Below are 68815 nucleotides of genomic sequence, written 5' to 3' on the forward strand. Positions count from 1 at the left end.
GGGACAGGGACACGGTTCTGTCTGCGCACATCCACGGAGGGGTCCTGAGAGGCCACCGCAGCCCCCCGCGCCCGGCCGCGCTCCCGCTGGTCTCCAAGGGCCTGGACCTCCGCGCACACCTCGAGGGGACCCGCCGCTCCCCCCCGCGCGTCCTGGTCCCCCGAGTGTCCCTGGCATCTTGCACCGCGAGGCCCTGCGAGAGCGCTCCCCAAGGCGTCGGCATGTTTTCCTCTTGTGGTTTACTTTGAAGTTTGTTGAATCGTATTGTTTTGACGGGACTGTCACATCACAAAACGTGCTGCTGACTAGAAACATATGCAGGACCTTTTTTTTCCATTTTTCTTTCTTCCTGGATTTTTTTTTTTTTTAAACCGCCACCTCCCTCTGCAATGAAACGCACGGCCGCAAGAGGGCAGCAGAAGGCCGCGCTTGGGCTCCACCGGTGGCCAGCAGAGGAGACGGGACCCGGAGGGGCGGTGCAAACCTCGGGGACGCTGGGTTCATGCATGTCCTTTCATTGAGACCCAGACCGGCATCCCTCAGTGACAGTTCGTCCCTAGGGGCGCAGGGCAAGGAAACGGAATTAGTAATCACAAGCCGCAGAATTTCCAGTTGGTAGGAACTTTCCAAAAGTAACCCTACATATTCCAGTAGAATTTGAGGCAAACTCGGGTGGAAGCAAATAGAGCAACAGCGGTGAGCATGGATGTGAAGCAATCTGAAGCTCCTGTCAATTACGAAATGCAGAAGAGATCTTCTCTATGTCAGAAGCTCCAAAAAAAGCAAATAGCTTGATTGAAAATCACGATCCTCTGGTAATAGAGGGTCCCTAAGTACTGCAGACACTTCATAGATGGCAACAGTTTCGAAGAGGACTTTTGGCCTTTGTGATGTGGTTTCATCCGTTTGGAGAGGGGAATAGGAAAAGGTTTTAAATGAGAAAGTTAATGTCATAAGTCGCCCTTGCTTATTAGGGTCGATGCTGAAGGAGAAACCGAGACTCTCAAAACAGAGAATTCTGTCCGACATCTACCCGTGTGTCCTAATAATCCACCTCCCTGGGCTTAGCTCTTCTTCTGCAGGGGATGAAGAAGAGCAGATCAGATGTGTCACCTGGTGCACAGATGCTGACGCAGGTACAGGAGTGACCTTTACGTCGGGCTGTGCAACTTGTGAAGCGCCACTCTGGGGTGTCAGTTTTAACAGGAATGTCTCTCCGTGGCTGTGGATTCGAAATTGGGCCCCCTGCGACATGCTTCCAGCTTTCCCAGGAAAACTTCTGATGATGTTTGACTGGGTTCATGAATATGATGACAACTGGTCCTGGCAGGCCATTCAGACACCACGGTCCCCAGCCAGGCTCCGGTGGATCCAGGAACCAACCTGTAGATGGTGTCCATGACATCAGCTCCACATCGACGGCTGAAATAAAGCGCCTGCAGAGTGCTTGGCCAAGCACTTGCTGGGGGTCGGGGAGGAGGCTGGAAGAGGGACTTTTCCTTCTGTAAAAAGGAATCTTCACAAACACGGGAGTTCAAAACCCAGGGACAACTCGCAGATGGATGCCTTCGCTGGAAGGTCTCATCAGCCCCTCCCAGTTTCAAGTTCCCGCTGACCACTGGGCACGGGGTTGACTCCCAACGCCTGGGTCTTGGTGACCAGTGCATTTCTGCCCTCTCTGGGGTCAGGTCTGATTTTTCCACACAGGCCGAATTCCTGGGGGCAGAAGGTAGCTGGTCACTTTAAAGCCTGGGCTGGCTAGAGGTGCATGCAGAAGAGGCCAGCGGAGGGGACTCAGAACTTTCCTCTGCGGGGACACCCCAGCCTGGGCAGCTGCATTGCTTGATTCCCTGAAGGGGCTGGGCTGGGGTGCACAGGCTGGCACCCCCGCAGCTTCCCAGGGAAGGGAGGGGATGGGAAGCTGGTGGCTGGGCACCCGGTGGGGGGGTCCTTGCAGACTCACCCTCTAGCCCACCATTGCCTAAAAGAAAGGGGGTTTCATCGATCGAGGCAGGGGGCAGGAGGGCTCAGCATCACCAACTGCTCCATTTAGTTCTACGAAAAAAAATCTGCCTCTCGTCCTTGATTTCTGCCGGGTTTTCAGTGAAAACTTGAGCACGGGTTGGCGCCCCCGGGATGGCGCTGTGCTGAGGGGTCACTGCCCCCTGTGCCCAGCAGGAGAGACCCCTTCACGCTCCCCAGCCAGGGACTCTGGGTGAAGAGCATGGGAAAATAACGTTTTTCAGATAAATGACCCTGGAATAAATTTCCGTGGCCTTAGGTCTTATTACGGAGGAGGGTGGAATGTACATCTTTAGGCCAGACCTCTAGCAGCCTAGTTTTCACCAGATCACCATTACGGCAGAGACCACCTTGGGGTCTGAAAACCCACCTCCTCAATGAGGAGGGGGAGCTACCATGGGGGAGAGGGGCCAGCTGCCAATCACCCAGAAGCCTGGCAGGAGAGCAGCTTCCGGGGCCACTCTGAACAGGAGGCCAGGACCCTCACCTGGCTTCCGGCACCTGCACTCCCCAGCTCTCTTTCTGCTGGGTCACAACTGAACATGAAAACATGAAAAACTGGACACGGTAGCTCCAAGGTCACCTTGCCATTTCTCTTTGGCGAACAGGTTACATGGCAGGTAGTTTGAAGCACTCCTTCCTTTCCCAGAGCAGATTCTGCACCTCTCATGAGAAAAATGTGCACATGAAAGAAGACTGCAAAGCTCACCTGGAAGAGAACACGGACTCTCAGTCTCTGGTCAACGGTGCCGGGCGCAGTGGTGCACGCCTGTCATCCCAGCAGCTCGGGAGGCTGAGGCAGGAGGATCGTGAGTTCAAAGCCAGCCTCAGCAACTTAGCGAGGCCCTATGCAACTCAGTGAGACCCTGTCTCTAAATAAAAACTTTTAAAAAGGGGCTGTGGATGTGGCTCAGTGGTTAAGCGCCCCTGGGTTCAATCCCTAGTACCAAAAAAAAAAAAAAAAAAAATTGTCAGTGATACTTCAGTTTATTTCTCCACTGCAGAAATTCCAGGTATTTCAATTATCGGTAGGCCCTTCAAGACTTCCGGCTCATTTCCCCTCATGTTCACCTGGGTTCTGAATTGTCAGAGGCAGGACCAGGCTAGTCACAAGTGACTCAAAATTTGGAGGGCGGACATGCAGGTGAAAACAGCCGGTACTTCCGCGGGGTGAGGCCGGCTTCCAAGAAAACCGTAATATGGATCCCGACATCTGGATCTCAGATAATTTTTCACATCCCAAAGTGTTGCTGCTTTTCTTTCGATTCTTTTCCAGCCATCAAAACATACAAGCCATTGTTGTCTCATGAGCCTAATGGAAACAATCAGTTGGCCCGTGGGCTGCCATTGGCTGATGATCTCTGAGCCAGAAAACAGAATAGGTAAAGGGCTCAGAGACAAACTTAACAGGACACATGCAAAACTTGGAGGGGAGATTTAAATGTTTTTATTTTTTAATTTTTTTGGGGGGGTGGGAGGTACCAGGGATTGAACTCAGGGACACTCAACCTCTGAGCCACCTCCCCAGCCTTATTTTATATTTTATTTAGAGACAGGGTCTCACTGAGTTGCTTAACGCCTCACTTTTGCTGAGGCTGGCTTTAGGCTCGCCATCCTCCTGCCTCAGCCTCCGGAGCCACTGGGATGACAGGCGTGCACCACCGCACCTGGCTAAAACTTCAGTGTTTTCGAAGTCACAAAAGTACCTGACAGAGAGCCACCAAGTTCTCGGTGAGGAAGCTCCAACATGATCAAGATGTGGACTCTTCCACTGTGAATCAAAAAATGTCTTACAACCCAGGGGCTGGGGTGTGGCTCATGGGAGGGTCACGCTGAGCCTGCTCCAGGTCCTGGTGTGACCCCCAACAGCAAAAAATAAAAGCTAAGGTGCCAAGGATGGAGCTCAGTGGTAAAGCACTCGCCCAGGACGCGGGAGGCCCTGGGTTCAGCCCCCACTACCACAGAAAGAAAAAGGATAAAATGTTAAATAAGAGATAGATATGAGGATCTGAACTAAAGCTTCAAAAATCATTTTTTTTCTGGAATAGCACCAGTTCCCTTGAAAACAAAGAAGAAGAAAGATTAGATCTGAAAAACCCAGAGCCATAAAAAGTCGTCTGCTGCCCTCGACGGTCAGCTCCATAAACGTCAGCGAGTAAGCAGGAGGGGGATCGGCACCTGAGAGATGGAGCAGGGGAGACGGAGGGTCACGGGAATGGAGGAAGGAATGAGTCTGCGTCAAGGTGATGAGGGGTCCAACCCGTGCTGGCCCGTCCACCCACACAGCCATCAGGATGATAGAACACGCCAAGCCCAAGCGGGCCAAGTGGTTAAACGTAAGAAGCGATCCATTTCACTTAAAATGGGGGCAGCCTTTAAAAACTAACTTAAAATCCAGAACTTTTTGTAACATCACAAAGTCAAATAAATGCAGACCGTTTTTTTCTTGTGAGTTTTTCTGTCATGCGATAAATAGCAAAGGAAAAAGACCCAATTGGGGGGTCGGGGGAGACTGACTTATCTCACTGTTTATGAAAAACAATGACTTTGCCAGGCGCGATGGTGCACGCCTGTATTCCCAGCGGCTCCGGAGGCTGAGGCAGGAGGATCGCAAGTTCAAAGCCAGCCTCAGCAAAAAGAGAGGTCCCAAGCAACTCAGTGAGACCCTGACTCTAAATAAAATATAAAATAGGGCTGGGGATGGGGCTCAGGGGTCGAGAGCCCCTGAGTTCAATCTCTGGTACCCAAAACAAAACAAACAAACAAACAAAAAAAACAATGACTTCCCTTGTTCATTCAGTGAACTCCTGTCTAGCCATGCTCCAGACACATAAATATCTGGGGGCATGTGAGGTTGGTGGTGGGTAGAGAATGTGTTGGGTTTTCTGACCCAACACAGCCATCTTGAATTCCCGCCGCCATGACTGAAGGGAAAGCGAGAAATGAAAGGCGGAGACCAGGCAGAGATACACACGAGAGTTCGTTTGTCAGAGCTGACCAACAAAGGCCACCTCTCTACAGGAGAGAGAGGCAAAACGGGCTTGGGTTCCAGGACGTTTATGGGGCAGGCACAGGGGTTAGAGCCCAGCAGGTCCTAATGGGGTGGTTCGGGGCGGGGCTGGTATGAGGGCGTGGTGGGGCTTTCTCAGAAATGCCCTTGGGTGGGAAAGCAAATGGGGGCTGTCACCTAAGATGGACGTCCAGGGGACTGGGGATATGGCTCAAGTAGGGGCGCGCTCACCCGGCATGCGGGAGGCACTGGGTTCGATCCTCAGCACCACATAAAAATGAAGATAATGTGTCCACCTAAAGCTAAAAAATAAAAAATATCTATTATAAAAAAAAAAAAAAAAAAAAAAAGATGGCCATCCAGATGCTAAGCAAGGCCCTTACAGTGACTGTCCCCATGAGCTCTGGTCTGATACCCAAGTGGTTTCCCCACAGTCTACAGACACCACAACCAGGCTTCTGTCCCTTTGATTTTCCACTGAAACCCTTCAACCGCGATCTGACTTAGAGGAAGTCACTTTTGTCCTGACCACTATAGAAGCCTCGTCCTTCTTACCCAAACCGGGGGATCCCCTTGTCTTACTGTCACCCCATGACTGCGCGTCTGTCACTAAGCAAGCGATAAATGGCACCCTGCCGTCCTGGGTCTGCCTGCCTCCTCCTGGCAGCAGCTGGTTCTCATACACTAGGATTTGGTTTTTCTAAGAAGGAATGGGCCTGCGTTCCCAAAGATCCACGCACCCCACATATTTTTAATATTAAAGAACTTATCTCTGGACATCTGCTTTGGTGCAAGGGAATGTCATTAAATCGCGCAGGATCACGAACGTCAGACCTGGTCGTTCATCGAGAGTTCACGAGGACGACGGAGACGGAGGACCCAGGGCTTTCTCAGAGCCGGGCAGTGGCTGGAGGGGACAGTGGCCACCACACTCCATATGCCATTTGGGACACAACGCACTGAAAAGCGAACTTGGCGCCCCTCGGTCTTCCCCGGGGCCTTGTTCAGATTCACAGCAGGTACCCACCCCCCAATTCTATTTCCACGCATCTTGTCGTCTCCTTTACTGTGGCATCCCGGGACCAGCCTCATGGGTAGCGCCTTAGTAAATCTCTAAGGACGAACAGAGAGGCAGACCACAGCCTGCACGGATGGGCGGTGCTCTCCCGGGTGTCCGGCTCTGACTCTAAGGCACTGCTTTTATCACCTGTGAAACCCAGAAGCCGCTCGGGATCCCGCGGGGGACGGGGGAGAAGGTGTGTGAGGCTGCTCCGGGGAGGTAGGCGCTGCTGGATACTGGAGTTCACGGCCAGAGAAACCGTCCCAGCGAAACCACGCTAGGGTCCCATCAGTACAAAACAGCAAAATCGTGGAAACGATTTTGCAAAGGAGGTTGCCTTTGTAAAGCAGGTGTTTGTCACCGTGGCAACGACGGCAGCGTTTTTGTGTTTTCTTGCCAAGCCACCACCAAGAGTTTTGCAGAGCCCTAAGGGCGGGCCACGGGTAGGGTCACGGATCACCAGCCAAAGCAGTGCAACAGGCCCTCTCAAGACAAGAGACCCTCTCAGGGTACGTGGTGTGCGTTCACCGTGGGAGGAGAGTCCAGGAGGGGAAGCGGTGGTGACCGCCCTGTTTGAAAGGTGAATCATGATCTCGGGGACAACGCAGGACATGGCCGATGAAGGATGTGGTCTTGAGCTTATGTGCATGCCGGGCTCAACCCCTGCCCGACTCTCTCGGTGGAAAATCCTCACTGCAGCCTGCTGGGGTGTCGATAGGAGGCGCGCCCCCCAGAATCTCCTCTGCTAATGCAGAGACAGAGTAAATGACTAGATTGTGAGAGCTGCATCGTAAGCAGTGGGGATCTAGTGGACGAATTAATAACTCGAAAGGACTGGTGTACGGAGTGGTGACTGTAGGCAGGTGGCACGTGACCACAAGGGGGCATCTTCTGTGCTACTCCTTCCCTTCCCCCGTTTCCTGAACCCCGAACCAAGCAGGTTTCCTCCTGCATCATCTGCCTCATCTCAGGCAGAAATAAATAAACTCCTCCTCCAAGTTGCTCTTGTTGGGTATTTTGGCCACAGTGATGCAAAGCTGACCGGCACTGGCCGGCAAGGGGCAGGCACGACATTCTCCTTATCTTACAGAGGCACAAGATCACAGCCAAGTGGCAGAGCTGGGGTTCGAGCCCACGGAGCCCGACTACACAACCCTGGCTCTGGAGTCCTGTGTCCTACGGTCAGAGCACCTGCCTCTGGGGTGGGGAAGAGGGGTCCAACTCAGGACTTTAGAAGCAAGGGTATGGGCCACGGTCTGATCGACAGCATCTTGTTCTCCTTGAATTTTTATTGGACACGAATTATCTAATTTTAAAAATAAATTTAACAATAGCCGGGGGGCACAGTAGCACACGCCTATAATCCCAGCAGCTCGGGAGGCTGAGGCAGGAGGATTCCAAGTTCAAAGCCAGCCTCAGCAACAGCGAGGCGCTAAGCAACTCAGTGAGAAACTGTCTCTAAATAAAATACGAAATAGGACTGGGGATGGGGCTCAGTGGTCAAGTTCTCCTGAGTTCAATCCCTGGTACCCTCCCCTGCAATAAATAAATAAAGCAATAGATCATGTGTTAAGATGTGTAGCTGGAAAAACATGAATGATCCAGTTAGAATGGTCAGGTGCAGCAGAAAAGCTTGCAGAGTGACCAACCTGAAGAAGCTTGGGGTTTTTGTGCACAAGGAGGACTCACCTACCAGCTCCGAGAAAATTGGAGGTCTGGAGTGGCCTTCTCTCTCTGTCTACCTCCTGGGTGCCACTCTCACCCAGACCTGGCAAGTCTTCCAAGACCAGACAGTGCCTACACCTAATGGGCAAAACCCACGGGCTAGCAACACAGAGCCCCTGACCCTGGTTTTGATCTACTTCTGAAAGGTCCCAAGGAAAGTGTCTTTCTCTACCTCAAACATCTTACCCACAGAATATTAATGTCATGGGAAGGCAAATATCACATAATGGGTGACATTTACTGAGGCAATGCGGAGAAAACAGTAAGTGCATAACTAGTGCTATTATTATCTTGGTCTTGACCAAGACTGAAATCTGCACTTGGATTCCAATAAAACTACTGTCCTCTTCAGGGACCATGTCCCTTTTCCTCTCTTCCTCCCATGTCTCCCTCAAAAAAATAATCAGATCCAAGACCTTAGTTATAATCAGAGCTTCTAGTAACCCTACCAGGTTGATGTTCCTAGCTCATTTAATGAATAAGGAAACTCACCGAGATTCCCCAACTGGGGGCGGTGAGGTCTCCCCACCTTACTGTGAAGCTAAGGGAGAGACCTAAGGGAGCTCTCCTTGCACCTTATAGACCACCTTGAGTTAAACACCTGCACTGCCGGGCTGGGGTGTGGCTCAGTGGCAGAGCGCCTGCCTAGCACATGCGAGGCCCTGGGTTCGTCCCATGCACTACAAAACTGCAAAATCCAAACAACTCACATTTTTGCCGGCTCTTCAACAGGTAATGAATGAAATTCCCCAAAGGTCAAAACTGGGCTGAGTGTAAATGACACAATACCTTTATTTTATTCATTCATTTATTCTGTTAGTCCTGAAACACACAGTAACTATGCAAGTTGCCACCTAAGGACACCAATGCTTTTTTGTATTCTTCCTCTGCTGCAAAAAGTGGAATAACGGTGATACACGGAATCCAAGCTGAAAAGACACCTGGACTTCTTTCTGTGCCTTACCATTTTTTTAGAACACTTAAGAAAAACATTGGGAACTGTTCTCTAGCTCTTGTACCTGGAATATACTTCAAATGTTCAATCTTGAAATATCAAGTATTATGACCAAAAGACAACAAATATTGAGATATAGTTGGTACAGTGTATCAAATCCCTGGTTCTAGCAAAACATGCTTGGTGAGTTGCTGAGCCACCGCTGGACCCTGACGGCTCCACCTGGAATCCTTGCTCCCGCTGCCGGGGAGAAGTGGTTTTTGCACAACTCTGGAGCACAACCTCACTTATTTTTCCAACAGAATGTTTTTATTGCTACTTAATTGCTATAACACACTCACCTTAAGGACTAAACAGCTTCGGGTATAATGGCCTTAGTTAGCCGCAGTGTTAATTATTTTTGAACAACTGTATCCTGAACTCCAACCAAGTAAATTAACTTTAGATACCAACTCAGGCTGAAAGTGGGACCTCACACACTCCCTACTGCACAGAGGAACTATCAGTCACCATTAAGGAGACTCACCCTTCTAAGCTGCAGAACTTCGTGCAATGCAAAGAAGAGTAGGACTCAAAATGAATACTAGTCACATTCACCCCTAAAATTCTTAGCAAATATAAACAGCTTTAGAAACCTCACATCACCATCTGTGACATTTTTTTCTTTTTTTGGTACTAGGGATTGAAGCCAGGGTGCTTAACCACTGAGCCACATTCCCCCCTCCCCGCTCCCCCCCCCCCCGCCTTTTTGAGACTGAGTCTTGCCAAGTTGCTGAAACTGACTTTGAATGTGTGATTCTCCTGCCTCAGCCTACCAAGTGTCAAGGATTACAGGGATTCACCACTATGCCTGGCCCACAATTTTGTTTTTTAAAAATTTTTAGTTGTAGATGGACACAATACTTTTATTTTATTCATTTATTTCTTATGTGTTGCTGAGGATTGAACCCAGTGCCTCACACATGCTAGGCAAGTGCTCTACCACTGAGTCACAATTTCTTAATACAAATATTATTGATCCAAGACCAAGTCCCATAACAACCTCTAAGGCAGGACTTGGGTGGCCTAACAACACTGGTGACCTCCCACTTGCAGAAGCACCTACCCTCCAGCAGAGCGAGCCATGCTGTGCTTTTCATAGGTCAGGGTTAGCTGGTCTGATATTCACAGACATCTTTGATGGGGTGCTCATACTTGGTAACACAGTCCAACTGCATAATGATCTCTAAGCAAGTCTAGTAGTGTGTACTGCTCTCAACTCCACAAACCTAGCATCTCAGAAAGGTTTAGGGATGAACTCAGTACCTTCAACATAGAAAAAGTAGACACAGGACTAGTAAAACTAAGGAATCAGTCAGGGTCCTCCTAGCCCAGTTGCTTTTGACTCACCCATTGGCCAAGCACCAAACTGAGCTGTAATGTTGCAAAATGAGCTAACCCGTGGAGTGTGCAGATGGCATTTTTGCGCATTTTTAAGTTTCAAAATTGCAGTCTTTAGGAAGGTTACAAATAGACTCAAAGGTCATACATTTAAACTCAAATCTGTTGCTCTATAACTGCTAGAAGGAACAGAAATACGCTCATTAGAAAGTAGTCAGAAATCTAATTATTGGTCAGTGGAAAAAAAAAAATCAGTCTTCCCACAAACTTATCTTTAGCAAATAAATTTCAGTGGGGGATGTTACAGAGATCAAATATGAAGAAGCTGAAAGAAGCTCCCCACCTGCCACCCAGTGATAGGTACAAAGAATGGAACTGCAAGTCAAACTCAACCCACCTCTCCAAGTACCACACTTCTCCCACACAGGGACTCAAATTGGGACTCAGGAGAGCTGAGCATGCACTTGTGACCAATCAGCCAGCAGAAATTTTACATGGATAAATCTGGATTTGGTCAGATAATCAGGCTTAAAATGTCAGGAAAAAGCCCACAACTTTCCAATCGACTCTGCTCCATCTCCCTACTGAACACGCCAAGATCACTTAAGAAGCAGGACTGTAACAGTTACACATTAAGAGATCAGAAAATGCTCTTGATCCTCGACTATCTAAGGTGGGCCAGGGGTGGGCGGGGTGAACTAGTAAAAAAAGTCATTCCACACAGGAAGGTAGTCTTCTAATTTATATTTTATTGCATTACGAAAATAATACATTTATTTGGCAAAGTAATCTAGGCTCCAAGTTGAAATAAAATTCTGAAGTGTACTGATTATTTCTTAAATGTGAAAGATGTATTCTAATCAATACATACTAGCATCCTTACGAGGCCGATAACCCAGTAAACCTAATTTTAATAATTCCATATGAAATTACAAGGTGTTTTCCCATTCATCCATTTTATGAGTAGCACAAATCTCCGGAGAACTGACCTTTGTTTTATCAAAATCAATGCATTTAAAAAACTCCTGCTCAGAAGACAATCTGAAGCACTACCCAAATGTTTATTTCCTTTGGTTCTGCAAGTTACATTTTCATCCTTACCATGTTACATTTTTTTTCACAAATCAAACATTGCAGCAGCTTTAGATTCTGCCCAAGTACCTTTATAAGTGAACTAGTATATTACATTTACATTATTTGAAAAGTTGCTGATTTTACAAATGCATAAATACATGCCTATCTACACCGGCAAAATAAAATACTCTGAACCTCAATGCTTAACAGGCCACACTGTCCAGCCCCGTACTTTGGGAGGCCTTTGCATACCAAATGCTTCTTACTCCCTGATGGCCAACTCCATCACTCAGGCTACACTCCTGAAAGGTGTAGATGTGGATAAGTACTAAGTGGATTAAATCTATCTAATAATCAACATTTAAAATATAACATTTTCACTAATTTCTGTTCTGCTATATTTCTGGAACTGAAAAGATATATTTTCCAAAAAATGTAAGAGAATTTTTGTTTTCACTTTTTAAAAGGGAAGAGTGATAAAAACACATTATATTTATATTCTCTTTCCTCCTTAGCATCTCCAAATTATTTTTACACGTTGGGTTCAAAGACTATAGCAACAGGTAAACAATCTGTTCAAGGTCAAAAAATAAAATACCTTTAATCACTCAAGCTTTGCTTCTCCATTTCAACTTCCTGATAGCACTTTGTTCCATGTGTTAAGGAAATGAGCTGAAAAAAACCAGCCTTTTGAACAGGGCACCAGTCAGCCCGCTGCCCTCAGGCCTGACATTCTCTGGTGCAGTTGTCAAAGTGCACATCTGCACATCTGAGGAGATTTACTTCCCAATGGCCACCAATATCTAAAGCCAGCTCAACTAGGTTCCCAATTCAATGACAGAAGTATTCCACCTATCCTAAAGAAGATACTCCATCAGCATTCCACAGTTATCTGTATAAACAGCAACAATTTTGATCTATGATCGACATGTGAACATCTAATAAATATTAAAACAATTAAAACTATAGATTAAAATGCAGATCCCTCATAGAGTTAAGTGATGTCATTTTGGTACATTCACCATTATTGTACTTTATTTAATAAAGAAATACATTTGCCCTTGCAAAAATAGCAATTGCAAGTTTACAAATAAAACCACAGACCTCAAAGTCATGATGCTAAATCTTCAACTTATAACGGACAAAAGTAAAGATTTGTTTACAAGTGGTCCATGGCACTATAATTAGAATAAAACATATCAAAAGGTCACAGGAGATTAAAGAATAGGTTTATTGACAATAATTTCATAAATATTCTAAAGAAAATTCCTAAATTTCTAAACTTAAAATGTTTAAAATCTGTTCTTATTGGCAAAATATCCCTCAACAAAATAAAGTAACAGGTCACTATGAATGAAAGTCACATTTAAAATTGCTTCATTTTAACATCATCGCAAAAAATTTTAAAAATTTACAACGTTTGATTCCCCCCTCTTGTTACAGTAAATCAATATTCAGTTTTTAACTATCAGACATATTCATAAATATATCATCGAGCTGCTTGTGAACCTGTCAAGTCAGTCAGTAGTATATGCCCTACAAACATACGTCCAATCATTTGGGTATTTTTTAGTTATAGCAATTTAAGTAGTCAAAATGCAAAACGTGTGGTTTCCCTCCAAATCACCCAAAGCATATGATACAGTGTGAGAAATTGTTTGCATGTTTTTTATAAGTTCATCTGTGTACTTCAGGTATCTGAAACTAAAAAAAGGGATTCTTTTGTATTTTGATAAAAATGTACTCGAGTATTTCATAACATGAATATTTATTGCTTCATATGAATACTGTATTGAAAGCCCAAGCATTCGGTTTACACACAGAAATTATACAATTATATACCGCTTCACAAAGGCAGTGAACACATTACACTCTACAAAATCTACTTTACAGAAATTTAAAAATTCTAAATATCAAAAGGTACAGCTGAAGAAACAGGTATAAATTTGGCAGCCAGTAATTTTGACAGGGAAGTTGCAGCTTGCATGACTTTAAATATGTGAATTTGAAAATATTGAGTTTAGAGTAATCATTGTGCTTTGTGTTGATCTGAAAAATATAACACTGGCTGTCGAAGAAGCATGTTCAAAAATATTAATTCACTTCAAAATGTCATACAAATTATGGTGGTTTCTATGCACCCCCTAAAGCTTCAGTCATTTTAGCTCAGGTACATTACTAAAGTAATATATTAATTCTTCCAGTACAGTGGTGTTTCATACCATTGACATTTGCATACTCTAGAATAATTTAGAAAGAAATGTGTAATATTCACAATGTTCAGAAAAGCAAGCAAAAGTTTAAGGAACCTGCCTGGTTCTTCTGAGATGGGCTCGTGTCAGCTTCATAAGCATTCACTCAGGAGAACAGTCAGCTGATGTGTGAACACAATTCCCAAGATAAAGCACATTTTCTCATAAATAATGAAGTCTTTTATCAGGCACCTCTGAAGTATACAAAAGAATTCTAGTTTGAACAGATCTCTTGGAATGTGTTTAACCTGGTATTACAACAGACTTAGATTTCCAGGGTTTCACAGGGCCAGATTTTATGTGAATTACTCAGAAGAGAAAGAAAATGTCTCGTGAAAGAGGTGAACTCAATCATCACCAATAGAAAATTATCCACTGTATTCATCTCTTATAGAAACAGAAAAATATAACATTTCCCCCCTTAGAATTATATATATATATATATATATATATATGTATGTATGTATGTATATATGACTTAAAGTTCCATTGTACATAGTCAACCAATAAAACCTGGAAACCAGCATGAAACCCTATAATTCACATGTTAAAATGTTGAAACTATGACCAAAATATGAAATCTGCTACAGCTGTCAAAAAGAGACAAGACATAAAGCTTTCTTGCACATGTATAAACTAAATGTGATAATCTTGAAAGGTTTTCAAAATTGTAATTATAATGTTCCAGTTTAAAAACTTCTAAATTCAAAAAAAAAATCTATACACAAACCACTGATTTGACCAGACACCAAAAAAAAAAAAAAAAAAAAAAAGGAAAGAGGAAAAAAAAAAAAAAAAAGGCAAAAACAACAACAAAATCCCCAAAAACAAAAAAAACAAACAAAAAAAAAAAGATAGCGGTAAGCAGGACCCAGAGGAGCTGCTATTCACAGTTCTTACATGTACAACTCTTTCAGGATTCACACTTAAAGTACTTTTTAAAGTACTTTAACAACCTGCTTCTCTTTCTCTTGTAAAACTAAAGGTCCACTTTATTACATAAAAGTTTTATACAGTGTAAAACCAGAACTGTATGTAAAATACGGCATCTAAATGTGGTGAAGTAGTCAGTCTTGCTCCATTGGTTCCTCGGGGACTTCGGTGGCGTCCTCGTCATTTTCCATGGAGGATTCTGAGAGAACCTCTCCAGTTTTACTGGAACTGGATCCTCCTGATTCTTCTGTCTGGTGGCAGTCAGAACCACTACTTACAGGGCCCGGGGTGTCACTCCCTTCAGAATGTAAATCCTTCTCAGCTCGAGACACAGCCGATTCCTCCACCTGACTCTTCTCCTCAGAGGTCCCCTCGTTCACAGTTAAGGCATCATCAGGTTCTTTTTCTTGATTTTTTCTTTCTGGGATCATTTCTCTCGATGTCATAAAAGACTCTAAAAATAAGCAAATGTTGTTGTAGTTAAATGTATTTTCAAAATACCTCCACAGTCACCTGTCATGAACTCTTGATATTCTACAGTCAAATGTATTTCCCCTCAAACTCAGCAGCAAGTACACACAGGGGACAACATCAGCACTGTAAGGAGTTCCATTATGTTAAATTCTTTCACGAAAAACAAGAAAGCACACCCTTCTACAGATGTCTCTAAATACCTTCTTCTTCCTCCTCCTCCTCCTCCTCCTCCTCCTCTTCTGTGCAGTGTTGCTGGGTACAACTACTTCCTTTGTCCTTGTCCTGAGATGATGATGGTGCCTCTGCGTCCTCCGCCAGGACCAAGGCCCCCTCACTGGACGTGGTCTGACTGGCCGTCTCTCTGACTTCCCCGTCTCTGTCAAACCTGAGTCTTTTGGCCTCGTGCCCTTCAGCCTCCACGGCGTCATCATCTGAATGTTTGTTTTTTATAGGGCTCACTGAAGACCCTTCTGATTCAGATGCTGGAGAGTCACTGAAAATGTTGTTTTAAAGTGTCATTAATACTATTTTCCTCAACTTCTATATTCTTTTAAATTGTATTTTAGTGCCAAAGTTACACTGTCATATCTGTTTGAAGAAAAACATCAGAGAATAATTTCAAGGCAACCTAAACTGTTCCATGAATGTTTCTCATTAGTGCCGAGTCACCAAGTTAGTGCCACTTTTCTGGGCATTTCCCAGTAAGTTAAATACCGTTACACTGAAATTATAGGTCCCCCAGATTTACACACTCAAGTCCTCTCTCTTAGTCTTCTTTCCCCTTAATGTGACAGAGAAACTCTGAAGTAAAATAAAAAGTTCCCTTTCATAACCTATACTAAGAAACTACTCAGAATTTCAATTTCTTTTCTCAAGTAACTTTTGAAAAAAAGACAAAACCTGTATCATGACTACTTTACTTTCTTGGGACAGAACCTATGTGCGATAATCTCTCCCAAATCAGCTGTTTTAGTAAGTCTTTTGTCTACCTTACACTGTGTTAAAGAGAGCCAAAGATCCTACCACAAAACTGCAACCCTGCCTGCCCTCGGTGTCTGCGGAGCCCTGGCTCAACATGGCACACCTGTCTGCACAGCACCATACATGTCCTCCCCAGGGCTCCCAACAGCTCCAGTCACTCGGAACTCTGACACAGTGCGAGGTCCAGGTAACACCTGTTCTGCTCTACTGTCTAGGGAACAGGAAGGGGAGAGAGTCTACACATGCTTACTACTGACATACTGTTTATTTTCCCAAATATTCTTTTTAAAAATATTTTTATTTTTTAGTTGAAGGTGGCCACAATACCTTTATTTTATTTTTATGTGGTGCTGAGGATCGAACCCAGTGCCCCACACATGCTAGACAAGCACTATTCCTCTGAGCCACAACCCCAGCCCTCCCAAATAGTCTTGATCCTTGGTTGGCTGGATCCACAAATGTGGAGCCCACAGGTGGGAAAAGCCGACTGTACACTGTGAATGGTAACTGGATCCTGAAATCCATCAATAAACGTTAATGTCCGGTGAAAACAGCCTTCTGTTTTTAAACATAGAACACACACAAACCTGTGGTTTTTTTCTTCATTATGTGGTGAGTTTGACTCTTTGCTGTCACTGCTCTCGGGCAAACCGTTGGTTGTCAAGGGGGCGGATAAAGACACCTTTGGTCGATTCAGTGGCCGGGGTGTTCCAGGCCCATTTATATTAGACCTGTAAGACACACCACCATCATTTCCCCCTTTTGTAAAAAGCCATCCCCCTCCCAAAGAACATTCATAAGAACACATAAGTTTCTGCTTTAACAAATTCAGTGAAGCACATCCTATATCCTCCATAAAACATCCAATTTTAAAAAGTACAGAGTCTGCTATTCAAATTCAGGAAAATGCAAGCTCAAGTATATAAAAATTACTAGTCTCACCTATCAGTGTAGCTTGGTGAATTTCCAGGGAACATAACACCATTCATTCGATTTAAACTATTTGAATTGTTTTTCCTACAAGGAAAAAAAAATTTTTTTTCATAAGAACTCTGGGTCTGAAAGGTCTTGTAGGTTTTTAACTGCCACACACCCAGACTTCTGTGGGAACCAATATAAACACACACTGATGAATGCAGGGATCCTGCTAACAGTGAAGGAGACTTCACACAGTTGCCACCCAAGAAAGCAGAAGCAGCTGAGGTCGAACCAACGGTCCTCAGTGGGGGCCACCCTCCCCCACCACCACAGGTGTTGGTGTGGGAAGCATGGACACTTCTGGCCTCAGTGGACAGAGACCAGAGATACTTAAACCTGCAGTTCTCAGGACACCTATGTATAACAAAAACTATCTGGTCCCAAACTCAGTAATGCCAAGGTTGACGAAATGTACCCTAAACCAAGTCTTTGCTTCAGGGTATAAATGGCAACAACAACAAATTCTTCTTCACCTGAAGAGGAATGCCATCCAGTGTCTGCTGCAAACCTAGGAGTCATGCCCTACAAGGGCATCAAGGGGCTCTGGTGCCAGGACACCACATAACATCAGCAATATGAGAATCACAGAAGACCGCCCATCTCTTTACTTGTAAAACAGATACGTAATATTATTGGTCACAGTCTACTCTGGGGACTGGGTGAGAGGTTCATAATAAAAAAAAGTCAGTATTTTAATAATGTATTAAAACATAATAAATAATATTAAAATTAGAAAAAAAACATACTTACTCTGAAGAAGGATAAACACAGCTAACAACCATCACATTCTGCAATAACAAAAATTGTTGGTTTAATGAGAGAAAAGAAATACAATATAAAGGTTTAATAATTTGTTTCTAAGTTCTCAAAATCACTCTTAGTGTGCTGTTTCCAATAATTCTAGTTTGCTAATAAAAGATAATAAATGGTTAAAAATGAAAACTGATAACAAGAAACTAGTCTTGCTCTCTTCTGAAGACACTGGACAGCCACCTACTTAGGGCACGTGTAATGACTTTCCTCATAATGCAATACCCAATCCAGAGTCACTTTTTTTCATTGCTGTTTTTATTTTTTTTGTACTTACTTTTATGGTCCTGAGGATGGAACTCAAGGTCAACTAACCACTGAACTACACCCCAGTCCGCGTATATATATATATTTAACTTCGAGCCAGAGTGTCACCAAGTTGCTAAGGCTGGTCTGGAACTTGAGATCCTTCTGCCTCAACTGCCAATTTGCTGGAAACATACACATGAGCCACCACACCCAGCCATCAATATATCCCAAGGAAAGAAACCTGAACCTCTCTTTTTTGGGCAATATGCTTAAAAGAGTAAGTGCTTCTCAGCCCTATAATCCAAATATCACAAAGGACAAAACCAAGAAAGTGAAGTAACTTGCCCAAGGTCACACAATTATGAACTACTGCAGCCTTAATGTGAAGGCAGGGCACCCCCCACCCCGTAAGGTTACTGTGACATCTTGCTTCTTCATTCAGAAATCTCAAAAATGTAATTACTAAAGGTCCTTGAGTTGGAAAAATAAGTACTTATGAACCACTGTGGTTTCCTGTCGTTTGGGAATCTTACTCAATTGAGGACGTAAAGGTTCCACAAAACATTAGCTCAATAAAGGTCCTAAGAACTTTAAAGCCACTATACTGGTTCTGGATTACGATTTCCAGGGTCAAATACATTGATTCTGTCCCTCTCTCTACTCAATACTTAATTTCAAAGATTTCTACCACCAAATCACAATTCTACAAGTTGTGAAACAGAGTACTCTAACATTAAAGTCATATATTAGAGTTGGACAAGGTGGCGCACATCTGTAATCCCACTGGTTTGGGGGGCTGAGGCAAGGGGGATCTTGAGTTCAAAGCCACCTCAACATCTTAAAGGTCATTTGTGACAAACCAAAAGCCAACATCATAGCAAATGGAGAAAAGCTAAATACCTAATCTCCAGCTGGAAGCAGTGGTGCACACCTGTAATCCCAGTGGTTTGGGAAGCTGATTTAGGAGGATTTTGAGTTCTAAGCTAGCCTCAGCAACTTAGTGAGGTGCTAAGCAACTCAGTGAGACCCTGTCTCTAATAAAATATAAAACAGGGCTGGGGATGTGGCTCAGTGATCAAGTGACCCCTAGTTCAATCCTTGATACCGACCCGCCTCCAAAAAGTTACATATCATCTGTGGAGCTTTTCAGAACATTAATATATTAATACATACAATGAATATCTAAGATAATAAGCTGCTCTTTCCATTCCTAAAAATCAGCACTTCAGGTCCTCCTCTGCCCCTTCCCATAGATCTTTTCCCAAACACAGAATATCATTTGGAAAAAACTCAAGATAGACTAGAAAACTCTGAAGAAAAGGTGCCTGAAAAAGATCTTACCCAATGTTCTTTTCTGAAATCTATTAGGCTTCAGTTTAACATAATTCCCATAATGAAAATAAATACCTTTTCTACTCCTCTGAGAAATTTGTCTGTTCCTGTATAGTTTCTCCTTGGATCTGTTAGCAATTCACACAGTCGCTGAATAGTAAAAGGGATACTGCAAAAGAATATAATTTTTTAGATTGAGGTCATCAGTTACCAAGAAAACAAGGAACAATACTTATTTTGGTAGCTAAAACTTTGAGTCACTCATGTTAAGCTACAAAGGGAAATGAAAGGATGAGTCATTTATAAGTAACAATAAGCACACCTGTTCTATACTTTAAGGTGAGAGGTAATACAAAATCAAGTTACAATTTATTTACATACAGAAACTTTTCCTCATTCCCTCGCATACAAAGTTTGAAAAAAGTATCAATGATTTAATACTAGATAGACTAATAAAACACATCATTCCAATGAAAAAGTATTTTAAATATGATTCTGCTCAATGTTACAAGCTTATATAAACCTACATGTTCAATCGCTTAAAGTATACATAAACATACTCAGTATTTTGTTAAGAACCAGAGTTAACCACTAAATGCTTTCACGATACATTTTTCACTTGATCACAGCAAATACAAAACTGACATAACATGGAGCCAGAATCCTTTTATAAATATCAAGTTTGAGCTCACATTTACTTCTAGTATTCATCAGAATTACAACTGAACAGCAGAATGGTGAGGACTAGAAATGACAGATATGGCTATAAAGTACAAACACACATCTCTGGACTTCAGTATTTGCCATACACATCTATTCATTCTCTTTGGGGGAAAAACCACAAAAGCCTCAAATGAATAATCAACATTCACGACGTCATTTACTTCTCCCAGGCAGTTTGACCAAGGATTCCCGTCAAGGTAATGCAGCTAGTGAGAAGTAATGGTAGGACTCAAATCTAGCTGCCCTCATGTCCAGGCTTACATCTTTTTCACTATACCACATATATTTAAAAATAAAAGTGTTTATTTTCTAACTGCATAAACCATACTCGGTTCTCATATTCTTAGCATCATTTTTAATGTTCTCTGTATATTTAATTTATAATAAATTTTGAAAAATAAATGTTATTCACAGGAAAACAATTTATCAGTTATCTGGTTAAGTCCAAAAATTAGTCTTTTCACTCAATTAGCATTCAAACCTGAGCCAGAGGAAAGGGTACAAAGTAAAAGATTAACTATTTTCCTGATATCAAAAATATCTAGAAGCAACTAGAAATACAGAAATGTAACACTAATAATTAGTATTAATTTATTAATATTAATAACTGGTATTATTAACATTAAAATCATTTGTCACTGGTAGAAGAAATTTCTCAGAGTTTCTAACAATATTCTGAAATCTCTTTTGCAAATCTACTCAGTGTTAAGTACACTAAAGAATCTCTTAAAATGGAGAAGTACAAAGCACACCAACAGCCTTACTAAGAACCAATCAGTAACTTTTCACATCTTTTTTTGTTCATTCCTATCAACACAAACTACAATTACAAATCTACAGTTAATACAAAAAGCAACAACACCAATAAAAAAATTTTAAGCATTTTTCCCAAGCTGCATATAAAAACAAACATCAGTTCCTCAATTGTCTGTCCTTCTTGTATTCATTCGGCTAAAAGCCTAAGGACGGCCCTCGTAATAAACATTACGATCATCAATAAGAAATTTATCTGTAGACGAAAGGCACTATCAGAATTTCCAAGTATTAGAGGTATATACCTGTTCATTGGCCCCTCTTCTATATCACTGCTCTTAAAACTTTAAATACATATAACACCACACCTAAGCTATTCTCACTATTTACAGTAATATTATAATGAAGAGGGTTTATATATTATTTGAAGTATTAAGAATAGCACCAAATGGAGCTTTGGTTGGTACTTAACCAACACATAAATTTAATATTATCCAACTAAAATTCTTTCCTATACCATATTCCCATTCTTTCCTGAGGTATTTTCTCTTAAATAAAAATTAGCTTTACCATTTGAGTCCTTTTAAACTTCCTGTTTAAAATTTACAGTTTGGGCTATTTCTGTTGATGAATGTGTGTAAAGCCGAGGCCAACCTGCTGCTGGAAGGAGGTGCTGGTGGCAGCAGCAGCCTGTGATCAAGTGGGCTGGTACTACTTCACCCAGTTTCCAACAGATGGCACTGACACACCAAGCAGTACTCTTCCTCACCCAGTCTTGGCTGGACCCAAACTCACATTTCTTATAAATATTTCAGCCCTAGGAATATTAAAACAAAATGCACTCAAGTCTCATGTTACATACAGTTTGTACTTTTTAATGTATCCTATAAATATAAAGGCCACTACAAACCAGAAACACCACATGGGCTCTACAGCAGAACATGTAAGTAATCAGACTGATGATGATAATTGCTAATCAAGTTCATACACACTGCTATGGAATAAACTGCATGCCAGGAGAACATGCACAAACCTGGGAACAGTTAATCCAAGGCAGGCCATTAAAAGATGTAAAAATGCACATACACCATGGCCGTATGAAAGGTGCGTTCTCTCTGACTTGCAGTAGAAAGCATATGGAAATGCTAAGTCTTCTAATAAAAACCACTAGTTAAAAAGACACATGAGCTCAGAAAAATAAAGAGCAAAAATTGGGTTGGGTGCTATCTGAAAACATGCATGCCACTCCTTCTCAATAAAGTATGAAGCAGAAGCCTAGAATGGGAGTGGACAGGGAAAGGACGTTCACTAGCAAAGGTGTAAAGTAACTTACTTCAAAGAAAATATTTAGGGTTATTTAAAATGAAATCTAGTCAATTTCTTCTGCAATGATATGTTGGCTTATCTGCTAATAGGAAGATGAAAAACTGGGTGTGTATGAATCTGAAAAATTTGCATGACTAGCTAACATTTCAACTCATTCTTATTTTATATGTGTGTATGTGTGTGTGTGTGTGTGTGTATATATATATATATATATACACACACACATACATACATACCTATATAAGTCAATAAAACATTTTTTTAAAAGTCATTAAATAAAGGATCCAAGAAGAAATGAGTTCTCAAATGGCGTTATTCAGAACTGCTATAGGAAAACCGTTGAGCAGTTCACTTTCAACGTACAAAGTATAAAGTAGGTTTAAAAACAAACAATAACCCGCCAGTCCAAGGTGAATTTACCTCTAAGTGTTTGGGTTCTTCTGGGAAACAGGGACTACTTAGTGCTCTTATGTAATGATCATGAGGCCCAAGTATGACATGACATATGCAAGTCATTTAACAATGCCTAAAATATCTTAGAAAGTGCTCAGTAAATAAATCTTGGTGCTATCATAACCCTGATCCCATCCACATCTAATGAAGACTGGAAAAAGGCACAAATTCTCCAAAGACCAACTGGGGAAGAATAAAGCCCTAAGCAGAACTGTTTAATAATTTCAAGAAAAGCAACTACCACTACGAAACAAGACCATGCTTTTTATATCAGTTATATATTTTCATTTCAATTCATTGTCCCCATTTATTTAATAAATACACAGACCCAAGCCTCATATATCTAAAGCTTTGGAAATGCTCACTCCACAAAGCTGTTAAACATCAGAGAACCATACCTAAGCATGAAGTAGCAACTCAGTGCTGTTTTTCAAAAAGAGAAATTCTAGGGGCTGGGATGCACCTCAGGGGTAGAGAGCTTGTCTAGCAAGGGCAAAGCTCTTGGGTTTGATGCCTTAGTACTATAAAACAAAACATGTAATAAAGACCAGGAAAAGATAAATATTAAACAATGAGGCTAAACACCCTTAAACATATCATTCCTTGTTAAATTTTAACCTGAGAATATAATTTGACTAAATTTATCTTAAGCTGTTTGATGTTTTTATTACTCACTATAAAAATATGTAAATTATCTGATTATATATCAAGGAATTCAACTAGAAAGAAGAAAAAGGAAAATGCACATCTCATTCAGGGTCTAAGATAAATCAGGCAAACTTTTGGTGCAACTTTACTCACAAAAAAAATAAAAATAAAGGAACATAAACTATAACACAGACGTTATCAGAGTAAAAATCTACAAACATATTCTGACTAGTCTAACATTGGAACTTAACTACTCAAGTAGAAACTAACTCAAATATCTCTGTTATCAAAAGCTTATGAAGCCCCCGATTAGGGGGCTGGGGTTGTGGCTCAGTGGTAGAACGCTTGCCCAGCATGTATAAGGCACTGGGTTCGATTCTCATCACCACATATAAATAAATAAAAGTCCATTAACAATTACTAAAATATATTTTTAAAAAGCTTCATAGGTTTACAGTTGTGTTTATTCTTAAGTCACAGAAGTCAGAAAGCTTGGAACCCTTTAATGCTATCTCTACTTGAACAATATGTTCTTTCTGTACCAAGGTACAGAACATGAACACACACACACACGCGCGTGCGCACACATTCATACACAAGTATTTTACAACTCAAACCAAATGTCAAGAATTCTGAGACTCACTTAAATGTCATCATGAAAGGACAAGTATAAAAGATTTAAGAAAATGAAGGCTAGGATTTTGTCAATAAATGTTGATCCCAATGTTGCAAATCAACTGCATCATTCCATGCCCCAAAACTAATCTATGGTACTGTCCAAGTTTTTAATATCACGTGAACCATCTCTCAAGAATGCCTGCAATATTCTAAATTGTTATTTCATTTGGATTAAATATAAATAAAATTTAATTAGTTTTCTGCTAGTTCCTGCTTTTCAATTTTGAGAATTTTATTAGATGGGCTAGGGCTGTGTAGTTCAGTGGTAGTGCGCTTGTCAGCAGGCACCAGAGCCTAAGTCCAGTCCCAGCGCTTCAAGAAAGTAACTACTAGAGAGAGTACCACACATCAAGAAAGGAGGAATGGATGCTAGATAATGCCAATTCTTAACCAATTACACAAGAAAGAAACGAGTCAAAGCAGTCAGAAAACAAAGGAATGAAAGGCTAAGGACCATTCTCTCAGTCCCTGAGAAATCTACAGCTGACTCTAAGACAAACATACAAAACTCAGAAAAACTATGTTTTAAATCTGTAATTCATAAAGTATGGAAATCGAGTGTGTGTGTCTGAGAGAGAGAGAGAGAGAGAGAGAGAGAGAGAGAGACAGATAGACAGAGAGACAGACGCTGGGGACTGAACGCAGGCAGGGCCTTGTGAAAGCAAGGCAAGCACTCTACCAACTGAGCTCTAGCCTCAGCCTGTTCTTTCAAAAGTTCAAAGTGGCACCTCTTGGGCACAGAAACTCCCAAGACATTCATAGGAATGTGCACACACGTAAACCAATCATGGAAATGATGTTCAGCGCCAAGTCAACTCTGGCTGATCATGAACATTAGAATAACTAGAAAAGAAATCTGGAAGTCGACTGGACAAACATGCTAGGCAACTTTCCCACACTCTCCTAAACACACATCGACACCATTTTTGTTTGCCACTCAGTGAAACATTTTAGAAAGATCACAGCTGAAAGAGCAGTGTCAACTGAGAGCAGGATTTAACAGGTTAACTCACATTCATCATTCTCCCTTCCAAATAACTTGAAGATAGTAAAATGGTTTAACTACCAGGACTGTGAGTTACTTTCTCTACCCTTCAAAACCCCTTTCTGAACCATTAGCTACCAGCAGTTAGTTCCTAAATTACACTCATGATGTCTGAGGGGAAGATTTTCAGGGGGCATGGCCTTGGTCTGAGTCAATGGATGCCCTCTCTTCCTCCTCATTACTCCAAGCAGAGGGCATAAAGAGGCAATAAAGATCTTGTAACTGACCATTCCAGTAAAAATGTTTATTTTGTTTATTTTAATTTTTGGTGTTTCTTGCCTAAAAAGTAGTAATTTCAGTTCTGGGGAGTAGCTATAATTCATCTTTTCCTATAAAATTTCAAAGTTCAAAAGTAATTGGAGGAGGGGCAACTGGGGATTGAACCCAGGGGTACGACCACTGACTGACCCACATCCCCAGCCCTATTTTGTATTTTATTTAGAGACAACCTCTCACTGAGTAGCTTAGCGCCTCGACTTTGCTGAGACTGGCTTTGATCCTCCTGCTTCCCAAGCTGCTAGCATTATACACTTGCATCACCACACCCAGTTTCAAAAGTATTTTAAAAGGACAAAACAATGACTTTAAAATTAAAAGAACTTAAGCACTTGTTTGTATAATTATTCAATGTCTTATAAAACCAAATACAAACAGAAACCCTTCCTTCCTATAGCTATCTGTTGAGTAAGGACTAGGCTTGGGTACTCACTCTCCCAGGCCTCCCCTGGAAGGTGCTGCCCCCTTCCTCCAGGAACCTACCATACCAGCAAACAGGAAATTGGAAAACCTACCAGAAAAGAGGAAAAAATTTTTATCTGACACTGTACTAAAGTAATTTTGGATAATGGATAAGCTTTTTGTGGCCAAATACTATGAAGAATTTAATATAGTGCCTTTACAAACTAACAGCAAAAACAAAATGATAAAACAAACTTAAAAATAAAAATCAGCAAAAGAAAAAAGGGATTATGAAAGAGCAACTCATAAAAGAGCTACCAGCACATAAAAAGGAAGTTACACATACAACCAAAGAAACAAGTACAAAAACATACCCAGAATTCCAATATCTGCATTTAATACTCACGGAAGCATAAATGAACACATTGTGAGGTAGAGTACTTAGAGTACTCTAGAGTACTTAGAGTTTCTTAGAGTACTAAGAAAAACTTCTAAAATTTTAATTTATTGTATATGACAACAGGATGCATCACAATTCGTATTACACATATAGCGTATAATTCTTCGTGTCTCTGGTTGTACACAAAGTAGAGTCACATCCTTCGTGTCTTCATACATGTACTTAGGGTAATGATGACCATCGCATTCCAATCTTTCCTACCCTGTGCCCCCTCCCTTCCAATCTCTCCCCTTTTCCCCCTAGAGTTCATTTAATCCTCCCATCCCCCCTCCCTGCAGCATATTATGAATTAACATCCTTTAATCAAATCATTCAGCATTTGTTTTTTGGGGATTGGCTAATTTTACTTAGCACTATATTCTCAAGCTCCATCTACTCACCTGCAAATGCCATAATTTTACTGATAAATTAAATTTTAATTGAGTATATGATCTTATCTAACAATTATAATATAAGTCACAAATACCAATAATCATATAGATATATTCAGTACATGACATTCACCAACAAAAGACATGAATAAGAATGTTCACCGTAAGCACTGCTCATTAAGGTCAAAATATAAATGCCCACCACCAACAGGGACGGGGTGAGTAAACTGTGGCCTTGTTGCTATGAGGGAAAACAATGCAGTCCCTTCAATTAAGTACACAGAAGTTGCACTGATTATAAAGAAGATAGCAAAACTCTTCCAAAAAGAAACTACAACTAGCATGTAACTTGATTTCATTAGATTCTTTTCTTTGGGTATCTACTTCTACGACATTGGGGATCTATTTAAAAGTATGAACATATACCACTTCTGTAATTTCAAACTTAACCTATTACAAATCAAAGGACACCCTCAAAGTGGTTTGAAAAGAACCAAATGTTTCTTAAGTATTTTTTAAAAATTAACTTAGAAGTTAAATTAAATTGAAAAGATTATAGACATGTTTTAACATAACACAAAGTAAATATAAAGTGACAGTTCTTAGCCTATTACTGATTTCTACTTGATTAAGGGTAAATAAGTCATAAACTGTCATCCTGAAAAAGAGAATTTTAAAAATTTAGGTTCAAAATACTCAGCTCAAAGATGAAAAAAGTTTTAAAAGCAATTATGTTTAAGTATGCTTAGGCATTTAATGACTGTTCAAATCATTTTCTGAAGTAGATGAACTGCTTGTTTTACAACTAAGAAACTATAAATATTTAGATTACTGAATAATCTACATAAGGCATCTCATCCAACTTCATTTTAAAGTATTAAAAATGATATTTGCTATTACTAATTCAGAATCACAAGTAAATGAACTTAGTATGCACGAAGCTGTGGTATAATTTGACTTGTTTCACTTTAAGTCTTATTCATAGTAGCCACAATTTATTCAAAAGAAAAGTCACTATAATGTCTAAATACTTTTTATTTGTATTTACAAATATCTCAAAAATATTCTTATCTTGAACACATTACAATTCAATAATAAACCTCATGCAACATATCTAATACATAGGATATGGCTTCTTCTAGATATTTACTTTCAGAAAAACAGTTTTAATTCAAACTGGTAAGGAAACACATGATTACACAATTTCAACAGGACATAAGGGTGCTCAGTCTCAGCCCTGAGGCAAAGGCTAGACCAGGAACCTCAAAGACCAAGCCATGACACCTGCTAGCCCCAAAGTCAATGCATAAGCGTCAGACATTTAAAGCAAGATTCCTACAACTTAAAAAATTAAGTTACATGACATTTAGTCAAAAAATTACACTTTCTTACTTAAAATTCCATGTAATTCAAGCTATTTATGTTATCTAAAATTACAATCAAAACCATTCAAATAAAACCTACCTCTAAATGATTTAATGGTTAGCAGAAATACAATTTATTACACTTAGTATTGTCATTCCACACTCCACCTTGTTCACATCAAACAAAATACAGCACAATTCAAATTAACATACACTTCCTCCCCTCAATAAAGGAAAACCTGAAAATATGAAGTTCTAAAAGGAAAGAATTAAAAATGACAGAATATGAGACTCAGCATTATTTTTAAAAAGATCACCTTTATTTTAGTGCCGTATGTCGTCAGGGTTTTTAATGTTTTACAAAAGACTAAAACTGGTTACTTGCTAGGAAAGAGAAAGGACTCAAAAATTACCAAATAAAAACTGATAAGTAGAATAATTTTATAAATTGGTATTTTTCATTTTTTAAAAATGTGGCTTCTCTTAATGATACACAAGTTCTGTACTATGTATACAGACTTTTAATTCCAAATATATTATGGTAAAGAAAAAAACATAAAACCATTTCCTGATAAATAAGTATTTCCATTGTGTTATACCTAATTAACTATTATTCATTAAAATTGGTTAAAAAATATTTTAAGGCTGTAAGCATTTTCAGTACCTGTAAGCTAAAAATCCCCAACTACTTACTATCAGTTGCTAGAGACATAGAATTCTAATATATAATCAATTATAAAATTATGACATATCAAAACTAGAAGAAAAAAATTAAGTCCTGCTAAAAATGAAACCTTTAAAATGATATTAAGTGCATACCCATTAAATCCAGTGACAATTTTCAGAATTCTTTCCTTCATTTCATCAAAGGGAATATATTCAACATTAGGATTAGGAGGACCTCTTGGTTCAGGAGCTGAAGTTCTGAAATCATCCATCACTTTCTCCAGTTTGAAAATAAAATAGCCTTTAAATTGAGACCATTGAATCCTATAAGCAAAATAGGAAACAAAATATATAACACCATGTAACTTCAAAATTCTTGGAGTGCAAAGCATAAACCCAGAATACACTAACTGAATGAAATTCAAATGTAAGTATTACTGGGAATGACTTTGCTCAAAAGCATGCATCAAGCATGATCAACATGCTCACAAGCTCATATCCTATTCTACACAATTCCCCAACTCCTCTGACCAAACAAAACCAAAATCTGTGTAAAAATTTTGAAATGCACTAACTCTGGAAGAAAGCCAACAGGGTGCTAGGTTTTTTGAGTATTTGAACAGTTTGATTTTGACTCTCCCAAAACAAAAGCAAGCAGGGAGGTACAACTACTCCACTTAAGACAGGTCAGAAAGTAATTTATACCATAATCTCACAGCATCCAACAATAATGCTCCCATGGACTATTAAGGTTTTAGTCTTTAAACTGTTAAATAACAAGTTTTATTTTTTCATTTCTTTGTAGTGAATATTTTCAGGCTCATTTGTCATGATATATGTTTACATCATTGATATCCACTCACTCAGTGTGACTTAGTAAAAATACATTATTACCTATATTGATTTTTTATTGTTAATATACAGAATTAACATAAGCACTTTTTAATTCTTTTCCCCCTCAAACTTCAATACTAAGAGGGAGTTTTATGGTGACTCCTGTAAGAATACCTAAATCCCAGGGGATGCCAAGTCAGGGGTGTCCCTATTTCCCCAAGCAGACAGCACCACCATCAGCAGATCCATTTCTTACACTGATTACACAGAAGTAACGGCAATGCTGCTAACCCATGACACTTCTGTCCCATCCAGCACCCCGACAAACACTAGGACAGCAGTTTCCAAAATGTGATCCAAGAAATCAACGCCTCAGCTGTTAAGAAAATGAGTTGCTTTCCCACTATGTATTTTTCCCCAGTTCTTTTTACTGTTCCAACTGGTTACCCATGACAGCAGAATGCACTGTAAATCACTGTACACGAAGTACAGTCACACCGTGATGTACAGTCATACATGTACCTAGGATAATGATGTCCCTCTCGTTCCACCATCTTTCCTAGTCCCATTTCCCCTCCCCTCCCCTTTGCCCAACCCAAAGTTCCCCCATTCTTCCCATCCACCCCCACCATTACACATCAGCATCCACATATCAGAGAGAACACTGGCCTTTGGTTTTTAGGGACTGGCTTATTTCACTTAGCATAATATTCTTAACCCCATCCATCTCCCTGAAAATGTTATATTTTTATTCTTTTAATGCTGAGTAATATTCCATTGTGTATATATACTACAGTTTCTCTACCCATTCATCTATTGATGGGCAATCTAGGTTTAGCTATTGTAAATTGGGCTGCTATAAACACTGATGTGGCTGTGACCTTTGGGTATAGACGGAGGAGTAGGTTGACATGTGTGCTGATGGTGCCAAGAAAGGGTGGGGGTAAAGTTGATGGCAATTTAGCATCAACCAAGACATGGAACAAGACTGAACTAGTGGTAGTACTCATTGTACTCTTTACCACAAATTCATTGTGTTGTTAATAATAATAATAATTATTATTATTATTATTTTGTGTGTGTGGTGCTGGGGATTGAACCCAGGGCCTTCTGCATGCAAGGCAAGCACTCTATCAACTGAGCCGTATCCCCAGTCCTCATAGTGTTAATTAAGGGGGGAGAAAAAGGGGTTTCACTTAAAAATGTAACAAAGAAAAACTAATTTCAATGAATACACATCTTTTTAGTATTCTATGCATCAAAATCATAAATGCACACATAGTGCATATGTGCACACTACCTACCAAAGTTGCACGGAGGTCTTGGGAAACAACCCTGAAGCAGAGGCCCATCTAAGCTACCTGCTCTTTTTCACAGAAGGCCATTTCTACATGGAAGAACTACCACGAAGCCAGTGCTTCTTCAAATCAGGATGTGTGAATGGGTTTCTCAAAAAGCACCAACTGAAGTGAGCTTGCCATTTCAAGAGAAACTGACAAGATTCGTTGTGAAAAATAAAACTTAAATTTCTAAGCCAGAAACTCAAAGTCTGGGAAATTAAAAGTCTGGGAAATTTTTTATTCTTCACCATGAGCTCGGAAAGTTCCTGATATATTCCCCAAATCTTTTAAAAGCAATCAGTGTTGACGTAAAAGTAGCACCAAAAACATGAGAACAATGGACCAGTTTCTGTTTGGGTGGATGAAAACATTCTGGAAATGGCTGGTATGGATGGCAAAACAACACCGTGGTTACAACAATAAAATTTATGGTATGTATGTTTTACAATAAAAGTCTTAAAACAGGCAAAAAATTGATTAGGCATTTCTCTAAAGTAGTTATGTATGAAGCATATGAAAAGATATTCAGCATTGTTATCTATTAGGATGCAATGCAAATCATAACACTGTACAATGAGATACCAATTACAACCCCCAGAGGGACTATAACAAGAGATGAACACTATGTTCTCGTGACAACCTGAAGAAACTGGAATGTCATACATTGTTGTTGGGGATGTGGCACTGTTTTGGAACATACCTGGGCAGTTCCTCAATAGATTAATGGGTGAGTTGACATGTGATCTAACAAGCTCACTCTAGTAAGTGAACAAATTATATGGTATGTAAATGTTACCACAATTATAAAAGAGCCTGGTGAAGAAGATCATTAGAAGCTACCTATATGAAAACATTTTTCCTCCTTTCTCTAATTTGTTTTCAAATGGGGAATGAAGTTTAAAAAGGGAAGGGAAATTTGAGGTTAAACAAGGAGAAATGGCCAAGTATAGTGATGCAGGCCTATAACCCCAGCTACTCAGAAGCTCAGGCAGGAGCATACCAAGTTCAAGGGCAGCTTGGGCAACTTAGCAAGACTGCTTCAAAATAAAATTTAAAAGATAGGTCTGGGGGAGATGTAGCTTACCAAAATAGTGCTTGCCTAACACATGTGAGGCCTTGGGTTCCATCTCCACCACTACCACCAAAAATAAACATATATATATATATATACACACACACACACACACACACACACACACACACACACATATATATCCAAATGCTTTCTAAAATTTATCTAAAAATTGTATAAGATTTCCCATATTAATTTAAGTAATACCAAAGCATACCAAGAAATGTAATACTGAAATAAGCCTTATACTTTACATTTCAAGTTAAAATTTTTTCTCTTTCTTTGAAGGTTTTTTTTGGGGGGAGCAGGTGGAGAACAGGGATTGGACTCAAGGGTACTTAAACACCTAGCCCATTTTATTGAGACAGGGCCTCACTAAATTGCAAGTTCCTTGCCTCAGCCTTCCAAGGTACTGGTATTACAAGTGTGTGGGAACAAGGCCCAGCTTTTCTTTACAGTTTAACACACGAAATCCCAAGTTGTCAAATTATGTGAATATTTCAATGAAATCAACACCAGTGTATAAAAACAGGCTGGAGACCATAATCTAGACTTTATACATTTTATTTATATTATTATATCATAATTATTATACTAACAAATTATATACAATATTTGTTTTTATAAGTGCTTCACACCTGGGACCACGGGACAAAATAGGTTAATAACTACCCACTAATTTGTAACTATAAAATTTATAATCACAAAATTTATAATTTTATGAATTCAGATTACCTTATACACAAGGATCCCTTTCCTCCCCTATTCATTTGGTTTAATAATCATGGTATCCAAGAAAGCACACATTAATAGGATAGCCACATAAGAAGGAAAATTATGAGGGGCTTCAAAGACTATGATACTAAGTCATGAGACAGGAAGAATTAAGTCCCATAAACTGATAAGTTATGTACACATTGTATTTCAACTTTCACAAGTATTAAAGTTCGATTGAAAGACACAATTAATGTGATACTATGCTATATGCCAATTTTTAAAAGAGCCTCTAGAACTTGAGGACCCATCTTTTTTGTTGGAGTACAACTATCTGATGAAAACAAAAACAGAAAATGCTTCCCTAAAAAGTATATAGAATTTAGGAAAACAGGACACGAGGCAATCAACTAAAAATTGGCTAATAAAAATGATTTTCTTAATAATGTACTCAGTAGAGGAAAAAAGAAAACAAATCTCAGTTTTCAATATGAAAAAATTATTCTAAACAGATACTTATGAGATAAATTTTCAACTTCAAATCAATTTCTCTATATAAAATATTCCTCCTAAATAAAACACACATTCACAACTTAAATCTACTTTGCTGAAATACCTCAAGAATTTACTGAAACTCACTACCCATTAATTTTTCAAGAAATCCCTCCCTTTGCCTCCTTTTTTTCTTTTTCCCCCAATTTTCTCCTATTTTGTTTTTTCTCTTCTAGGAAAGCAAAACTCCTAACACTAATAAATATATCTTCCGGCTGAACACCATACCGAGCTCTTCTTTTCTTCTCCACAGGAACTCTATATTAAACATGTTTCCCTAACAATTCTCTAAAGATTAAGATATTTTTCAAAGGCTCCAGGACAGACAGATCTATCTTTTCTTCCCCCAGCTGATTCTACACTGTAGTGGCCAGTGGCCACAACATTAACTTACTGTCTCTAGACTGTTTCAATCTATTAAGATTATTTTCTGGGCTGGGAATGTAGTGCAGTGGCATAGCACCTACCTAACCTGAAGAAGCACCTGGGTTCAAGCCCCACCACCACCTCAAAATTAAACAGCCAAGACAAGTAAGTAAATTTCTGCAATCAGCCCAACTGCATTCCACACAGAACTGAAGGGAGGCTAAAGTGAGAGCAAGCAGGAGACCAGGAAAAGTCCTACTACCAGTTAATACTCCAAAGTATAGTGAATACTGCACCATCTGTAAACAAGGAAGGGGAATAGGAGAATGAGTGAAAAAAGAGAAATCTGCAGGAGCTGATCACTCATGAAAGATAACAAGAGTTATAAAATAATCTCTAAAAGGAAGAGATTTGAATTAGGAGACATACAACATCAGAGAATTCAGGCTAAAATTATGGCTGAGGCGATCAAATTTCAAAAATTTAATCTGAACACTGGATTAAATAAGATTGGCAAAAAAGCAAAAATAAAAGAGAATTGCCTGCACAAAATTCTGACATTGTTTTAAAATAATAATTTGAAAACACAAATGAGCCCAAAAAAACATTTACAAGGAGGGACCCAAACAAGAGAAGTTTCCTCCTACATTATCATATTGTATCACATAATATTTTATTTGCTGAACTTAAAGGGGACTAGGTTCTATCCCCATGATATCAAAATCCTTCAATGTAAGGCCAGGCACAATGGCACACACCTGTTATGAGGATCGCAAGATCAAAGCCAGCCTTGGGAACTCAGTGAGACCCTGTCTCTAAATAAAATACAAAACAGGTCTGGGGATGTGGCTCAGTGGTCAAGTGCCCCAAGTTCAATCCCTGGTACTACTCCCCACCCGCCAAAAATCCTCCAATGCTCATGGCTCTTATATATTTGCATGTAACCTACAAACATCTCCTGTATGGTTTCAATCATCTCTAGATTACGTATACTAACTGATACAATGCAAAGGATATGTAAATCACTGTTATACTGCACTCTTTAGAAAATAATGACAAGATAGTATCTGATGCTTATGGTTCTGTATTTAACAATATACCTTGAATTTATTCGTCATTACCTAAGCTAGTTCCTTCTTTTTCTGGCTGAATAGTATTCCATGGCAGAGTAATGAAGTGAGAGGGTTTTAACAGTATGTTCTAAATCAGAAAGTAGAGAAGAATAGATTGTTCTTTGGAAAAGATAGTGATTAAACTGTAGGTGGTTAACAGGAAAAAAAAAAATAATAATGACACGAGAAAATATCCAAAGGCTTCACACCTGTGGATTCAACAAACTACAAATCAAAAGAATTCAGGGGAAAAAACTGCAGCATGCACACATCTGGACTTACCTGTTATCACACAAGAACCTACCCAAGGCTTCCATCTATCTACACACCAGGTTCTCCATTTGTTCCCCTGCTCAAGAGCTGTCACACAAGCTGTCCTCCACCTTCTCCTGTAAACATCTACATCGACTTTCTACAGATCATTCCCGTCGTATAATATTGCTATTTTTCCCACCTTGAAATTTTTCTTTGGGGCTGGGGATGTGGCTCAAGTGGTAGCGCGCTCGCCTGGCATGCGTGCAGCCTGGGTTCGATTCTCAGCACCACGTACAAGCAAAGATGTTGTGTCCGCCGATAACTAAAAATTAAATATTAAAAAATTCTCTCTCTCCTCTCTCACTCTCTCTTTAAAAAAAAAGAAATTTTTCTTTTTCTTTACTCCTTCTTCCCTCCTAGTTTTCATAAAAATAAAATTTCCTCTGTAATAAAATGTCTGTAAAGAGCTCTCCCTCCCAGTACCTCTCAAATCCACTCCTACCCAAGCTTTCAGCCCCATCACTAACCCTAATCTGCTCGATCCAGGTCACCAACGACCTCTATATCGCTCTACAATTGATGGTCAGTTCTTGTACGGTGAGTAGCTCTAGTTAATTATATACAGTCAAAGGATTGCTGCTCATTACTCTCCTGGGTTTTCTTTTAATCTCCTGAATCTTTTCTGCTTGCTTTTCTTTTTGTTTTCCCCAAATGTTTAATGCTGCAGCATTTAAAAGCTCTATCTATCTATATTTGGTGATCTCAGTGAGTATGGAGGTTTTTAATACTATCCATATCCCCAGACTCATATCTTCAACCACCCACTCCATGTCTCCACTTGGCCAACTAATACTCAACGTGTCCAAAACAACTCCTGACTGTTCCCACAAATTGCTCCTCTCACAGGTATCCCCCTCTCAGGTGTGAGGAAATACCACTCTTCTGGTTGCTTAGGCAAACTCCTGAGTCACTACTCCTTTCTTTCTCTCACATACCACACCCTGTCAGGAAATCCCATCAGTTGTGCCTTCAAAATATATGAAGAATGTGACTAATTCTTACTACTTCCTGCTACCACTTAATGCAAACATCTCTCATCCCTTAATCTGAATTCAAATAACACCTGCATAGCACTAGGTGCAGTTTAGTGGTAGAGCACATGCTTAGCATTAGGCCCTGGGTCTAATACCCAGTATGAAAAAAAGGAAAATCAGAAGAAAAAATAAAATGACCCATGTCTGGCTTACTTTACCTAAAACATTTTCAGCACCATCACAGAACAATTATTTCAAAACTTCATTTTGGTAAGGTTGTTGCTCAAAAATTCGAAATAGCTCTGGATTTCACTCAGAGCAAAGGTCAAAGTCCGTACAATGGTCCACAGTGTTCTCTACACAATCTGTCACCCTTTATCGCCTCCTCTGTCAGTCTACTCCAGCCACAGTGGCCCTCTTCTTAGGCTGTGAAAAGGCTGAGCACACTCTTACTTGTGCTGGAAGATTCCTCTATCTTAGTATGTTCTTTTTATATACACATGGCCAATTCCCGTATTTCCTGAATTTTATTCATTCAAATGGAACCTTCTCAATAAGGCTTGGCCTGACCACCTTGTTTAAAACTGCAACTACCTCTCTACGCTCTACTCTCATTCTCCTTACCCGTTTTCTTGTTTTTTACACCATCTGAACAACCTACTAATATAATAGGTAATGTATTTATTATATTTTCTATTGCCTGCACATTTATTCACCAATATAACAAGTTCCATGAAAAAAGTCTGGCAAAAAATAAGTGCCCAATAATTACTTAGTGCTCAATTAATTATGAGTAAATGATTATACAAAAGCCTACTTTGTGTGAATAATGTTCACAACCCACATATAACAAGGGGGGAAAATCCTATAGAAAAAATTGACACTTTCCAAGCAGAGTTGGAAAGTATTATAAGTAAAACTATTTTAATTAATAACCCAGGGTATACACTTGTACTTTAGTTGCAATGCATAATATAATAGCAAACACTTATCAAAAATGTCTGGCAATTTTCTAAGCACTTTAAACATATTAATTCAATTCTCACCCATCTATGAGTTAGCTGGTAGCATTAACCCCATCTTGGAAACTCTGTCTTAAATAACCGGCCCATAACTGCACAATTTGTGAGTGGCAGAACCAGGATTTCAATCAACATCAAGGCATTTTGGTATCAGAATCTGCCTTCTTACTACATGACATCTTTTTTCTTTCTTTCTTTCTTTTTTTTTTTTTTGGTGGTCCTGGGGTTTGAACTCAGGGCTTTGTGCAGGCAAGCACTCAACCAACTGAGCTATATCCCCAGCCCAATATATGACATCTTAAAAGCATAAGCCAAACAAAGGTCAATGTAAAATATGCATCTGCAAGCTGTCAGTGATGTGAAAACATATGAAGAAGTCTAGATGCCTTCATGGAGCTCACAATCTAAACAAAAATACCACCACAGCAAAATATGTGTATAACAGAAGTAATTACTAACTTCTATGATGCATTAAGTCACACCTAACTCAGAATAAAGGAAAGTCTTCTAAAACAGATGGTCTTTAGCATAAACCTTAAAAGATGAGCACAAAAGCCAGGTGTGGTGATGCAAACTTGTAATCTCAGCAGCTCGAGAGGCTGAGGCAGGAGGATCACAGGTTCAAAGCCAACCATAGCAACTCAGCAAGACCCTATCTCAAAATAAAAAATTTTAAAAGGGGATAAGGATATGACTCAGTAGTTGAGCGCCCTGGGTTCAATACCCAGGAGGGGGGGGAGAGGGAAAGGGGGGAGATATCTCAGAGAGAGAGAGAGAGAGAGAGAGAGAGAGAGAGAGAGAGGGAGGGAGGGGAGATGATGATAAACACAAAAGGTCTTTGGTTCCAGAAAGAGGAAAACAATATATACAAAGTCATTATGATGAGGAACAGAATTGTGTTTAGGTGAGCAGAAAAACATAGGGGGCAAGGGGGAGAAGAGCAACTTTAGTAGAGACATATCACATAACTCTACCCCTTAAATTTCACAAGGATCTTGAACTATATAACCTATGTAAAGGAAGTGGGTGCAGAAAAAGCTTAATCATGGGAATAACATAATATTTACATTGTTGCAAGGCCACTGTTAACAGCATAGATTCAGACTAGAAAGGGCAAGTAAAACTGCAAGGCTGGAATCCATTTACAAAACTTTCACAAAACCCCAGGGCACCAGAGCAGTGAACAGATAATATCTACAGGACCACATCCATTGCTGTCTGAATTTGCACACCCATTACCATTCACAATGCCCTACTGCAAGTTCTCATTTCTTCTAACTTTAAATAACCTAATAGCCTCTTAAGTGATTTCCCCAACTCAATTATACTTCCTCAAGGGCAAAGCTCTGGTTTCTCTCTTCAGATAAAACCCTTCAATAACTCCCAAGGTCTTCCTAAATCCAGAATTCTATTTATTAGCAAGGTACTTTCTGATCTCCCCTAAATCTACCTCTACAGCCCTGCACTTTTTCCTGACTACTCCTTTGCTCCATGTTTCCTCTGCCCAGACTGGGCTAAAATGCCTCCCAGGATCATGAAGCTACCAACCTTTCTTGCCAGAAATCTACTTCTCACTTTATTGCTCCCAAAACAGTTCATAACTTTAGAGAGCAACTATTATATTCTGCTCCAGACCAGAATCACTGTTTTGTTTTCTGTTTTTCCCCCTTATAAGATCAAACTCCATGAGGCTAAATATTAGGCAGGCAAAGTGAACTTTGGGGGGAGGGTACTGCCTCTGTAACAAAAACACTGATCCATACTAATGAGCTGGCTTCCTGCTCCATTATTCCCACTTTCCTAGAAAGAACCTACAACACAGGAATGGGCCTAGGAGCCTGCTATTGCTGTCCATCTCACCTGCCCCCTGAAAACACTGGAATGATCCCAGGATAAGCCAATCAGGCATTCAACATCAGAAATGTGAAATATGGAGAGAAGCTGGGACTGAAAGGCAATGAAGCACACTGGGCCTTGGCAGCAACCTGAAGAACAAGTCTGACCACTACAGCTAGGCCTCCTCCTTCTCCTGTCCTGGCCAGGTGGGAAAGCGCAAGCCTGGAAAGCACTACTTTGATAGCTTTCCAATAAATACCACTTCTTTTCTCATACTCTTTTGGGCTTAAGTGAAACAAGATCAGTTGTGTTGCTTGGAAGCAAAAAAGTTTAAAATTAATGAGATATCTTCAAAAAGCTAAATAGTCTTTGGGGATTAAATCTTGAATGCTTCAGCTTAACCAGAAATCTAAGAAGAAGGGGGAAAAAATCTTTCAGATTTCCAAATTACAATATTTAAAAGTTTATTTGTTGTATTTTAATAATTAAAATGCTGTGAGACTAGCAATTTAAGTGAGAATGGATGTTCCCAAAGAACCATTTAAGCACTAGCCAAGCAGAACAGGGAAAGGTCCACCAGGGTACTTAGAGAATTTGACTTTTAAAAGTTTGGTTCAGGGCTGGGGATGTGGCTCAAGTGGTAGCTCGCTCGCCTGGCATGCGTGCGGCCCGGGTTCGATTCTCAGCACCACGTACAAACAAAGATGTTGTGTCCGCCGATAACTAAAAAATAAATATTAAAATTCTCTCTCTCTCTCTCCCCCCTCTCACTCTCTTAAAAAAAAAAAAAAAAAAAAAGTTTGGTTCAGTTAGTATAATTTGCCAAAATGTAAAAAGTACTCTTTGTTGTTACACACACAATAAAATAAACTTTAATACTATTTTCTTTATTAAAATGTTTCCATTAATTGCACTTTGAGGAATTTTAGCTTTATCCAACATAAGTATCCTAGATCTTCAAAATACACAAATGCTCCTGCATCAGAACCCAAACTCAACTTTCCTACATGAGAAATTAGATCCAAATTTATAAATGTATAGATTTATGAATTTAAGTTTCTATTATGAAGGCCATTCATTTCAGCTAATCTTGTCTAAAAGCTTTTTTGTTCCTAATGAAAGCTTTCTACCTTTTATTCATTTAAAAGAATAAAAAGCAATTGCTTAAAGTCCATGAAATTACAAAATGAGGAAAAATTAAGTTACTAATAGTGAAACTTTAAAACTCAATATTAAAACTATTCAGACTTAAGACTAAAAAAAGCAAAGGGATCTAAACCATACTTTTAAGAGGCTATTGGCATTTGTTTTTCAAATAAATCATATCTGAAAAATCCAAATTCTTTAAATATAAAGATCAAGTATTCTCTAGTTTTTTCCTAAAACGGTTTTTCAGAAAGCAACTTACCAAATGCCTACTTCCATTTTTTCTTTCACTCATTGAACATAAGTATAGGAACTGTCATAACTTCCTTTATGAAATACTGTATTATTCAAATTACTTTACATTAAGTACCTTATTTAAAATATCCTACTGTATTTTTTTTTCAATACTCTGTGCTTCATCATACCAAAGTTCAGCATAGGGGCTGGGGAATAGGGGATGTAGAAAAACCGCTTTCTGTACATTTGAATCCATAATTTAAAGTTTCTGTACTATTCCACTCCAAGTTTTTTAAAACAAAAATCTAACAGTCATAAAATAGGGATATGATTTTATCCATAAATCCTCAAGTCTTTTCAGAGAACACACAAATCAAATTTTTTGAGTATCATGTCAGTGCCCCCAAAATTTTGGATTTAAGAGCATTTCAGATTTTGGATTTTCAAATTAAAGATGCTCAACTGGTGAAGTCTATGCAAATATCCCAAATTTCCAAACTCCAAAAAACTAAAATCTGGGCCATTATACCACTGTGGATAGGGGAAAAAAGTCAAATTATACCAACTAAATACAAAAGCAATATGTTAAAATGTTTCATAATTTTTTTCCTTACTTGAAACATGCCATCATTTAAAACAGACTTACTTGCAAGTCTATAAGATCAAATAAATCTCTTCGAAGTTACTAACTGTTCATTAAATTTAAATATGTGCTTCCCCTAAACCTTCAAAGATCTGTTCATATACTATCTTCATTATATCTAAGTCAGCATCCATTATGTAACTTTGCACTATGTTTAAAAAATGTACTCACCTATATTTCCTCGACACTATTGATGTTTGAAAGATTTGAATTACACATTAAAATATGGACAAAAATGCACATTTGGTTAGGAATATTTACTGAGGCTTTAAAATGTCTAAGTAGAAAAAAGAACCTAAACTTTTATTTTAACCCAGTTTGAAATTCTGTCAAAATCTTAAGAATATATGGCATTTGCTGGTAAATGGATGGAATACGACGAGATTATGCTAAGTGAAATGAGTCAATCCCGAAAATCCAAATGCCAAATGTTCTGGTATGTGGGTACTGACACATAATGGGAGGAGGGGTAGAAGTTCATATGATTAACAAAGAGGAAGGAAAGGGAGGAGAGATGGGAATAGGAAGGACAGTAGAATGAATAAGACAGAACTTTCCCACATGAATAAATGAATACTCCACCAGGGAAATTCCTCATCATGTATACCCATAAGAATGGGATCCTAATTAGAATAAACCATACTCCAGGTATAATCTGTCAAAATACACTCTACTGTCATGTGTATCTAAAAGGAGCAAATTTTAAAAATCTTAAGGGTATCTGGAATTTTATACACATAATTAACACAGCAGAATTACAAAGGCAAAATGTAAAGCCATCTCAATTTTATCCCCATCTTCCTCTAACCAAGTTCTGTGTGTTCCACCTCACATCTGACACTAAAGTTTTCATTTACCTACTCAAACTAGGAACACAGAAACATATAACAAAAATAGCAATTAAAAAAATAATTGCTATTTTTGTTATATGTTATATGTAATTACTATTACAGAGCTAAATTTATAAAAGTTTTCCCTGGGCCTCCTTTTTAAAACAAAGTGAACATATGTGGTACAGTCTAGTGCTGATAAAAGTAGTGAGCAAAGTATTAAATGAAATATAAATCTTCAGTGTTAAAATAACACTACAGGAGCGAGGGGGGCAGTGAATGGGAGACAGTGGGGAACTAAACTGACCAAACTACAGTCATATTGTGTTATATACAAATAGGTGTAATGCATCCAACCTGTTATAATGCATGAATAAAAGTAGAATTTTAAAGAATATCAGCAAGGACTGAGTTGGCATGCTCACCATTATATCCCCAGCACCTACACAGTACCTAGAATACAGTATTTGCTCAATAAATATTTGTTAACTTAAGTGATGCCTTAATTAGACATGAAAGAATTTAAGTAAATAAGGTAAAATCAGAAGTTACACAAATACTACATGATGAATAGCACACAGAAAGGAACTTCCCCCTTTCAGAAAACTGACACCAGTGTTTTTTCCATAAAAACTGAACCTGTCATCGAGTAGGTGGTTTAATGATTTCATCAGCACCTAACTTGTCACGTAGTAATAAAGTCTAGCCCCTCTCCTACCCACTCTACACAGCTGTGACTACACTTATGTTTACTTTACAAAACTCATTCAAAAGCCTATCTTTATAAAGCAATCTATATCTGAGTCTAATCAGTATACCAGAGAGATACTGCTGGGTGCAGTGACTCAAGAAGCTGACACAGGAGAATCATGAGTTCAAAGCCAGTCTCAGCAACAGGAAAGCACTAAGTAACTCAGTGGTTGAGTGCCCCAGAGTTCAATCCCTGGTACCAAAAAAAAAAAAAAAAAAAGATATACTAACTGCACAAATCTTTTGCAAGTGTTACAAACTAAAGGTCTATTATCTGGCCACATTCATATTTTGAAGCCCTAAGCCCCAATGTGATAGTAGTTGTATCTGGAGGTGGGGCCTTCAGGAGGTAATCAGGGTCAGATAAGATCATGAGCAGGGGGCCTTCCTAGTAAGATCACAGGAATCAAGAGAGCTCACACACACACACATGTGTGTGTGTGTGTGTACACAGACCAGACCAAAAGACAGGTTTCCCACAACTGGATCATGTCCGATTATCCTTACCTTGCTTCAAAGCCTACAGAACTGTGAGAGAAAAAAAAAAAATCTCTTGTTTCAGGCACCCAGTCTGACATTTTCTTACAGCAGCTCAAAGTAAAATAGCAAATCTGCTCTTTTGAAGGAATAGCAATACATGATACAAGAAGATATAATGATGAATCATATTATGACCTCTAAGAAACCTGGCTTGGCAGGAAAAAAAATGTGCTTATAAGAGAAGATCCACAATACAAAACAGAAAAAGGCAAAGCAAGAGAAATTAGAATGGGAAGGTTACTATCTTCTTTGAAAATCTGGAAAGGATCAGGGATCATATTAAGGCTAAAATGAAAGAACAATCTGGATATGTGGAAATTACAAGGGAAGAAAGTCGGTTACTCAGAATATTCACACACACACAACAGCACTCAATATTCAGGTACCAACATTCTTGATTATTTTCTAAAGTTAGAAATTCAGAGTTATTTCCAGGTCCAGGCATGGTGGTGCACACACCTTTAATCTCATGAACTCTGGAGGCTGCAGCAGAAGGATTTCAACCTGGAAACCAAACTCAGCAACTTGGCAGAAATCTTAAAATAAAACAGCCAGAGATGTAGCTCAGTAATGCGGTGCTTGCCCCACATGCAAGACCCAGGGTTCAGTCCCCAGTACATCAAGGGAAAAAAGAGGCCACGCCCAGAGATTAAGCCCCTCCCACCTAGGACTATGTTAAGTGCACGTGAGGATTTTACACAATGACCCTATCAACTATTAACATGTTTCTCAGACATAGTCCCCCCCATCAAGTGATACATGATTGTATGCATGGAGCCACTGGTACAGTTTTAAAAGACAGCGTGAAGTCATCCTATAAGGAAAAATACCTGAGGCAAGAACAAGGTGCTACCAGAATTCAACACCAGTGCTAAATTAAAGGACAGACACAATCTGGATATGTGGAAATTGAAAGGGAAGAAAGTAACTCAGAACTTTGAAGCCCTAAGCCCCAATGTGATAGCAGTTTTATCTGGAGGTGGGGCCTTCGGGAGGTAATCAGTGAATTCCAAGCAACAGGTAAGTTATGAACGACAAGGCACGAGATTAGAAAGACAAAATGAGCCCAAATCAAAAAAGAATTTTAAAAACTAAGTGGGTAATTACACTGAAGTATATAAAGAAGTATATTAACCAGAAATGCTGAACAAAGAGACACCAAAGGACACGAGGAAGAGTAATGCACCCTGTCAGCCCAGATCAGTCCTTGGCTAGGTTTGTATACAGTGCTCCACCCACTGTACCATCTGTACGACATGTAACAGAGTGCTGTGACATGGGCATTAAAATACGCTGGTGTGGGTGTGATAGACCTCTCCATTAAATTCTACCATGATCTTGTTATTCATACAATACACGCATACTGAACAGAATTCTCACACATGAACCAAAAAGTTTTCTTTACCTTTCAAAATTCTACTTAAGGGCAGGGGTGGTGGCTCAGTGGCAGAGTGCTTGCTCGCCCAGCACATGTGAGGCACTGGGTTCGATCCTCAGCATCATATAAAAATAAATACATAAAATCAAGGTATTGTGTCCATCCATCTACAACTAAAAACAATTTATGAAAGAAACTAAAACATATCTATTTTGAGAAATAAAAATTATTTGTAAAAGGCTTGTCATCTATAATCCTAAGTATTCTCTTTCTTAATTTTCAGTGAGGATAAAAGTGCCATCTGTTTTGTCTTTTAACTAATTACATGAGATATCTGTAGCAAGCTTCACAGGACCACTCTCATACGTGCAGGAGGCAGTCTTTCCTTCCCCATCCCTTCATGTTATTAGTAGCTTTGTTTTCAGTAGTCACATATTTCTAACCTAAAACTTGCCATGGACTGTGCTCACTGGTAGCCAGGCACCCATGTGCACCTTACAGACCAAGTTACAAGTCACATAACTGCTGATACACCCATGATGGTTACAGACAGCAGTGCTAACTTCCCCCTACTCAGAAAAGAGAGGCACAAGCTGCCCTAGTCCTGGACACTTATGCTGTCCTTAAAAGGAAAGAAAGGCTAGAGACTAAAATCTGGAAAGGCAAGGGAAAGAGTTTGGTTATTTTTGTCACCTTTCAGATTTAAGTGCATTTTATTAATGAACCTTACCACACTACTATTTTTATTTCACAGGTCACAGTGAAGAACAAAACAATAGGACACCTTTTAAAGCTTTTTTTTTTTTTAACTATAAAGCAGGGTCTCTCAACCTTGGCACTACAGACATTTGGGGCTTGATAATCCGTTGATGTTGGGGCTGTCCTAAGATATGGAAGATCTTAAGCAACACTGTTATGGTCTGGATTTGAGCCCCAATGCAAGAGTGCTGGGAGGTGAGAGGACTGGACTGTCACTGCTGTGACCTCAGCGGGCCATGCTCATCTGAATGGACTAACTGGCTGCTGACTGTAGGCACATGGGGCGTGGCTGGAGGAGGCAGGTCCGTGGGGGTGTGTCCAGGAAGGGGTCACTGTCCCTGTGGCCCCTTCCCCCTGTCTCTGCTTCCTGGCCACATGAGCAGAGCTGCTTTCCTCTGCCACACTCTCTGCCATGATGGTCCACCTCATCTGAGGTCCAGAGCAATGGACTTGGCAGGCCACGTACCAAACCTCTGAAATCATGAGCCAAAATAAAATTGTCCTCCTCTTAAGTTGCTCTGGTCAGGTATCTTGGTCACACCAACAAGAACCTAACTAACACCAGCACCCTTGGCCTATACCAGGATGCCAGGACCATGTCACCGAAACTGTTGCCACATCCTGTCACTGATGGTTGAGAACCACTGCTATAAATAAAGTTAAATGAAAACTGAAATAAAAATCTCACATTTCAAAAATTTTGTGTATCTCCAATTAATTTAACTTCCAATTTACTGTCAGGTTTTTACTGGTTTAAGTAGACACGAGTATGTGTTTACACAAATTACTTTTTAGACAGACGAGAACAATCTTGTGTCAATTTTTTTGAGTAGCATCTTTATTCCTTCTCTGTGAGTGCAGGACTTTAGAACCTTTCTATGATCTCAGGGTGATTCCACTCATCAGTCAACCTAAAAGCAGAATGCAGATTTCTCCCTATATCTTGACTAGCTTACGCTGGCCTATTTGTTTATAAATATTATATATCATGTTATATTTACATATCAAGGCTGTACTTTGAGAAACAAACTTACAAGGACAACATTTCAAATACAGTCATAAAAATAAACAAAATTAAATACCTTGTTCATACTCTGTACCTGAAGGTTATTCTACTGGTCAAGGAAACTACCTGTCTTAGAATGTGATTTTAAAAAGGGGGGATTTTGCCAAAAATATTTCAATCCACTTACCATTACAAAGAACAACCTTTTTAAAAACCCTGATGTTTATGACCATCTTAAACTCAAATTACTCCTAACAAAAGTATAATTTACGTAGAAATAACTTTACCAGGCTCTTTTGTTCTTATTTTCATCAGACTATTTTATTATTATTTCTATCAGTAAAAATCTAAAAGATATTTGTCATTGGAAGGAATCAATTAAAGAGATCTATTGTAAAACTCATGACTATAGTTAATAATTGTATAAGGTCTTCTTGAAAATTGGTTAAAGCAGACTGAGTGCTTTCAGCCCCACCCCCAGCCCCCAACATGTACAAAGTATGGGAGGTAATATATATATGTGTAACAGCTTGACTTAGCCATTCCACAACACACACATATTTCAAACGCCTTGTTACATGATACTTACACACAACATATACAGACAGATACACATACATACATACATAGTTACACAATACCTGTATTTTATTTATTTATGTGGTGCTGAAGATGGATCCCAGCGCCCCGCAGGCACTAGGCAAGACTCTACTGCTGAGCCATAACCCCAGCCCCCCTCCACATCCAATTTTTACCTGTCAATTTAAAAACAAAGAAACTGAGCTGACAAGAAAAAGAAAACCTAAGCAGGATTTTGTAGAAGTACTACAACACTAGTCAAACTGAACTTCATGGTAAATATCACTGATGAACATTCTTTTATGACTTCCTACTAATAAATGATAAAAAAATAGATATAGAATAACATCACTTTGAAATCTCCAATGAAACAAAGGACACACAGGCAATTTAAAAATCCAGCAAAAAATAAATAAATCATATCTTAATAAACAAGGAAGACAAAGATTACAAATGGTTATAATAATTGGAAAGATACCAACACAAAATAAAGCGAATTAAATAAAGCCTTTCTCATCTACCAGACTTCCACATTTAAAAGCCTAATAATGTTCAGTGATGAGAGTACAGAGGTAACTTTCATACACTGCATAGAAGCACACACTGAGGATGTTTATGGAAGGCAATCACTTTCAAATAATATACATAACCCTAAACCCATAAATCTGAATCTTGGCTCTCTTAAGCATTGTTTGAATGGTCTAAGACTGTAAAAAACCTAAAGGACCATTAAAAGGGACAGAAAGTACAATTACAGAAGACCCCAAACAATGGAATACTATGCAGCCATAGAAACAAGATAAATTTTTGTGTTTTCAGATACTACCTAAATACAGCAGTAGGAAAAGGTGAATTGTTGAAGATTGGTGCTGTGTTATTTTCAAAAGGATTTAACTTATTTAACAACAGGAAAAAAAAAATCTGTGAAGAACAAACAAGGATCAAGTTAACAGTACAGTTTGAATTTTCTTTTCTCCTTATGCGATTTTTATATTAGGAAACTTTTTGTTGTTTGCAGTGGGGTGGTGATGGCTGGGTTACATCTCCAAACAGCATCTCACCAAGTTGCCCAAGGGAGGCCTTCTGAGCAGCAGGATTACAGATGTGTGCCTCTGCACCCCACTTATAACAAAAAGCTCATAAAATGAGAATAGTCGAAAGCAGGACAGATGACAGTACTCTTTGACACGAGCTTTTTTCACATCATAGGTACAATACTAATTTCTTAATTCATATACTTTACACTTAGTAAGAAATTATTCTCAGCAAACTCCTCCTCAAACAAAATGGAGACACAGACAGCTTTTACAAGAAACACACATGACCAGGTAACAGGAACGAAGCAGATTCCCACAAACCCTCTAATATGAACAACTGGGGCAAAGATGACAATGAAACCTGAACCTGAGGAAAGGACAGATAACTTGCCTTGTGACAACCCTATGAATTGGGAAAAATCTCAAAACTGCCCAGCTGAGCCACAAGGAACACAGAGTAGGAAAACGAGGGCAGGCTGAGGAAGCGACTAGAAGACCTGTCCTACACCTACAGCATAGCTTCAGGTTCTAGTGGTGGCTCTGAAGGGGAGGAGACCTCGTGAAGAGACCGAAGAAGGAAGTGCACAGAACCCGCTCTGGGCTCTGTCACTCCCCAGCTGCCCGTCCTAGACACACTGTCTGGGCTCTTTAACACCGGCAGGTGTCTCATGGGGTACGAGGGATACAGCTATAGAGAAGAGTCGCAGAGCTAAGGAGGATATTTATGTGAATCATCTGATAATGTCTGGCACAAAATTCATGTTCATGCAACGCTGGTCCTTTGAAAGGGGGGGGGGGGGGACAACAACCACCACCCAAGGCATGATTCCTGTGAAAAATCCTAGTTCACTGAATACAAGAAAAAAAACACAATTTCAGGTTCACCATTTATTTTAAAAAACAATCAAAGGCCCAGCTTACATTAGAATGTTGAAGCATCACATAAAACAAGAATAACATCAAATAAACTAACTAAAAAGTCAAACATACTTGAAAGACCACAGCCCCTGTTGGGAACTCAGACAAATCACAGGGAGATGGAAAAAAACACCATGCATGGTTGGGACACAGACCCCAAGTGAGGTGTGGTTACAGCTGAGGCAACTGTAAGACACAAAACTTGTGTTTCGAGTAAGAAAACAAGCTCACAAGTAATTTATCCTAGCCACACACGAAAGTGGTCAAACTAAGTTCAGAACTCCAGCCATACTCCTCCTTCCAAGATTACCACCCACCACATGCTGGCTCACTTCAACTAAGGGAGCTGGCCAACTAAGGATCTCAACTAAACATGGAAAACCTGAGCTCATTGGAGCACTCAAGGATGATTAGAAAAATTAACTCTATAGTCAGAAAACAAAGTTGCCATACCTAGCTCCCAGTGCACCACTTGCTAGACTTTGGGTAACATACAGGACCCATATGGATTTACAACACAGTGTGAGAAAAAAATGAAAACTATCACTATTCTTCATATTCATACCTTGCTGTCACTGCGCTAACTGAATATTTACAAGCAAACGAACATTTTCTCAACTAATACTTATTGAAAATGTATTCTGCTTTTCAGTGCCACTGTGATGACAGTACATGAAAGGACTTCAGATAAAATGGATAAGTTATACTAATTATACATTGTAGTGTTTAGAGGCAGTGAGTTGATTTGCCAGTGGCACATGTTGGGATCTCAGTGATGCAGGAGGCCAAGACAGGAGGCCAGCCTGGGCAACTTGGCAAGACCCTGTCTCAAAAGGGGATGTACCTCAGTGGTATAGTGCCAAGGGAGGGGTGGGGAGAGGGAGGGAGGGAGGGAGGGAAAGAAGGAAGGAAGGAAGGAGGGAGGGAGGGAGGGAGGGAAGGGTAAGTAAGTACAATACAACAAACCAATTATTTTATAACTTATTTCCCTCAAGATTAAGGGGGAAAACTAACAGCAGTTATATCCCTGGGAAGTGACAAAACAAGGGCTTTACCTTTATCTGCTATATTTGTTCCATTTTAAAATATCCTGAAGGAAAAAGTAAGCTGTCCTAAAGGAAAGCATTAAACAACTGTACAGATGCTACAAGGATGGCAAATGGAGAAAGGAAATGCTGGCATTTTAGAAACATTTTAAGTATTTAAGAATACTATGTTAAACTACTTGGGAGGCTGAGGGAAAACTACAAGTTCAAGGCCAGCCTCCCGAGTTTAGAAAGACCCTGTCACAAAATAAAAAATAAAATGGGCTGGGACTATAGCTCAGTGGTAGAGCAACTCTGAGTTCAATCCCCAGGATCAAAAAAAAAACAAAATTCCCTCAAAAAAGCACCGAAAGATTAACAGCCTCATGGGCTTAAAAAGATTTTCTTTACAATAATGCAGCTAGATATTTTGGTAACTACTTTTAAAATATCTAAATACAGATATGTTAACAGTGACTGCACAGAGGAAAAGAGCAGACTCAAAATATGCATTACTGGGCCGGGGCTGTAGCTCCGGGAACAGTACTTGCCTGGCATATGGAAGGCCCTGGGAGAATCCCCAGCACTAACGAAATAAAACAGAAACAAAACCACCGCACATTATCAATGACATAACCACAACTACTACTGCTATTTGCTTACTACTTGAGGAGGTTATCACCATTTTATAAATGGAAAAAAAAAAAAATACTGACTTAAAAGGGATTTCTGAGAAGGGCAACACTACAGTTTTCCATCTTTCAAAGTGCCATGTCAGCGGGGATAGGGCCGCACATGCCTATAACCCCAGCAACTTGGGAGGCTGAGCAAGTTCCAGGCCTCAGCAACACAGCAAAACCTGGGTCAAAATAAAAAAAGGCTGGAGGTATGACTCAGTGCACTCTGGGCTCAATCCTCAGTGCAGGGGAGGGGGACTAATGGACAACATTAAGAAACTAGCTGACAAATTAGTCTAACGATTCCCAGTAAGTGGGTGAGGGAAAGATACTCACAGGACCTGTAACACTATCAGGACCTGCAAAAGAACAGAAGTTGCGCAGTACCTCAAGGGCCTAAAAGACCATAATCTGAAAATAGCCCACAGGTTCTCACTGGAGTCACAGCAGAGCAGCCAGAGAGCACCAGCTGAGAATGAAGTGACCACTGGCACCAGCAGTGAGTAAAGGAAGGGACCTGCAGGGACACCTCTGGGGGAGGAGGATGCTGTCCTGCCCACACCACGCTCCAACAAGTGACCAAAGAGCTGTGGGCAGCTCCGCACAAAGAAGCAAGAGACAGTGGAAAATAAGCAAAGACCTGGTTCAAGGCAGGAGTAAAGAACAGAGTCTGGAATTTCAGAACAGGTACCACATCTTTGAACAGTAAAACAGTCTATGTAATTAGAAAAACTCCCCAAAATCACGCCTCCTCCTGAAGATTCAGGAAAACTAATTTCACATAAAACCAAGTTAAGAACAAAATATCAAGGTCAAATTCAATATGAAGTTATTTTAAGACCAAGAATAAGGAGCAGAGTTCTACCCCCAGAGAGAACAAAAGCTACGCTAGAAAGCCTTGTTCAAAATAAATCAAAATTGCATCATATCACTTCAAAGTGAACTAAGGCACCAAGAAGAACGACACAAGAAAACAAAAGTCAGTTAAAGAAACTCAGAAAAAGTCAAAGAATTCAGGAAAGGAAAAAAAAAATTACTTCTAAAATAAAAACTAAACTAGGAAATACATAAGCACAAATGAACAACACACTTATAATGCAATCTTTCAAAGAAGGAAATTCTTAAAATCTGAAGTAGAATTAAGTGAAAATCTTCTCTTTGAGAAACAAGAGAATGAAAAGACAACCACAAAACAGTAGAACATTTGCAAAGCATGGATAAAAAAGACTTTCTTCTGGGATAAAGAACTCTAAAAACTCAATGTAAAACAACTCAATTTCAAAATGGTCAAAGATTTTTTAACAATAAACATGTGAAAAGATGCTCAACTATCATCAGGCATTGGGGAAATACAAATTAAAACCATTATGTAATATGCATTCAGCAGCATGGCCAAAGTGAAAAACACTGACCACACCAGTATGCTTGAGACTCCTGCAATCACACAAAAAAACCAACCACAACCACCACCACCACCACGACTATGGTATTAGAAAAGATATAAAGATGCTCAACTCCCTTAATGCTGGTGGGAATGTAAACAGCTGTAACTACTGTGGAAAAGTTTGGCACTTTATGAAGAAAGTTAAGCACACACCTAGAGTATGATCCTGCCTTCCACACCTCAGTGTTTATTCAGTAGAAAAAAGTATTAGGTTCACACAAAGACATTTATAATAAGAAAACTGGAAATAATCCAAATGCCATCAAATGGTGAATGTATAGATGCAACAGATATGTCAATCAGACCTCAATAATGCTGTTTTAAAAAAAAATAAAGACTTCACGAAAAAATGACAAATTCTGAAGAAATGCACTGAAAATTCAATATAGGAAAAGTAATCCCTTAAAAAGAAAACCAAAGAAAATAATTCAAGAATCACTTTCCTGAAATGCTTTAAAAAATTTTTTGAACAATTTAAAAATACATATTGAAAGAGCACACCACATTCTCTGACTATACTAAACCAAAATGTCCAGCACGGTTTGTTTTTTATTTTTTAAATATTTATTTTTTAGTTGGACAGAATATCCTTATTTTGTTTGTGTATTTTTACGTGGTGCTGAGGATCAAACCCAGGGCCTCAGACGTGCTAGATGAGCACTCTACCTCTGAGCCACAATCCCAGCCCCTGCGACACTTTTTTTTAATCTTTAAAACAATAAAATTTTTAAATATGCTAGGAAAAAACCACTGCACTTTAAATTTAAAAAATCCTTCAGGAAGAAAAGTAAAAAGAGCAGATGGTTTATAAGGTAAAAAATATTAAAATACAATCAGATTTTAACAGTAATACTAAGTTAATGGGGAGGAACAACGGAAATAACATGTTTTAAGATATTCAAGGACAGAAAATGTGAGCCGACTTGATTTCCAGCCAAAATATAACCTTCAAGAGTAAAGGCCCAACCATATATACGAGAACTCGGGAAACACTATCCCCACGAGCCCTGTGGCAAGAATGTGCCAGAGGAGGCTGGAAGTGATGATCAGTGTTACCAAAGCATGAAGTGCAGGTCCTGGGTTCAATACCCAACATCGCCCCCACACCCTAAAAACAAATCTAGTACAGAGTGAGCTTCAGATAACCAAACTGACTACAGACACTGGTGTAAGTACTCACCATTAAACATTACAAATATAACTATTGTAAAACTAACTGACTAGAAAAAACAGCTAAGAGTTACATTACAGCAATGTGCTCAGACAATGCAGATACAACTACCTTTTTTAAAATGGCGAATAGAAATTAGGTGAGTTTAGGTTAAAAAAAATAATGTTCTTATTGTGCTAGCAGCAATGTAGCATTCTTATATTTTCTGCTATGCAATGCTAGATAAAAATAATTATAGGATATCCTTGAAAAACAGGATCTCTGGTGTGGAAGAAAAATTCTGTAGTACAGATTTTGAACTACAAGTCTCAGTAAAGTATTTTTATCTAGCTCTGTTCAATGAAGAGGCTAGAAACAACAACCAACTGAGTAATAAGCATCTCCAACCCCAAGATTATAGTTTTCAACACCACTTCCCACTAAAGAAAGCAGGGCTTCTTGAAAAATGGCTGATGCCAGGTCTGGGGCAAGAAGTGAGGTTAGAAAAGATTTCCAAGGCAGACAACAAGGTGCCAACTAAGACTACTAGAGTCATGTGAAAAGGACACTGGAGCATACTGGAAGAGGCTGCCACTGGTCACGTGGAAGACAACCTGGGACCATCAAATTGGATAACAATGAGACTCAAATGCATCAAATACCTTTAACTGCATGAGTGAAACCCACATTTGTATTTACTCAGCATATATACTGAGTTTTGTTGAAAACTGTTAACTTCAGAAAAATAAGCTTCACTCAAGAAAATGTCCACTTTCAAAAGTGATCTTTCCAATACAAAAAGTCTGAAGAAGTGGTCCTGGCATCTTCCCTAACTTCCTATATTAGATGTTTTCAAGTAATTTTAATAGACTAAGGAGACAAAGTGCTCAATGTTCCTTAATTTCCCTCCAATGCCTTCCTTAGTACAAAGTCTATACCCATAATTCTAAAAACTGTGTAAAGCTAAAAAGTTAAGTGTGTGATCAATTGTTTTTTTTAAAAGGAAAATCATCTTTGCTGTCACAGATTTTTTTTAATATTTGTTTTTTAGTTGGACACAACAGTTTTATCTTGTTTATTTTTATGTGGTGCTGAGGATGGAACCCAGGGGCTCCAACATGCTAGGTAAGCGCTCTACTGCTGAGCCACAACCCCAGCTCTGTCAAAGGTTTTCATGTAAAAACCGTTTCACAAACTTTTCTCGTTAATGTTTTCTTGGGATTCTTCAGCAACCCATCCATCTTAAAACATCCAAGAGATCTTAATAATTTTCTTCAGATTTCCACTCTTGTGTTGCAATATTTACAAACTAGACAAAGCTTGTTGTCATCGTAAACAAATGAAAGAGGGACTGGGAATGTGGCTCAGTAGTAAAGCATTTGCCTGGCATGCATGAGGTCCTGGGTTTGATCCCCAGAACAAATTTTTAAAAACTAATTAAAAAGGTGAAATAAAATAAACAAATGAAAGAGAAACTGCAAATTGCAGCATCAAAATTTAAGGTACACCCATATTTATGAAAAAAGGAAATCAGGCTGGGATGTAGCTCAGTGGTGAAGTATTGACCTAGCACACCCAAAGCCCAAGTATGGAGCTCCAGCATCCCACAAAAATAAAACTAAATTAAAAAGCACTGTTTTGGACTACAGGGATAGTTCAGTGATAGAGCACTTGCCTGGCATGTGCCAGGCCCTGGGTTCCATCTTTGTGGTGGGGGAAAGGGGAAAAAAAAAAAAAAAAAACTAAAGCTAAAGGTATAAATGCTGGCTACTTGAATACAAATATAAGGACATCAGTCATTTCAATATAAACACTCTTGGTAAATATACAACACCTAATGTAGGGCGGAAATAGGAGTATATGAGTCCTCTGTTATAACTGCCCCCCCATCAGATAATTTCCCCAGCCACTTAGTGATCTAGTAAGACAGGATATTAAAAACCTATCTTTCAGAAAGTTTCAACTATTTGTACACATTTATATATTGATAAAAGTTATTTTATCAAAAAGAGAAGGCAGTTTGTACAGTAAATAAAAAGTACAATAAAAAAGTAAATAAAAGGTTTTATGTATTTATCTCCAAATAGTTTGAGATACTCTTATAGATAAGAAAAAAAAATCCTGAAAGTAAAATGTTTCTCTTTTACATTATAGAGAAAAATAAGTTTGGATCAATAAGTGATTCAAATGGAACAAGGGAATGTAAGTATTTATATTCTAGGAATCAATTTATTTTCGAAAGATGGCACCTAGTCATTTTTAGGCTTATCTGTATAATAGTAATTAGCTTTCTGTGTTAATTTTTAAAAATATAATGTTCTATAAAAGATTGTAACTGAGGTTAAAATACAGCTTTTTTTCACTAGGGAGTTCCATAATTTAAAGATAAGTAGAAACACAAGTCTGAACACATTACAGTCATGTTAGGTTACATCGTGTATTTTTTCACACATTACTGCCTCAGAGATTCTTTTTCCTTTCTAAAATTAGGCTAGTTCTTAGGAGAACTGGGCTACAACCATAAGCAAATCTGGAGAGACGTGAACATTACCTAATAAAAAGAAAGTATACAGCACCCCTTCTGAAGGATTCACTCAAACTAAGCAGAGAGCCCACTTAATACTGAACCCAAAAAAACTTTTCCCCTTTCTGATGTCCCCCTAAGAATAGGAAAGATGCCAAAAATGTACTATCCTCAACAAATTAACTTAGCCAGTGTCAAAACTCCTACCACACAAACTGCAAAACAAATGAACTAAAGTTTTCCTTTTGACAATAGCCCTAACTTTGTAGGTTTCAGATTCAGAACATTTGGAAACAAGCCTAATAAAATGCTGAGTGTATGTAACAAGTTAGCTATCTTAGAAAGTTTACAGGACAGTCAAAACTTAAGCATCTGGAATTTGTCAGATAATCACCCTGAGTCCTGAGGACGATAAATAGAAGTTACACTTCAAATAGCAAAAGTCTGGATACAGGACAGTACGAGGAAAACTCCAATAAAGACTGAAACAGAGTCAAAGTCACGATATTAGGAGGAGTACAAGCCTGTGGCGGCCAGAAGGGGGTCATGAGGAAACAGGCAGTCTTTCTCTCTGGTCCTTTCGGGCCAGTCGGTTCTCCAAGAATGCCAAGGCAGACCCACTGCAAACCTGCACGTAAAGGCTCTTCTGAGGCCCGGGGCCGAGCACGCAGGGAGTGGAACTATACTTGCTTGCTACGTTCTTTAAGTGACCAGGGCTTCTCCGATTTACACAGCCACATTATTTGATTCTTCCCAAACACACCTTTTTTCCCCCTTCGCTAAGCAATTCCGAGTGGTAAGCGGGCCTAGGACGACGAGCGCGATTTCAACTCACATTGTTTCTCCAGTCTTGGCGACATGACAAAGAAACTGATCCAGGACGGGACAAACTTCCTTCTTCCCCCTCTTCTCAAAATCTAGATAAGGGAGAGCCGTGTTATCGAAGCCTCCCGCAGCTCCCCGCTCCCCGCTCCGCCCAGCCCTGCCCGCCGAGCCCAGCCGGCACAAAGCGGCCTGCACCCCAGGCGCGGCCAACAGGTCGGCCTCGGCTCGCGGACCGCGCGCCCCAGGCAGCGCCCGCCGCCCGGGCCTGTCGCGCAGGCCCCCGAGTGCGCCCCGGGCCACTGGGAGGCCCCGGCCGCGTGCCCCCGACGACCCGGGCGTCGCAGGCCGACGGCGGGGGCGCGCGCCGCCGGACCCGGAGGCGCGGCGCTGCAGCCTGTTGCTCGGGGGCGGCCGGAGCGCTCGGGCGCGCGGAAGGCAGCTCCCCGCCCGCCGCCCGCCGCCAGGCCGCCGTCCCGCCGTCCCGGTGGGCGCCGCCGCCGCGCCCCTCCCCCGCCGCCGCGAACAAAGCGCGCGGCCCCCGCCCCGCCCGCCGCCTCGGGGTGAGGGATCCGGGCCGCGCCGCCCGGCCGCCGAGCAGCGCGCCGCGGAGGGCGCGCGGCGACCCCCACCTTTCAGCGCCTCCTGCAGCCTCTCGACGTCCATGGCGTCCCGGAGTCCCTCGCCGACTCCGCCTCCCTCCGCGGGCTCCCGGGCACCGGAGCGCCTCCCCCCACCCCCCCGACGCCCGCCCCCTCCCTCACACACTCCGGCACGCAGGCGACCGGGGGGGGCACCGAAGGGAGCCGGGGGAAGCGAGTGAGAGCGAGACCGATAGAGCGAGCACCTCCCCGAGCCGCTACCACCAGCCCTCCAACATGGCGCCCGCACGTCACCGCGCGCACGCTCCCCACCGCCGTCCTCGCGCCCGCCCCAGAGCGCGTGCGCGGCCGCGGCGCGCCGCCCGGGCCGAGAGCGCGTGCGCGGCAGTGGCGCGCGCCGGGCCCCAGGGCGCGTGCGCGGCGCCGCCGGTCGTGGCCGGGTCCCGCGGAGGCTGCAGCCGCGCTCCCGGACTTGGCGAGCCCGACTTTGCCGGCTGCGGGGCCCGGCGACGTTCGCCTGGTCTGTCCGAGCCTGGTCTTCCCCGGTCTCACAGTGAAGGCGCGGTGCCCCACTCTGCCCCGGGCCGACCTCCGAGGCCGTGAGCGCGCGGGAGCCGTCAGATCCCGGCACCCCCTGCCGCACCGCTCGGCCGGCCGCTGCCTCCCGGAAGGAAGCCGCGTGCTCGGCGCAGGGCTGGAGGCAGGCGCTGGGTCCGGGGGTCCACGTCCCGCTGCAGCCCGCTCTGCCCGCGTGACCGGGCCCTGGTTACCCGAGCTCGGTTTCTCTCCTGCGCCAGGGACCTGAGGAGGGAGGAGGTGGTCACGCGCCCGCTGAGGCCCGCGAAGCTGCCGGCGACCCCCGCATCGCCCAGGCGCCGCGGGAGGGCAGGGACCCCAGCCCCGGCGGGTCACGGCGGGCGACCGTGACAGTCCCCGAGCAGAGAGCGCGGCGAGGCTCCGGCGTGCACGCATCTGAAGACTTTGGTCTGAGTTCACAAAGTCACGCAGTCCCTGCTTTCCCCCAGGACCTGTGGCAGAGTCGTGGAAGGGCGGGAGGGAAGCAGGGAAGAGGCCCAAGGCTTGGCTTATCTCAGAAGGTGCTCCTCTGGACACTGTTGACAGTCTTAAAAAATAATGGCTTTGACCCTGACCCTCACCCTAAGCAGTACTTGTAGGAAAAAGCCCCTCATATCCAAAACATCTCTCGCAAATTTCCCCACCTGAGAATCAGTCCTCTGTTTAACCTCCCCAAAGCATCCAGTTCCATTTCAAATGTCCCTGGGCTCAGGGTGCAGCTCAGTGGTACAGCTCTCCCCTAGCATATGGGGGCCCTTGGTTTAATCCCCAGCACCACAAAGTAAAACATGCAAAGGGAGAGGAGTAGAGTGGTATCATCAAAGGCTCAGCCGGTGCTTACCATGCCTGGGGTTTAGTTTATCGGGATTTCCTGCGTCCAGAATACAGCTCAGCCTCCCCTTCTCTCTGCCATCTGGTCTACTCTTCCAGCAGGTCTCCTACCTAAGAGCTAAGCTGCACAACACAGTTGCCACTAGCCATGTGTGGATACTTAAATTTAACATAATTAAAATGAAATTTTAAATTCAGTTCCTGAGTTCTTAAATGAAATTCAATTCCTCAGTCACAGTAGCCACATTTCAAGTGCTCTATAGGCACATGTGGCTAGTGGCTTCTGAATTGTACAACACAGTCAAACAAATTCATTAGTCCAAGAAATTCTGTTAGAACTTTGTATTAGCAAACAAGTTAATTTCTCCCTCTTTCCTTTGTCCTTTCGATCACACTCAGTTTTAGTCAGACTGAATTTCTTTTGACTCTTCAGAGCCCACTTGGCTCTTCTTCATTTTTGAGGAGTGTGTGGGAGGGTAGGGTCTCACCAAGTTGCTTAGGGCCTCACTAAATTGCTGAGGCTGGCTTTGAACTCTTGATTCTCCTGTCCCAGCCTCCCAAACCACAGGGATTACAGATGTGCACCACTGTGCCCAGCTCTTGTTTTGTTTTTTGATAGTGCTGAGGATGAAACCCAGGGCCTTGTGTGTGCTAGCCAAGCTCTGTATCCCTAACTTACACCCCATCCCTCTTCTCTCTCATTTCAAGGCCTATGATTTTTCTGTGTCAAAATTTCTCCTTAAAACAATTCTGGTTTCAATTTAAACACCACTTCCTCTGGGATACTTCCCTGATTCCCTTGGGCTGCCATTGTTGTGTGCACATACCTGATGCAGTGTTTGGAAGTTGAGATGGCAAAGGAAGGCAAGGTAAGAGATGAGGCTAAGGAATTACTTGCCTTGGTTCATTTCTTCCTTGGAATTCTCCAGCCCCCATGTGTCCCCATGTCTGCATTGCTGGAGCCTTGGACCAACTCTTGCTAATTCCCTTGGAGGAAAACAGAATTAAAACATGGCTGCCAGCACCCACCCTTGTCAATGATGCTGCCTTTGAATAAGCTTCACCCCAGCTGAATCAGAGCACTTCCAATGAGTATGGCGGAGGGGATGACATGTGATTTCTGAGGCTAGGTCTCCAAAGGTACTGGAGCTTCGGCCTCGGACTGTTAGATTGCTCAGTGGGTCTTGATGGGGAACCCAGCTGCCCTGACTGGAGAGTTTTAGTCAGTCCCTTGGAGAGGCTCACAGAGGGAAGCACCAAGGCCCTGGGAGTGGATCCTCCACCTCAGGAGTCCCTTCAGATGACTTCACACCCAAGTCACATCAGGATCACAACTTTAGGAGAGATTCTGTGCTTGAACAGCCTAGTTAAGTCACTTCCTAATTCCTTATGCAAAGAAACAATGAAAGACAAGAAATATTTATATGTGTTCTTAGCTTCTAAGTTTCAGTATGATTTGTTATATAGCAATAGAAAACTAATGTAACAAATAAGAAATTAAATAGTAACAATATTTATTAAGTTTTTTTCTTGGTGCCTGGCACTATTCTAAGAACTTTACGAAAGTCCTTTGAGATAGTGACATTATTATCCCCACTTCACAGAGAGGGAAACAGGTATAAAGTGGTAAAATAACTTGTGCAAGGTCACATAACTACTCAGGCCAGGGACTCAACTGTGAGTCAACCCCAGGCTGGTTTCTGAGTCCCCAAATACTGTCTCATCCTCAAGAAGTTTACAAAATGCCAGGAGAGACGAGAAATAAGCACAGACCCTGATGCAGGCCAGCAGACGAGTATGTGAAGCAGGCCTTGAGAGGCCTGCCAAAACTCTCCCAGGCAGGTAGGGAAGGTGTCTTTTATTTGTATTCATTTTTGTTTCTTATTTCTGTATTTATTCATTTGTTTGAGACAGAGTCTCACTGTGTTGCCCAGCGAGAATGGGCAACTCTTAATCCTTGGCCTCAGCTGCCCAGGCAGCTGGGAGCACAGGTGTGCAGCACTCTCCTGGCTAGAAGTTGATTTTCAAGAGGGCCTCACTTAAAGACTGGAAAGATGGGTACCCACAGAGAAGAGCCCTTCAGAAAACAGGAATAGAGCGGAAGGAGATATAAAGAAGGGAGGAGACGGTGGGGAATCTCTCTTTCCCCATGGAGCTCATGGTCGAATGGAGGAGGTCAACCTTAACAATTGCAAACAAAGAGGGAAAGGCCCGAGCCTGGAGTCGACGCAGTATTGGTAGTGGAAGATGGAAACAGAAGTGGAGGCGAGAAGGACCAGAACTAGGTCAGAGAATGTGTGGGAGGATCCTTTTATAACCCTAGCGAGAACTTATGGGTTTGGTTGTCCTTCTGAGAGGAGTCTGTGGGAAGGAACAAGAGGAGACTGAGAACAAATCTAGAAAAACTAACATCCAGTTGGAGAAGGGGAACAGTCTGGTCAAAATACCACTCTCTGGGCTGGGGTTGTGGCTCAGTGGTAGAGCGCTTGCCTGGCATGTGCGAGGCACTGGGTTTGATCTTGACCCCACATAAAAAAGAATAAATAAAATAAAGGCATAAACAATGTAAAAAAAATTACCATTCTCTTTCTGCTCAACCCAAGAAATATCAAAGTGAAGAGAAAACTTACAGAATAGGAGGACCTGTTAAAGGCTCATCATCATTAACCATCAGTGAAATGTTAATCAGAACCACCATGAGATGAGAACTCTGTGCAGTAAGAATGGCTAATATCAAAAAGACTCAAAATAACAAGGGCTTGCGAGTGTGTGGGGAGAGGGGAGCCCTTGCATATGTTGGGGGAAGGATAAATTGCTCAGCCATTATGGGGAAAAAAAGTGTGGCAGTTCCTCAAAAATTGAAAAATAGAACTCCCATATGATCCAGTGATCCCCTCCTGGATCTGTATCCAGAGGAAGTGAGACGGGTATGTTGAGGAGACATCTGCTCTCCCGTGTTTACTGCGTCACTACTGACAGCAGCCAAGACATGGAAACAACTGAAGTGTCCATCAGTGATGGATGGACAAGGGACATGAGGTACCTATATACAATAGAATACGATTCGGCCATAAAAGGGAAGGAAATCCTGCCATTGGTAATAACATAGGTGGAAGGAAGCTCTTCATCTTAGGCAGAATAAGCCAGGCCCAGAAAGACAAGGACCAAGTGATGCCACTCACAGGTACAATTTCAAAAGGTGGGTCTTGGAGATGTTGAGAGTAGAATGGTGATTAGCAGAGGCTGGTGGGGGGACAGAGGGAGAGGGTGATCAATGGGTGCTGAAGCTGCAGTTGGGTCTAGGAGCTCTGGGATACCGTCACACAGTAGGAGGACCCTGGGTGATAATAATGTACGGGTTATTTTAAAAAGCTAGAAGAAAGGAATTTTAGTGTGTTCACCATAAAGAAATGAAAAATGCAGTTCCTACAAAGCTGTGCTGCTCTATGTCCATGACACTAGCAAGAACCCAAGAGCTGAACATTGGTATATCGCCTGTATCTGACCACCAGGCCTCTCTTACCGCGCACCCATTCACTCAGTGGTGTCCTTTATAAGACAAGGATCCAGGCGTTTCACTCCATTTCATTTTTGCTTGAGACAGGGTCACTATGTTGCCTGGCTATTTTCAAACTCCTGGGCTCTAGCAATGATCCTAACTCAGCCTCCTGGGGCTGGGACCACAGGTGTGCAGACCCCTCCATGCCCACCTTTGCTTCACTCTCTAAAAAGAAATCCATTATTGGAGTTAGGGCCCACCCATGTCATGCAGAATGAAGTCCTCATTGAGGACCCTTAATTTAAACGACATCTGTGAAGGCCCTTTTTTCAAATAAGGAAGACTTCCTAGGCTCCAGGGAATGGGGCTTAGCATTTTGGGGTCCACCATGCTGGCCACTGTATTGTTCTTAAGTATTTGGTGTGTCGGGGGCAGCGGTATTTGAGACTGTGCAAATATCCCATTTCTAATCAAACTTCCACTCCCTGGCTTTAGCCTTCATTGATGTTCTTGGCTGAATGAATTATTACTGTGATGTTTGCCAAGTGGTGATTGCCCAGTGCAACCTTTCTTTTATGCTGACAAACTGGCACTCCAGCCTAAGGTGAGTCTCATCTGCCTTACTCCCCTTTAGAGGTCATACCAGCTTGGACACGGTCACTCCTAGTTTATTCAGTGGATATGATCCATTTCCACTATTATTTTTGACACCTAAATTATTTTTGGCACCTAAATTTTTCTCAGCCTGGCTAGTGGGAGCTTCTTCAAGTTGATCTCTTGGTTCTTCTGATCTGTCTCCATTATTTTTGGAGCACTTCCTAATTTTCAGATACAAAGAGCTAATCCAACTGTACAAACTGTAACTATAGTTGATAACAATGTATTGTATACTTGAAAATCTAATTTAAGTTCTGTCACCACAAATAAATATGTGAGGTAGTACATATGCCAGTTAGCTTGATTTAGTCACTTCACAATGTAGACACATTTCAAAACAACCTGTTGTTTACCATAAATATATACAATTTTATGTCACTTAAAAATTAATTTTAAAAAAAGCTATTCTCAGATCATCTTCCATCTTTCATGCCCAGTCCTGGAATCAGTCATCCTTTCCAAAAAGTTCTGATTCTTTTCAGTGGAGAATGTTTTTTGTAAACCAAAAATGAAGGTTCTAGAATGTTTATTATCATGGAGTCTTATCTTCAAACAGAGCTAGAAAATAAATGCATGTGTTCATACAACACACACACACACACACACACAATTTATTTCTCTATCTACATATATAAAAATATTGCTGAAAACTCTTGAGTGCACAATTCCAAACCCACACTAGAAGATTCTTTCTGGTTTACCCCCGTCCAGATGCACAACTGCTCTCCAGTGATGAAGAACCTGGCCGCCCTTAACATCTCCTCCCACTGGATCAGTGTCCCGGGTGTGTGATCCATCTCCGGACACCACCTCCCGTCCCCTCAGCAGTTGCCCTCCTCACCTCTCCTGGGCTCTGACACCCTGCTCCACCCACTGTCCCCCATCTCCTTTTGGATTCCTGTTTTCAGGCCATGCCTGACTAGTGTTAAACTGAATTCTTCTGGAAGGAAGGTACAAGCTGAGACAACCCAAAGACATGCTGATTGAATGTGGCTGTCTTCTGGGCTGTCTGGAAGCATGACACATCTGCCATTGCCTAATTACATGTTGATGCTGTTTGTGTCCTCACCCCAGAAGGGTGGAGCAGGTAGGGTGGGAGAGGGACAGCCCCTTCCAGCAAATCCATAGGCTTGGGGGACACGGAACTCACACAAGGAGATTCTCAGGACTGAACAGTTCCTGGGGGCTTATCCGTGGAGTCAATCAACATGGATCCAAAATATTTGGTGGAGGGGTTGCTTCTGTACTAAACATGCACAGCCTTTTTTCATATCATCATTCTCTAAACCGTACATCATATCAACGTAAATGCTGTGCAGAAGGGTAGGAGAGAGCAGCCAGGGGCCTTTCAGCTGTGCCAAGAAGTCAGAGTCTCGCTCTCTCTCTTTCTCTGTCTCTCTGTCTCCTTGCAGTGCTAGAGAACTCACTCAGGGCCTCCCCTGTGACAGGCGAGCACTCCCGCACCGAGCCACACCCCAGCCCTGACTCTCATTTCTTAAAGGTGACAGACAGTGGAATATTTTAGGCATCAAAATGACAGGCTCTGATTGATGTCTGTCAAAATCACCATGGTTTCTTACCCAGCCTTCCTCTCTAGGAACCCCCAAGGGGACAGTCCTCTTTTAAGGATGGCCTAACATTTCCTCTAACATCCTAAAATCTGCAACAGGTGACCCACCACCAAGAACCGTCAGCTCCAAGATTCAGAGTGAATTAGAATCACTCAGGGAAGCTTGGTGATAAACAGATGCCCTGGCAGTGGAGGGAGCTCCAAGGCAGAGTGCTTGCCCATCACTTGTGGAGCCATGGGTTCCGTTCCCCGCAGGGCAAAGAAAAGACCTTTCTGGGGTTCCTTACCCCAGAGTCTGAATTACTAGACTCCCATGGGAGCCCAGAATCTGCTTTAGCAAGCACTCGGCCAGGGGGCTCCAGGTCAAGATGCGTCAGAACACCTGGAGGGCTTGTCAGCACAGATGGTAGGGCTGAGGAGGCAGCCCAGTGGTGGGCATGTGCTTAGCCTCTGCGAGGCTGTGGGTTGATGCCAGCCTCACAAAAATACCTATAATCAAATCAAATCTGCAAAAAACAAAACATACATGTTATGGGGCTTCACTCCTAAAGTTCCAGATCCAGAAATTCTGTGCTTGGGACGAAGGATTTTCATTGCTAACAAATGTCCAGAGACAGTGCTGCTGCTGACCCAGGAGCCACCCTGTAAGAACCCCTGCCAGGTGGTTCTAGTAGAGGTGGCTCCTGGGATCACCTTGGAGAAACACGGGCACAGAGACTTCAGCTGATTTGTAGTGTGCGTGGTGTGTGGCCCTGGGCTCCATCCCCAGCTTTACAAAGGTAAGAACAACAATAAAAGAACATTAATCCTTATTTCTTACCTTATGTAAAACAATTCAAAATGGATTAAATGCCTGTGTTAGCTTTCTAACAAATGCCTGAGATGGTCAGCTAATGGACAGCTGGTCTGCGCTCACAGTTACGCAGGAGTCAGTCCACGGTCACTGGCCTCTGCTGCTTTGGGACTGTGGCGAGGTGGACAGCGTGGCAAGAGTGCCTGGTGGAGCATTGCTCAGCTCCTGTCCAGGGACAGGAAGGGCAGGGAGGATTGAGGCCCCACAACCCCCTTTCAGGGCACACCCAGTGACCTCCAGACTTCCCACGAGGCCCAGTGGCTTAAAGCTTCCACCACGTCCAGACAGCACCAAGCAAATGACCAAGCTGTCAGCACGGGGGACTCTGGGGGCCTTTCCAGGTACAATGTGTATCTTCTGTCGGTTTGAACTGCTGTAACAGAAACCCCAGGATGGAGGCTTCGTGGGCCTAGAGAACGCAAGATCAAGGCACAAGAGTTGGTTGGGTGAGGGTCACTCTTCCCAGTGTGCAGACAGACCTCCTTCTTTTCATTATTTGCTCACATGCCCAAGAGAAATATCATCTTTCTTGTGTTTCTTTTTATAAGAACACTAATCCCATAATCCTCATGACTTAATTTCCTTCCAAAGAGTACATGTGCAGCACCATTACATTGAGAGCTAGGATTTTAATGTATGAATTGGAGGGTGGGGGATGCAAACATTTAGTTCATGACAATATAAAACCTAAAATTATAAAACTTCTGGAAAAAGATCTAGGAGAAAATCTTTGCAACTTGGCATAGACAACCATTTCTTAGAACACAAAACATAAAACAAAAAGGAAAACATTGATAAATCAGATTTATAAACATAAAAACATTTTGCAGGGTGGTACCCGGGATTGAACCCAGAGGCCCTCAATCACTGAGCCACATCCAACCCTTTTTTTATTTTTTATTTAGAGATAGGGTTTCACCGAGTTGCTAAGGGCCTTGCTAAGTTGCTGAGGCCAGCCTTGAACTTGTGATCCCCCTGCTTCAGCCTCCTGAGCTGCTGGGATGACAGGTGTGTGCCACATGCCCAGCTCAACATAAAAACTTTTCTTCTTAGACACCAGTAAGATGAACAGACAAGTTACAAAGTAAGAAATATTTACAATACATGTATCAGAGGACTTGTCTCTAGACTCCTGAAACTCAGTAAGGAAGGAATAGCCCAGTTTTTTCAAAGGAGCAAAGATCCAAAGAGACACTTCACCACTGAAAACATGTGAATGTCAAGTAAACAAATGTTAGGAAGCCCAACACCACAAACCACAAGGAAACACCACGTTATTCTCATTAGATTCGCTAAAGTTAAAAAGATTCGTGAGGCTGTGGAATTAGTGGAGATGCTGTGGGGGATGTAATGGTACCACCAATTTGGAAAACAGTGTGGCAGTTTCTTGAAAAGTCAAGCACACGCCTACCATACCACTCACCCACTCCACCGCTAATTTTACTCGAAAGAAATGGCAATACCATTCAGATAGACTTGTGCACAAATGTTCACAACAGCTTGATTTGTAAATGCCAGAAACTGGAGACTAGCAAATGTCTACTACCAAGAGAATGAGTAACAAATTATAGTCAATATTAACCAATAATAAAACCAAATGAGTCCAGGTTCGGTGGCACACACTTCCAATCCCAGCTGCTCAGGCGGCTGAGGCAGGAGGATCACAAGTTCGAGGCTAGGCTGGGCAATGTAGGGAGACCCTGTTTGAAAATTAAACATTTTTCAAGGGGCTGGACGTAGCTCAGTATTAGAGTGCTTGCCTAGCATGCTTGAGGCCCTGGGTTCCATCCCCAGCGCTGCAGGAAAAAAATAATAACAAAAGAAATGAACTGTTGATACAAAGAACAATCCAAGTGAATCTCAAAATAAGTGCGCAGAATGAAAGAAGCTGGGCAAAAATAATACCCACTGTAGATTGCATGTCTATGAAATTCTAGGGCATACAGGCTACCGTAGAAACAGAGCAGACGGTGAGTTGGAACAGGGGACAGGGTGGAAGAAGGGATGAGTCGAGGAGGCAAGAGGAGCCTCTGTGGATGAAGGAAATGCTTACTGGTCCCAGAGTGGAGACCTTTCAAAGGAGCACAGATAAGTCAAATGGATCGAACCATACTCCTGATACAGAAATATAGTTTATTGTATTTCAATTATATTTTAACAATGTTGTACAAAAATAAGAATGACTAAGCCTGTGCCAGAAATGTAGATAAATAATAATTTCAGTAAGAGTACAAAATAAACAAAACAATTTGCCTAGAATACAAAGCATTTAAACTCCATACCATGAAAGGGGAATAAGGATCAGGCATGGGAGTGGCACATGACTATAATTCCACCCACCGGGGAGTCTGAGGCAGAGGATCCCAAGTTCAAGGGCAGCCTCCGCAATTTAGTGAGAGCCCTGTCTCAAAGTGAAAAAGGGATGGGATGTGGCTCCGTGGTAGAGTGACCCTGGGTTCAATCCCCAGGACTGAGGGGGAAAAAAATGAAGAAGGAATAATAGAACTGAACACATTTGAGGCTCTTTGGAGTTGAAAATAAATCACACAACTATGTTATTATTCAAAATACAATTGAAATAATCTCCATGCTACCAAGTGGAGGGACCATGTAATCAACTCTGAATACGTAAAATAAAAGTAGCTAATAAAATCCACTGGTGAGAGAAAGACACATGAGAGAATATATAGAATGCAAAATTCCAAACAACGTTTGCAGGGAGTTAATTCAAACTCTCTAAATGAAAACAGGGATTTACAAGAATAAAAAGGAGACACCCAGGGGAAAGAGAAGTTGGAGCAGGAGGAACCGGAGGTAGAGGAGGAGGCGGGAAGGGAATCATTCTTATGAGTATTAAATAACAGAGAGATTTCTTAAATTCAATTTTTTACTCACATAAAGATTTTACCAATCGCAGATGACGAGACAGCACCAGCTCAAAGCTTCAGAGCCAAATCTGAGGAAATGGTGGAAGAGTGTGGAGATGAGAGGGCAGGTGAAGGTACCAATAAAGAATATATTATCGCCAGGCGCAGTGGCACATGCCTGTGATCCCAGAGGCTGCGGAGGCTGAGAGTTCAGACCAGCCTCAGCAATGGCGAAGCCCTAAGCAACTCAGTGAGACCCTGTCTCTAAGTAAAATGCAAAACAGGGATGGGGAAGTGGTCAGTGATCGAGTGCCCCTGAGTTCAATCCGTGGTACCCACCCCCCCCAAAAAAAAGAATATATTCTTAAGGAAGTTACCAGTGTGGGCATTTTGAGCTTCTCCCACTGGGGGATTCTGGGATTGACAGCTAAGAGCTCCCACCCAACAAGCAGAGGAAGCTGGGGTATTTGTCCACCTGCTCCTGCTGGTCAGTGGTTTCGGGCCATGGCAAGCCGGGTGCTGCAGGGTCGGAAGAGAGCCTTTGGGCATCAGGGGCTGGAGTTACGATTTGAGCTGGCACGCCTGACAATAATGTGTGTTGGGGGATTAAGGCAGGACATGCTACGCTGGTCACCCACTACCCGCCAGAAACCATGGGGTCTAAAGAGACAGATGACAAGAAGCTTAAACTTAAGAAGCTTAAATTCAAACAAACTACACACCAACCACTTTCTTAATTAATTCTTGAGTTTGTCTACATTTTCTCTCATTTGAACATGTCTTTCTTAGTCTTATTAACTGTCTCCTATATTCCCATAAACATGCAAACGTAAAATCACATCAAGGAAACTCTCATAAATAGCTGTCAGTTTTAAACATTTAATATACCTAGCATCAGTCTTTTTATTTTCCCTTTAACTCTGGGCACTTGCAATCACTTCTAATAACAGTAATTTAGATGAAGAAGAATCCAGTTTTCTAATATGACATTTATACTTGCTTTGCCACTTGACTCAAAATAGCAATCCTGCAAAATAAGAAACACTATTGTTTTCATAAACCCTAAGTGTTCAGCAAGGACGCAGGCACAAGCATTCCTAGAGTTTCTTTATAGTCTGAGCCCACAGGTCACACACGAGACTTACACCCTATACGGGGCTGGCATACACATTTACCCTCACAATTTGACTCTGGATTTGAAGAATTGGTAAAGCGCTTTTGTCCAGCACATCAGGATTATGGCAATGCCTCCCGTCATCCATTTATATTAGATTGCAGAATTATTTCTGGTGAGATTTTATTTGGTTAATGGTGGCTCTCGATGAGAGGGAAAAGATATGTGACAGTTGTTCAAAACA

General features: G+C 41.2%; 1 protein-coding gene across 3 annotated transcripts; it reads right to left on the minus strand.

The window, feature by feature from the left end:
* Positions 1-10881: 10881 nt before the first annotated feature.
* Ppp4r2 (protein phosphatase 4 regulatory subunit 2) lies at positions 10882-56878 on the minus strand. Of its 3 annotated transcripts, XM_077106195.1 has the most exons (9): positions 56635-56823; positions 56016-56097; positions 28554-28724; positions 19311-19404; positions 17595-17632; positions 16809-16883; positions 16454-16597; positions 15086-15378; positions 10882-14865 (listed from the first exon to the last, which is right to left on the minus strand). In XM_077106195.1, exons 1-9 carry the CDS (start codon positions 56666-56668, stop codon positions 14546-14548), a joined length of 1251 nt encoding a protein of 416 aa, XP_076962310.1. In that variant the 5' UTR covers positions 56669-56823; the 3' UTR covers positions 10882-14545. The 3 variants fall into 3 exon arrangements, with proteins under 3 accessions (XP_076962310.1, XP_076962309.1, XP_076962308.1); XM_077106194.1 differs by lacking the exon at positions 28554-28724 and having other exon boundaries at positions 56635-56878; XM_077106193.1 differs by lacking the exons at positions 56016-56097; positions 56635-56823 and adding an exon at positions 46468-46517.
* Between the last annotated feature and the right edge of the window lie 11937 nt (positions 56879-68815).

This window comes from Callospermophilus lateralis, chromosome 20 (assembly GCF_048772815.1).
Source record: "Callospermophilus lateralis isolate mCalLat2 chromosome 20, mCalLat2.hap1, whole genome shotgun sequence".
NCBI lineage: Eukaryota > Metazoa > Chordata > Mammalia > Rodentia > Sciuridae > Callospermophilus > Callospermophilus lateralis.

Excerpts from the sequence above, each read along its gene's own strand:
- Ppp4r2 (XM_077106195.1), bottom strand. The coding sequence starts at position 56,668 with ATGGACGTCGAGAGGCTGCAGGAGGCGCTGAAAG. Across the intron at positions 19,405-28,553 it reads ATTGTCACTGGATTTAATGG|TATCCCTTTTACTATTCAGC; the intron begins GTATGCACTTAA and ends ATTCTTTTGCAG. Across the intron at positions 16,598-16,808 it reads TCACCAAGCTACACTGATAG|GTCTAATATAAATGGGCCTG; the intron begins GTGAGACTAGTA and ends TGTGTCTTACAG.